The sequence below is a fragment of the Lutra lutra genome, chromosome 2, assembly GCF_902655055.1.
Source record: "Lutra lutra chromosome 2, mLutLut1.2, whole genome shotgun sequence".
Classification (NCBI taxonomy): domain Eukaryota; kingdom Metazoa; phylum Chordata; class Mammalia; order Carnivora; family Mustelidae; genus Lutra; species Lutra lutra.
In genome coordinates this window covers 193,145,357-193,217,445 of record NC_062279.1, presented here as the reverse complement: position 1 = coordinate 193,217,445, position 72,089 = coordinate 193,145,357, and positions in this window count along the sequence as shown.

The window sequence follows — 72,089 nt, the reverse complement described above, 5'->3', positions numbered from 1 at the left end:
TATTAAAATGAAGGATGTAGAAAGCCTTCAGATCAGCCTTATAGTTGTCAATGGTAAACTCTGCTCAAGATTGAAAAATACTATAATAAAGGTAAAGATTTTCTTTCTTCATTTTACCATAATAAAGGAAACTGGAGAGGATAAAATAGGTATAGGAGCTTATAATTGATATTCTTTGCATACTGATAAGAAAGGAAAATAAAGCTAGCAAAAGAACTGGTGTTACAAATGTAGTTAGAGGAGGAAAGGAGGCAAAAGAGATATACTCATGGATAAGATAACTAACTTGACAATAATCAATTTCTTGCCTCTCAGCTGTGCTATTTCTCCTTTGCCAGCTAAATTAGTGCTAAGTTTTACCAATAAAGCTCTTTTCCAGTAGAGATGTTGGAGGAGGAAAGAGCTCTGTCTTCCTGGTTCTGACATGTCCCTCTTAGCTTTTAGCTTCTGTAGCTCCTGGCTCTGAAGTTCAAGGCAGCCCTCAGTGCCCATCAACAAGCAGTTTTCCGTGGCATCTTTTTGGTTTGGTTCACAGCAAATTGCGAGAAATGGCACTGAGATAGGAAAACTGAAGGACTCTGTAACAATCTGCTTTCTGCTCCTTTTCTTGCTTCTATTCTTGCTAGGACCTGTACCCCCTCTTCACACATGCCTCATAATGCAAATAGTGCACGTCCTCCTTGTAAGAGACAAGCAGTTAATGATTTCTTTAGAATAGAAGGCATCTAAGGAAGAACCAGGTAAGAATGACCAGATGAAACCATCATCTGTGTATTCCAGACCACCATTGCTACACATCTTGATGCCAGGAGTCCTGGCTCTAATGAGAGCCAGGACTCTTTATTTTTTATTTATTAAAAAATAATTTAAAAAAAAATAAATATTCTTTCTTTTTATTTGTTAAAAATAAAAATAAAGAACTCCGTCTTTGTTCTAGCTGGTTCCTGGATGCCTAAGGGGACATGTATTCCAGACCATAATCCTCAATAAAAATCCCCAGACTCCAGGGAAAGATAAGACTCTCCTTTCCCTTCCAAGTCTCCAGACACTCTATACCTGCACTCTCTCCATACCTTCAATAAACTCCGCTTTCACTTGCTGCTGATTCATGTTTGATTTCTATCCTGTGTCCAGTCAGGGTCCCTCTTGACTTGTCCTGACAAGCCCCTGTGGGTCCCTGGGTCCAGCCTGCTAACATCAGCTCTTTCATATGGATGGCTTTACCAGGCACCCCAGAAGACAGTTTCCCAGCAAGTTCCAGAGGGACGATTTCCAGAAAGATCCTCCACCATGGCACCAGCACAACTTCTGTGCCATTCTATGAGTCTTGGCCATGTCTTCTCCCAGGAGGTCTGGATCTCAATCCTGGGCTGTGAGTGAGGGCAAGTTAAGGAGGAACACTACCCTGAGTGCTCTCTCTCTTCCACTGGGGATAGTGGTTGTCCTAGTTCAAGACTGCTACAACAAAATAACAAATTGGGTGCCTTAAAAAACAGAAATGTATTTCTCACAATTCTGTGTTTGGAAGTCAGAAATCAACAGTGACAACATGGTTAAATTTTAGTGAGCTGTCTTCTGGGTTTCAGACTACCAATTTTTCCCTGTATCCTCACATGACTGAGCAGAGAGGGGATGCAAGGTCTTTCCATGACTCTTGTAAGGGTACTAAACCCATTCATGAGGCCTTTACTCTCATGACCTCAATGCAATCCTAATTACCTCCCAAAGGCCACTACCACATTTCAGGGTAGGACTTCAACATATGAATTTTGAGGGGGACACATCCATCCATAACAGAGACTGCAATATGAAGTCATCTTCATAAATTGTAATAATATATGGAACTTGTTTTAGAAGAACAATGAATAGCATGTTTTCAAACATGTATATATGGTACTACTGTTAGAACATTCATTATTTCTTAGCTTCTAGTTCTATACAGTTTGCCTTTGATGCTGCACTTTGTTTCACACAGCACGCACTCTTGGGGTTCATCTTGGGTTCAGTGTTTTGCCTCAATAGGCTGAGGTGGTAGAAAGACATTCAACTTTTCTCTCCTCTGATAAGCTGTATATCCCCTGTACACACTGTGATCATCAGTCATCAATGAACAGACAGATCTGAAGCACCACAGGATTCATTGCTGTGGTGTTGGACCTGAGGAAGCATTATTTCCATACAAAGGACCATTTTACTAAGGAGTGCTGCAGGGAAAGAAAAGCATGCCCCAAACTACTGAGAAACAGGGCTACTGAGTAAACCACCTAGTGAAAATTCTTGTTTAATCTGAGAAAATTTGTTTTTACTCAAAATTATATTCTTTAGAAAATTGGGACCTTAAATTTATTGACTAAGTGCTTAATGTAAGCATTGTTCCGTATGTTATACACTTTGGCCTTACATTACTTAAAAACTCTAAGAGTTTTTAAATATTTCTGATATTTTGGTTTTATGTAAGAATCTTCAAAAACTGATACAAATTGATTTTATATTTGAAATATTATACATACTTTTTGATATAAAATAGATACTTTTGCTTATGTATATTGGATATCTTGCTATAACTGTATTACTAAAAACTAGGAAAAATAAATAGATTACATGGTGATTTCAATTTATTCATTTGTTCACCAACAATTGGCTAAAGGTTTAAAATATAATAGGTACTATGTTAGTGTAAAAAAAATGATAAGCAAAAGAGACAAGACTCTTCTCATGCAGTTTTCAGTTTAGAAGGAAGGGAAATATTATTCAAATGATCATAACAAAAAAATTAAAATGAAAATGATCAGTCCTCTGAGGAAGTTTGCAAGGTATTGTAAACACATTAATAGGCAACCTGACATTAGTGGAAATTAACCTGACATTAATAGACAACCACCACTATGAAAAACTTCCCTAAAAGCAGAAATGTTGCTTTTATATATGAAGGCTAAATAGGAATAATTAGGTCGAGAGGGATCTGGGGTTAATGGACACAGTGGCTTTCAGGTACTGGGAAGAACACTTGGAAAACTCATGATGTTGAAATAAGTACAGACATTTGAATCTCAAGTATTATTATTGGAATGTAGAGAAAGACATGGAGTCAATTAGGATGGAGCTGGAAAGACAGACATGGTCTAGATTGTATAAGAATCTGTCACTTGGGATGACTGTATTGAAAGCTCTTGTTAAGTATTTTGTTTTTGTTTTGTTGTTTTGTTTTTTTAAAGGCAGTGAGAAGAGAATAAAAGGCTTATAGTATAAGAATAACATGAGAGGTCTGAAATTTTAAACAGATCTTTCTGGTTCTAATGTGAAAAAAAAATTGTTTCGAAGGGAAATTTTGAATACTGTAAGGGTATTTTAGGGAGAGCATTATTTACAGTAGTGTAATCAATAACTTCATTCATTTTTATGTAATTATAAAAATTAAAAATAAAGAGATGTGGAATTCTCATTCATGCAATTTGATTTCTGAAGAATGTTGGATGTAGGAAAGAAAATACTGCCATACTGACCAAAACAGCAAAAACAATGAACAAATGATCAGACTTTGAGAGCTTTTAGTGAGAAATAGATGAGATTTAGTGAGAAATAGATGAGATAATTGAGAGTAAATTATAGATACAAATTTATAAATCTCTTATATTTTTTCATTAATAAAATATAAAATTATAATGATTTAATAAGGATATTATGTTTATAAATCAACTTTAGGTTACTAAATTATGACTGGCATATCCAACCATAAGATAATAAATGTTTCTAATCTATGAGTAAAGAACAGACAGGAAAACTGATTGATTAATACTTTTACTTAAAAAAAAAATTCTCATTTATCTTTAAATAAATATTTTTGTTGAGTAACCCCTATGGTGAAAAATTAATCAAATGTGGAAATAATGAAAAGTGTTTTAATCAGAACAAAACCTGATTTATAGGTTTTAAGAGTAGGTTACAAAAATGGTATGCATGTTAAAGTAAATAGAGTGACAAACTGTATTTTGGAAGGATTAAGTGTTTTAATTATATAACAACATTCTGCTGTTTAATAAAGTAAATCTACATATATCTTTACCTACCAGCAGAAAAAACTAATTGGAAGACTTCAGTAGTTCATATTATGGTCATTCTAAAAAAATAAAGATGAGAAAATGGGAAAAACTATTTTTTTTAAGTGCATTAGAACTTATCAACATTATAAAAACAGACTTATAGGAAATATTCTACTGACTTGTTTTAAACAAAAAAATACATCTTTTAATCATAAAATATTTAAATAGCGATAGGCAAAAATCATGATTCTCTACAACCCATTCCTAAAATAAATCTATCACACAGCAAGATCAGTGAGGCAGGCTGTCTGCAGCTAACACATAACTACATGAATTCAGATTTTGCACCACATGTTCAAAGAATTTAAAAGTAAGTTGGTGATTTCTAATGAGGTTTTTTTGTGGAAAAAATTTTTAGCCAGCTGTGCAGTGTGTTTGATAATTTATCACAAAAGATATAAGCATACTAAGCACATAACTAGGCAAACAGAAAACTTAATTACATTGTAAATGTAAATTAAGTACCAGAATATATTTGAATATATGTGTTATAAAACTTGAAATTAGGAGTTGTTTTATGAGTTTCTCCTCCTTTTTTCCATTTCATATAAGTGTTGTCTGGGAAATAGCTAATAAAAATGTAGGGATCTTTTATATAAAGTTTACTCTTCTTTTGTGTTTTTTTGTCAATTGTCTCTACCCCCTCCTCAACCTTCTTGCATTGAACAAGCATTTCTTTTTCCCCATCTGCCTATCCCATGCCATCCTCCTGCCCCCAAATTCCTGACAGTTCCATCTCAAAAGTACTTTCTGGATCTTCCTACTTTGTTCCGTTTCTATTGAGTCTTCATTCAGTAGAAGCCACCAAACACTCTCACCTAGATTGTGACTAGAGTTTCTCAATTTGCTCATTTATAATCCATTCTCCGTTCAGCATCCAGAATGTTTTTTTTTTTTTTTTTTTTTTTTTTAAATAAAGATCTATTGAGATATAATACTCCATGGTGCACAAAACTAGGAGTAAAACTGTCATTTTGGTCAATATACAGAACACACATAGAACTTCAAAGAATTCCCCTATACCACATTCTGTGGTAGGCAATACTCTTACTACTTTCACCACAAATGAATTTTGCCTGTGCTTAAAATCTACATAAATAGAATGATGTTCCATGTATCTTTTTGCATTTTTCATCTTTTGCTCATCATTAGGTACCTGAAGTCCATCAATGTTCTGTGTAGAGCTCTTTTTTTTATTGTTATATAGTTTTCTAATAAATATATCACAATTAATTTATCCATTTGATTGTAAAAAAAAAATCATTTGGATGGTATCCAGTTTGGGGCAAATTTGAATAAAGATGTTATGGTTATTATTCTACAAGTTTGTTAGTGAATGTTGTCACTTGTTTTCGAAGCATCCATGCCTAGCAGTGAAATTGCTATGTGGTAGGACAGGAATAATTTAAGCTTTAGTGAATAACATCAAAGAGTTTTCCAAAATTGTTTTGCTCATTTACACTCCCACTAACAAAGTAAGAGAGTTCTTAATGCTCTTCACACTTACATTTAACATTATAAGATATATTTTATTCATGACAGGAAATGATTGGTACCTCATTGCAGTTTTAGTTAGGTAACTAAACTCTTAGTTAATAACTCTTTTTTTTTTTAAAGATTTTATTTATTCATTTGACAGAGAGAGATATCACAAGTAGATGGAGAGTCAGGCAGAGAGAGAGAGGAGGAAACAGGCTCCCTGCCGAGCAGACAGCCCGATGCGGGGCTGGATCCCAGGACCCTGAGAACATGACCTAGGCCGAAGGCAGAGGCTTTAACCCACTGAGCCACCCAGGCGCCCCAGTTAATAACTCCTGATGTTGAATACTTTTTCCTATGCTTACTAACTACTTGTAAACATGTTTTTCTGAAATTTGACCACTTTTGTTGGATTTTCTGACTTCCTATTGATCAACAGATGTTTTTTAAACATTATAAAAAGAAATTTGTTGGTTATATATAGATAATCAGATAACAAATATAACCAAATTAGTATATGTACATATGTGCGTATCTGCTCTGTATTAGTATTTCATGTTAATGAATGTAGCAAACATATTGTCACTTTGAAGCTTGATTTTTCAATCTTACAAGTATCCTTTATGAACAGAAATTCTTAACCTTCATCATCATATTCTTCCTCCATTCCTCATTTTTTTTTCAAAAATATGAATAAATATATACAAGTCTGTTTCAGATATTGTTGCTGTTCTTAAGAAACTAGAAAGAAACACAAGAAAAAAGATGTTTCTCTGGCAAAGGAAAAAGTATATATTGTTATTTCTGATTTCTTGATTTAAATTCTTTTACTTACTAGCCATTACTCCACAATGTAGATAAAATATCTCATACTACATAAAAAGTTCATAGTTGTGAAAAATTTAATGTTTAAAATATGAAATATTTTTCCAAATTGCATGAGTATATATTAATAAAGATTGAGATACATTTTTCTATGCTATTTTCACTTCAATAATTGAAGAAACCTGCATGTGCATAGGTAATTAATTTCTATCAAGTGAATAGTAAAATAAAAGTTCTTCTGTAGATTCACATCAGTTCCAAAATTACCACTTCTTTTAGATTTAATCTATATACATTTTTTATTTGACAGACAGAGAAAGATCAGAGAAAGATTGCAAGTAGGTACAGAGGCAGGCGGAGAGGGAGGAAGGGAAGCAGGCTCCCGCTGAGCAGAGAGCCCGAATCGGGGTTCGATCTCAGGACCCTGGGATCATGACCTGAGCTGAAGGCAGAGGATTTAACCCACTGAGCCACCCAGGCGCCCCCAAAATTACCACTTCTTATATATCCAAATGTCATAAGCTATTGGTAGAGAAACCAAGGATAACTTCAGTTTCCTTTGAATACATGCGGAGCTTTATAACCTCCCACTAACTAACATTTACAGCGGAGAAGTTTACTGTAAACCAGTAACATTAGACAAAAAAATCCGCAAATGTATAAATTATGCTTGAAGCATTAAATTATTTGGATAAATATTTCTTCAATATATTAAAACAGAAATAAATGAACCATAATTTCTTCTGAAGGACTTTCTATTCTTTGTCAAAATTTAGCTATTGTTAAAATAGTCCTTTAAAAAGATATTTTGTTTTTCATTCTTTTGTATCAAAAAATCTGGACATGTCTTCTGCCCATTTTTTGACTTGATTATTTGTTTTTTGGGTGTTGTATTTAATAAGTTCTTTATAAATCTTGGATACCAGCCCTCTTTCTGTAGTGTCATTTACAAATATCTTCTCCCATTCAATGGGTTCCCTCTTTGTCTTTTTTTTTTTTTTAAGATTTTTTATTTATTTATTTGACAGAGAGAGATCACAAGTAGACGGAGAGGCAGGCAGAGAGAGAGAGAGAGGGAAGCAGGCTTCTTGCTGAGCAGAGAGCCCGATGTGGGACTCGATCCCAGGACCCTGAGATCATGACCTGAGCCGAAGGCAGCAGCTTAACCCACTGAGCCACCCAGGCGCCCCCCCCTTTGTTTTATTGACTGTTTTCCTTTACTATACTTTACTATCTTGATGAAGTCCCAAAAGTTCATTTTCACTTTTGTTTCCCTTGCCTTTGGAGACATGTCTTGAAAGAAGTTGCTGTGGCCAAGGTGAAAGAGAGGTTACTACATTTGTTCTCCTCTAGGATTTTGATGGATTCCTCTCCCACATTGAGATCATTCATCCATTTAGAGTTTATCTTTGTGTACGTGTAAGAGAATGGTCAAGTTTCATTCTTCTCTGTATAGCTGTCCAATGTTCCCAGCACCATTTAATGAAGAGACTGTCTTTAGCTGTCCAATGTTCCCAGCACCATTTAATGAAGAGACTGTCTTTTTTTCCATTGGATAGTTTTTTTTTTCTGCTTTGTCAAAGATTATTTGACCACAGAATTCAGAGTCCATATATGGGCTCTCTATTCTGTTCCACTAATTTGTGTCTGTTTTTGTGCTAGTATCATCCTGTCTTAATGATCACAGCTTTGTAATATAGCTTGAAATCAGGCAATGCGATGCCCCCAGTTTTGTTTTTCCTTTTCAACATTTCCTTGGTGATTCAGGGTCTTTTCTGGTTCCATACAAATTTTAGAACTCTTTTTTCCAGCTCTTTGAAAAATGTCCTTGTTATTTTGATTGGGATGTCATTGAAAGTCTAGATTGCTGGGTGCCTGGGTGGATCAGTGGGTTAAGCCACTGCCTTTGGCTCAGGTCATGATCTCAGGGTACTGGGATTGAGTCCCACATTAGGCTCTCTGCTCAGCAGGGAGCCTGCTTCCCTCACTCTCTCTCTGCCTGCCTCTCTGCCTACTTGTGATCTCTGTCTCTCAAAAAATAAATAAAATCTTAAAAAAAAAGTTTAGATTGCCTTGGGCAGCATAGACATTTTAAAAATGTTTATTCTCTTGATCCATGAGCATGTCATGTTTTTCCATCTTCTTGTGTCTTCTTCAATTTCTTTTGTAACTGTTCTGTAGTTTCTAGAGTAAAGATCCTTTACTTCTTTGGTTAGGTTTATTCCAAGGTATCTTATGGTTTTGGTACTAATGTAAATGGAATCAATTCCCTAATTTCTCTTTCTACAGTTACACTGTTAGTGTATAGAAAAGCAACTGATTTCTGTGTATTGATTTGGTATCCTGCCATATTACTGAATTGTTGTATGTGTTCTAGCAATTTGGGGATGGAGTCTTGTGGGTTTTCCACATAAAGTATCATATCATCTGTGAAGAGAGAGAGTTTGACTTCTTTTTTGCCAATTTGAATACCTTTCCTTTCTTTTTCTTATCTGATTGTTGAGGCTAGGCCTTCTAGAACTATGTTGAACAATATTTGTGAGAGACAGAATCCTTGTAGTTTTCCTGATCTTAAGGGAAAATCTCTCAGCTTAAAAAGAACTCCCTTAGAACCTGAGAGCTTTTCCCCACTGAAGATGAAGTTTGCAGTGGGTTTTTCTTAGATAGTTTTTATGAATCTGAGGAATGTTTCCTCTATCCATGAACAGATACTTCTCCAAAGAAGACATAAAAATGGCTAACAGACACATAAAAAAACAAAAATGTTCAACATCATTAGCCATCAGGAAAATTTAAATCAAAACCACACTGAGATGCCACCTTACACCAGTTAGAATGGCAAAAATTAACATGTCCAGAAACAACAAATGTTAGAGAGGATGTGGAGAAAAGAGAACCCTCATGCACTGCTGGTGGGAGTGCAAGTTGGTACAGCCACACTGGAAAACAGTATGGAGATTCCTCAAAAAGTTAAAAATAGAACTACCCTATGACCCACCAGTTGCACTACTGGGTATTTTCCCCAAAGATACAAATGTAGTGAAAAGAAGGGCCATCTGTACCCCAATGTTCATAGCAGCAATTCCACAATAGCTGAAGTGTGGAAGGAGTCAAGATGCCCTTCAACAGATGAATGGATAAAGGAGACGTGGTATATATATATACAATGAAATATTACTCAGCCATCAGAAAAGATGAATACCCATCCTTTGCATCAACATGAAGGGGAATATGCTAAGTGAAATAAGTCAAGAAGAGAAAGACAATTATATGGCTTCACTTATATGTGGAACATAAGGAACAGCATGGAGGACATTAGGAGAAGGAAGGGAAAAAAAAGGGTGGGATAAATCAGAGGCGGGGAGGAACCATGAGAGACCATGGACAACAGGAAACAGACTGAAGGTTTCAGAGGGGAGAAAGGTGAGGGATGGGTTGGCCCAGTGATGGATATTAAGGAGGGCATGTATTACAATGAGCACTGGGTGTTATATGCAAAAAATAAATCATGAACACTACAACAAAAAACTTGTGAAGTACTGTATGTTGACTAACATAATGAAAAAAATCTGGAAATATTAGATACCTTTTAAAACTCTATTGAATGAACTTATTAAATTTAATCATTATTGAACTTTAATATATTGTAGTGAGACTGAGTAAATACTGATAAATTATGCTAACTTCAAAATATATTATGGTAATTATGTATGTGAGTAATTGAAAATTATTAAACTTTCCTGAAATCTCTTGATTAATTGCAGTTTGTGCAATGAGAACTGCCACACTCTATTAAACTACTCTAAAAAGTCACCCACAACACATGAAGGAGATATGCAGTTGATTTTATTTAACATCGCATAGACAGTGAATATCTCAACTTAACTGTGAATCTGTCAAAATTTAAATTGACAACATTTTCTTTAGAAGTGAGACTACTTTATTTTTACAGACATATATATTTTAACTACCATTGGATTCCTGTATTATTTTTGAATTTTGCTTTTCTTCTTTAATCAACTGATATTTGTCTATTTCATAAGAATTTGCCTGACATTTAAGAAAAGCTCTTTTCCAGCATGTTATAGACATATATTGGTGGTAAACTAATATTCTGATTATGAAAATTTAATACTAATTTATATATTAACCTTAAAATTATTATATATTTCTTATAATAACTGCCAAAAATATTGTTAAAAAGGTAAATAAGTCCCAGTTTGCCTTCCAGGAGTCCACAGGAATTAAGGAGAAATAGAACTCACACTGCTCTCTTTGAAGGAAGTAGCAACAAGAAGAAGGAATTGTGGCATAGCCATCTTTATTTCTAGAAACTGAAACATATTTAAATACTCATTAAATTTTTAGTAAATGGATTTCTAAAGGATAAATATAATAACATATAGGTATAATGCTAAAAATGCATTTGGTATAGTTGGTATACAGGATCAATTTGTGTTAATGATTATTAAACGTCTTAGCCATTGTTATTACTGTTTCAGTATAAGGTTACATGTAAGGTGACACTGAGCTGTCTTGATAAGTTAGTGTTTGTTCACAAAATATTATCTAGTACAACACTATCCAAGAGAAATATGCAAGTTACATACTATGTAATTTAAAACTTTATAGTAAACAAATTAAAAATTTTTAATGAAACAGCTAACATTAATGCTAATAACATTTTATTCATCTGTATATATCCAAAATAATATTTTCATATACAGTCAATATAAATATTTTTAATTAAGTATTAACTCTTTTTTGGTGCTAAGTCTTGAATCCCTTATGTATTTTACACTTATGATACATCTCAATTGGATGAAAAAATTTTAGTAGAAATATTTTATCCTTAGAGGTCAAAATTTTCCAATGAATAAAGTAGATTGATATACCCAAGGTGTTCCAAACACACTTAAAACTTTTTAAATTTTATTGCATGGAGCACTGGGTGTGGTACATAAACAATAAATGCTAGAACTCTGAAAAGAAATAAAATAAAATAAAATGGGGAAAATTTGGATAAAATGGCCTATAAACTTAAATTTTAATTAGTTAAAATAAATAAAATTACAAAGACAATTCCCCTGCAGCACTAGCCACACTTCAAGCTACTTATGTGTGGTTAGTGACTACTATACTATACTGTACTGGATGGTACAGGACTAAAGAAGTTTCATGAAAAACCAAAAAACTGTTTAAAACAATGTAGTTCATGACCTACTTTTGTAGAAATAAATTATCTTTTTTTAAATTTAATTTATTTTTTTTCAGTGTTCCAAAATTTATTGTTTATGCCCCATGCAATACATGCCTTCGTTAAAACCCACCACCAGGCTTAGCCAACTGCCCACTCCTCTCCCCTCAAAAACCCTCAGTTTGTTTCTCAGAGTCCACAGTTTCTCATGGTTTGTCTCCCCCTCCAATTTCCCCAACTCACTTCTCTCAAACTTCCAATGTTCTCTATGTTATTCCTTATGCTCCACAAGTGAGTAAAACCATATGATAATTGAATCTTTCTGCTTGACTTCATTACTCAGCATTATCTTCTCCAGTCTCATCCATGTTGATACAAAGTAGGGTATTCATCCTTTCTGATGGTGGCATAATACTCCATTGTAAATATGGACCACATCTTCTTTATCCATTTGTCCGTTGAAGGGCATCTTGGTTCTTTCCACACTTTGGTGACTGTGACCCTTTCTGCTATGAACATCAGTGTACAGATGGCCCTTCTTTTCACTACATCTGTATCTTTAGGGTAAATACCCAGTAGTGCAATTGCAGGGTCTTAAGGAAGCTCTATTTTTAATTTCTTAAGGAATCTCTACACAGTTTTCCAAAGTGGCTGCACCAACTTGCATTCCCACCAACAGTGTAAGAAGGCTCCCCTTTCTCCACATCCTCTCCAACACTTGTTGTTCACTGTCTTGTTAATTTTGGCCATTCTAACTGGTGTATGGTGGTATAATGTGGTTTTAATTTGAATCTCCCTGACGGATAAGGATGATAAACATTATTTTTCATGTGTCTGTTAGCCATTTGTATGTCTTTTTTGGAGAAATGTCTGTTCATGTCTTCTACCCATTTTTTGATATGATTATCTGTTTTGTGTGTGTTGAGTTTGCGAAGTTCTTTATAGATCTTGTATATCAGCCATTTGTCCATAGTGTCATTTGTGAATATCTTCTCCCATTTCGTGGGCTGCCTCTTTGTTTTGTTGACTGTCAGTCTATGAATCCAAAAGAAAAGAGAGGACCCAAATTAATAAAATCATAAATGAAAAGGGAGAGATCACAACTAACACCAAGGAAATAGAAATGATCATCAGAAATTATTACCAACAGCTATACGCTGATAAGTTAAACAACCTAGATGAAAATGGATGCATTCCTGGAAACATAAATTTCCAAAACTCAGTCAGGAAGAAATCAACAATCTGAATAGACCAATATCTAGTAACCGGATTGAAGCAGTGATCAAAAAAACCTCTCAAAAAACAAGAGCCTAGGACCTGCCAGATTCTCTGGAGAATCCTACCAATCATTCACAGAAGAAATAATATCTATTCTCCTGAAGCAGTTTCAAAAAAACAGAAACAGAAGGAAAACTTCCAGAAGCTTTTTATCAATCCAGCATTGCCCTGATCCTAAACCAAGCAAAGACCCCACCAAAAAGGAGAATTTCAGACCCATATCCCTGATGAATATGGATGCCAAGATTCTCAACAAGATCCTAGATAATAGGATACAACAGTACATTAAAAAGATTATCCACCATGACCAGGTGGGATTTATCCCTGGATGCAAGGGTGGTTCAACATTCACAAAACAATCAATGTGATAGAGCAAATCAATAACAGAAGAGAGAAGAACCACATGGTCCTCTCAATTGATGCAAAAAAAGCATTTGACAAGATACAACATCCATTCCTGCTTAAAAGCCTTCAAAGTATAGGGATAGAGGGAACATTCCTCAACTTCATAAAATCCATCTATGAAAAACCCACAGAAAATGTCATCCTCAATGGGGAAAAGCTGACAGCCCTCCCTTTGAGATCAGGAACATGACAAGAATGCCCACTCTTGCCACTGTTGTTCAACATAGTACTAGAAGTCCTAGCAAGAGCAGTCAGACAACAAAAAGAAATAAAAGGTATTCATATTGGCAATGAAGAAGTCAAACTCTCTCTCTTTACAGATGACATGATACTTTATATGGAAAGCCCAAAAGACTCCACCCCCAAACTACTAGAACTTATACAGCAATTCAGTAATGTGCAGGATACAAAATCAATGTACAGAATTCAGTTGCTTTCTTACACACTAACAATGAAAATACAGAAAGGGAAATTAGAGAATTGATTCCATTACTATAGCACCAAGAACCATAAGATACCTGAGAATAAGCATAACCAAAGAGGTAAAGGATCCGTACTCGAGGAACTACAGAACACTCATGAAAGCAATTGAACTCACAAAAAGATGCAAGATCATTCCATGCACATGGATAGGAAGAAGAAACATTGTTAAAATGTCTCTACTGTGGGGCGCGTGGGTGGCTTAGTGGGTTAAAGCCTCTGCCTTCTGCTCAGGTCATGATCCCAGGGTCCTGGGATTGAGTCCTGCATTGGGCTCTCTGCTCAGCGGGGAGCTGCTTCCTCCTCTCTTTCTGCCTGCTTGTCTGCTTACTTGTGATCTCCGTCGGTCAAATAAATAAATAAAATCTTAAAAAAAAAAAGTCTATACTTCCTAGAGCAATTTACACTTTCAATGCCACCCTGATCAAAATTCTGCCAGCATTTTTCAAAGAGCTGGAACAAACAATCCTAAAATTTGTATAGAACCAGAAGAGACCCTGAATTGCCAAGGAAATGTTGAGAAAGAAAAACAAAACTGGGGGCATCACGTTGCCTGATTTCAAGCTTTACTACAAAGCTATGTTCACCAAGACAGCATGGCACTGGCACAAAAACAGACACATAGACCAGTGGAACAGAGTAGAGAGCCCAGATATGGACCTTCATCACATGGTCAAATAATCTTTGACAAAGCAGGAAAAAATATAGTGAAAAATGACAGTCTCTTCAATAAATTGTGCTGGGAAAATTGGACAGCTATGTGTAGAAGAATGAAACTAGACCACACACAAAGATAAACTCAAAATGGATAAAAGACCTCAATGTGAGGCAGGAATCTATCAAAATCCTAGAAAAGAATATAAGCAGTAATCTCTTCAACATTGGCCATAGCCACTTCTTTCAAGATATGTCTCCAAAGGCAAAGAGAGCAAAAGCAAAAAGAAACTTTTAGGACTTCTTCAAGATCAAAAGCTTCTGCACAGCAAAAGAAATAGTCAACAAAACAAAGAGACAACCCACAGAATGGGGGAAGATATTTGCAAATGACACTATGGACAAAGGGCTGATATCCAAGATCTATAAGGAACTCCTCAAACTCAACACACACAAAACAGATAATCATATCAAAAATGGGTAGAAGACATGAACAGACATTTCTCCAAAGAAGACATACAAATGGCTAACAGACAAATGAAAAGATGTTCACCATCATTAGCTATCAGGGAGATTCAAATTAAAACCACATTGAGATACCACCTTACACCAGTTAGAATGGCCCAAATCTGCAAGACAGTAAACAAGTGTTGGAGAGGATGTGGGGAAAGGGGATCCCTCTTACACTGTTGGTGGGAATGCAAGTTGGTGCAGCCACTTTGGAAAACTGTGTGGAGATTCCCTAAGAAATTAAAAGTAGAGATACCCTATGACCCTGCATTGCACTACTGGGTATTTACTCCAAAGATACAGATGTAGTGAAAAGAAGGGCCATCTGTACACCAATGTTCATAGCAGCAATGGTCACAGTCATCAAAGTGTGGAAAGAACCAAAATGCCCTTCAACAGACAAATGGATAAAGAAGATGTGGTCCATATTTACAATGGAGTATTATGCCACCATCAGAAAGGATGAATACCCTACTTTGTATCAACATGGATGGGACTGGAAGAGATTATGCTGAGTGAAATAAGTCAAGCAGAGAAAGTCAATTATCATATGGTTTTATTCACTTGTGGAACATAAGAAATAACCTGGAGGACATTGGGAGATGGAGAGAAGTGAGTTGGGGAAATTGGAGGGGGAGACAAACCATGAGAGACTGTGGACTCTGAGAAACAAACTGAGGGTTTTGGAGGGGAGAAGGTGGTGGTTGGGTGAGACTAGTGGTGGGTATTGTGGAGAGCACATATTGCATGGAGCACTGGTGTGGTGCATAAACAATGAATTCTGGAACACTGAAAAGAAATAAAATAAAATAAAATGGAAAAATAAAGATGCAATACAGGGAAGCTGACAGAAATTGCAAACTCACAACACCTCCAGAGTGTCAGATTGTTTCACAGAATAGCAGACAAGCTTGGCTTATATATGTATTTTGTGTTTATAAACATATTAAGTACATAGAAATACACAAGTAAAATATATGCATCATGAGAGGAATGTAAATAAATTGCTGTGAGAATTTAGAACATGGAGAGATGATTCCAGATTTAGGATTAGGGTAGGGTTCACTTGGAAGATCAAATTTAATTTGAGCTTAAATGATGAATAAGAATTGAATATATAATTTTGGGGTGGAGAGTGGAGATATTACAGACAACATTGTCTAAGAGATAAGTTCTCTTACTTTCTTAATAAGAAAAAACAACAAAAAAAAAGAAAAACCAATTTTTCCAGGGGACAGCAATGAACAACGTTTAAAATACAACATGTAAAGGTGCCCGTTACAATGGGTGATGCATATAGGAATTGATTCTGAATGGACTTCTGGGAATTTAATTGGATAAGATTTCTGGAAAAGCGTTTGTTTTCTTTGTGAAAGAGACAAATTTAACTAGCATGTATATTTTGCCTATTCCTTTTTCTTCTTTTCTGGAGTTAAATATGATTCATGAAGTCACCTTCTTCTAAACTTGAGCACAATGACCATCAGTTAAGATTGAGAGGGAGGTGGTGGGTTTGGGAGGAATATAAAATCATGACCTTTACTGACTTTCTCAAGCAGTAGCACAAACTACCCTCTGCACATTTTAAGTGAATAAAATAAAATACATTTTTATTAATAAGACTATAGTCAAGCATCCATTATAGCTGATCGAACCCAATCTTAGCAAGTACATAAGGATTTTGTTTTCTTTAGCTTTTCAGTGTTTTAAAACAACAAATTCATGTTTAGACCAGGTGGGATTGACAACCCGAGAACACATGAGTAAGAAATACAATTACAATTAAAAAAAAAAAAAACCTGGTAGCATCAGGAAAAAAGTCCTCTGCCTAATGGAAAAATAAATTTGCAAAACCATCAAGCATACAGAGAATTCCATGCTGTATAACTATTTTGTATTTAGGAATTAAAATTTAAACAATAAAAATAAATCTAAAAACGTAAAAAAAATTATCATAAAAGACTAATTTTAGCAAACAATATTGTTTAAAATATCCCATCGGGAATATAAACTGCATTTAGCTTGAATTCTATGACTGACTGCTTAAAACAGACCATAGGAAAGCAATGTTAAAACCAGATTTTAGAGAAATCTCAATTCATGGGAGTTGAAGAAAGTTTAGCAGTCAACGCCAGAGGAGAGGTTTCTCTGGCTTTTTAGACTATTTTTTGTTGTGGGACTATGACACTTACCTAACTAACAAATTAGAAAAGAGTGAGCAAGGAAAATCCAAGACTGGATTTTAAAAGTAGAAACAAAAATCAAAGGCAAATTAAAGTGAACATGTAAACAGGTATATCCTAAACAATAAATAAATAAATAAATAAAATTCCTCAGGATCATTCAATGAGTATATACAGTTAAGGAACTGTTTTTTGCTCTCATAATTTTAAGTTCTGTCTCACAAATGTACCTTAATTAACCCGATAGCACGGAGGTCAGTTATCAAGCTTTCACGTGCGTACACACACACATACACACCAAAAACAAACAAAACAGTGAAATTGTCAAAAGAATTCTTTAAAATTCTTTAAAACAGTAGGCAAAATCATACAACTTTTCTCCCTAGAAGAGATAATTAGTAATAGAAAAGAAGCCCATATAAAGATACTCAGCACAGCATTGTTCATAACAGAAAATAAATTTAAAATCCTATGAAATCAAAGAATACTAATTAAGTAATTATGACTCTTAAAGCGAGATTTTATAAAAATTTTAACAATTGGGCACCTGGATGGCTTAGTGGGTTAAGCCATTGCCTTCGGCTCAGGTCATGATCTCAGGGTCCTGGGATCGAGTCCCACATCAGGCTCTCTGCTCAGCAGAGAGCCTGCTTCCCTCTCCCTCTGTCTGCCTGCCTCTCTGCCTACTCGTGATCTCTCTCTGTCAAATAAATAAATAAAATCTTTAAAAAAAAAATTAACAATTACTTTATATGGTTTTCATAAACATAGGGAATGAGGTTAAATTTTAAATGAAAAGTAAGTAGAAAGTGATATTTACTGTGAAGATATATTAAATCTTCCCAGTTATCATAAAACAGTAATACTCATCTCTAGATGAAAAAAATACATTAAAAAATAATATGTTAAAAACTTGGAAAATTCAAAGTGATGGTGACAATATAGCAAAATGGAAATGGCATGCACTGTTGGCGAGAGTGTAAACTGGTGCAGCCATTTTAAAAATCAGAAACAGCAGCTAATAAAATCAAATATGTAAAAATTCTGTATATTGGTATGTTATAATCCCACTTGTGATTATATCTCAGTGTAACTCTCTTACAGGCAAAGAAAGAAACATGTATGAAGATTTTCTTCCCAAATTATGTTATCAAGGAGTTTGTGGTAATCTAGGTGCTTAATAGTGGATATAAAAAATTCCTTACAAGCAATAAAACTAATAAATAGAATTGTATCTATAGAACAATATTTATTTGAGAGAGAGAGAGCATAAGATGGGAGAGGGTAAGAGGAAGAAGCCAACCCCATGCCGAGCAGGGAAAGGATGCCAAACTTAATCCTGGGACTCCAGGATCATGACCTGAGCAGAAGGCAGTCACTTAACCAACTGAGCCACCCAGGCACCCAGCATTTCATATTTTCAAATATAACAAATGCTGAATGACAGATTAATATACATGGTTCTTATATTATAAGAATATAATATGTATATTCTTATATAGAATATAAGATCTCTATCTTTTCATTATAAATGTTATTTTTTGTAGAAATAAATTATACCATCTGAAGAATATCAGATGCAAAAGATCAGCATACATTTTAGTTACAAGCCCCTGTCTAGTGGTGCACTTGAAGTTCACATACAATCTATCTTCACCTACTATTTATCTATGCATGCAGCTCTATGCATCTTTTACTAATACTTAATTTATGCTTTAACATTCTGAGTTGAATTTATGTTGCCTTAGTCTTGGTATCACACATTTAATTCAGTTTGTAAATGTTGGGATTCTTGCCAATGCTAAGAACAATTAGGTTACTTAAACTAAGTGATAATTTCCTAATTAATTCAATTAAATACTCATTTAAGTGTAGTTGGCTTGAGGGAGTATAATGTTAAAAATCTATAGCTGGACTTGTAATCTGGCAGTGTGCCTAGAAACACTGAACTGTGATATTAAGTAGTCACATGAGTAACTGGGAACAAATGGAAAGAAATATTAAGCCATTGTGTCTAAAAGCAAAAAGCTTACACATTGAATGGGAGGCTATAATTTGTCTTTGATTCACAGTTTAAAAGCTTAAAAAATCTGTGAAGTCTAAAACACAAAGATTGAGATTTGGAGCTTTTCTTGCAGAATAGAATTTGTTGTAGATGAGTATCCATGGGAGTCCGATCTGGAGTTAGAGATTTGCAGGCAGGGTGCTTAATGGGCTATCCTGGGGGTGGACACCAGTGAGGGAGTGTTAGCAAAGGGGTTCTGGAGTTGCCATGACTCTACAGAGTTGTCCTGCACTGAGCCTAGGAAGCTAGACATTTATAACCAATCACTGGTGAAGACTATTTACCCCAGGGCATTTCCTGAAGAGGGACTTCCCTGGGTTCTGGTAGCAGTCAAAATTTCCAGCAGCTGAAGGAATGCTTGCTGGAAATCTAGGAGCTCTACTCCTGAATACAAGTATTCAAATCCTATAGGACATTTTGAAACATAATAATAACTATTAACAGCACTTGTGTTTAAATTAAAAAATTTTCAAATTTAAATCCTAGTTTTTCTCAAGACAAAAATTTTTATCTTTTCTTTAACTTTCCTTTTAACTTTGTTTAATTTTTAAAGTTTAACTTTAACTTTTCTTTAACTAGTAAAATAAAAGTAATCCCATTCAAATTTTCTTTCATTAAGCAATATACCTCAACATCTTTGTCAAAAATAGCCTAAGAGTGAGTCTATTTCTGAATTCTCTAATCTACTTATTTGATCTATAAATCTATTCTCCCAACAATACCATGACTTGATTATAATAGCCTTTCTCTAAGTGCCAAAAGCAAGGGTATACTTTCTCCAAACTTATTTCCCTTTTGTTTTGGCTATTCTAGATATTTTGTCTTTATATACATTTTAAAATTAGCTTTTCATCCTAAAAAGAATCTATGACCATTTTGAATGGAATTATATTGAATTTATTGATCAACTGGGACAACTGTCATCTTAACAATATTGAGACTTCCAATAAGTAGCCTTACTTACTTTTTCATTTACTTTGTATCCTTTAATTTTCCTTCATGAGATTTTGTAGCATTTAGTTTAAAAGTGCAATACTTAAATATATATAATGTTCACATATCTAAGTCATCAAAACCATGAACATTAAATATTGGTACCAAGAGCAAATAAAATTATTGATTTTAATGTGTGCTTCTATATCAACCTCTCAACGGTCGATTATTTTTATCATTTTCTATTGCATTAAAATTATGTAATATAAGTAGCCTCATTTACATATCTTGTTCCTCAGCTTGAGTATCTGGAGTGGATAAAATGGCTGACTTTCTTCCCTAAGTGGTCTTCACGTGGGATTACAACCTCAAGGAAGATAGATGAGATTTGCTCAAAAGATGGCAGTATTCTAAGAGACTTATCAAGGTTATTTGCATTATGCTTTCTGATTTCCTATTGGTCAAAGTCACATAGCCAAGCCCTGAGTAATCTGCAAGGGAATTGCACAAGGGCATGGATACCAGAAGACATGGTGTCATAACAAATTGTGCCCAATTCTCAGTTGTTCTCTTACTTACTTACTCACATTATATATCCATTATGATATGACTGTAGTTCTACTCCATGATAAACATCACTCTGGGAGTCTAATGGACAGAATAGTCGCAATCTCAAATTTCATTCCTATTTCATAGGCCAAAGTAAGTCATTTGACCATCCAGACTTTAACATGGAACATTATTCTGCCTTGCAAGAGGGATACTTCACACCAAATATGTGTGTGTTGTAACATGGTATAATGTGGTTCATACACTTCCTTAATACTTGATAAGATCTAATTTATTAATGTTTGGCTATCTAGATGCAATAAAATGGTATCACACTATGGTAATACTTTTTATTCATCTGATTGGTAATATGTCTCAGAATATTTTTATAGATTGACTTCTCATTTATGTTTTCTTTACTGTTAAATGCTGATTTATGTTTTTGCCTATTTTTATTAGGTTTCTATCTTTTGCTTATAAATTCTTTATTATTTTTCATTATATACTTAAAATATATATTGAGGTATAGTTGATACACAATATCTTATTAGCCTCAGGTATACGATACAATGATTCAACAGTTCCATACCATTTCTCAGTGCTCACCAACATTAAGTGTAGTTGCCATCCATTGCCATACAACACTATTACAATATTGTTGACCATATTCCCTATGCTATGCTTGTCCCCCATGACTTATATGACTTATAACTGGAAATGTGTAGCTCTTAATCTCTACACCTATTTCACTCATCCCCCAATTCACCTTCCCCTGACAACTATCAGTTTGTTCTCTGTATTTAAGAGTGTTTTGTTATTTAGATTCCACATTTAAGTGAAATCACATGATATTTAGGTTTCTTTGTCTGATTTATTTCACTTAGCATAATATCCGCAAGATCCATTCATACTGTTGCAAATGACAAGATTTCTTCTTTTTTATGTCTGAATAATATTCTATTATATATATATAAAATGTTCTATGATATATATATATATATATATATATATATATATATATATATCACTCTTTTATCCATCCATCTATCAAGGGACACTTGTGTTACTTTCATATCTTGGCTATTATAAATAATGCTGCAATAAACACAGGGATGCATGTATCTTTTTCAATTAGCAGTTTCATATTCTTTGAGTAAATACCCTATAGTGGAATTACTGGATTTTTTTTTTTTTTGAAACTCCATAGTGTTTACCATAGCAGTTGTGACAATTCACATTCCCACCAATGGTGAATGATGGCTTCCTGTTCTCATCCTTGCCAACACGTGCTTTTTTTTGTCTTTTTTGATACTAGCAATTCTCACTTGTGTGAGGTGATATCTTATTGTGGTTTTGATTTGTATTCCCTTGATGATTAGTGATGTTGAGCAAACTGTATAATTTTGATATCAATTTTTTCAGATATATGGATTTATAAATGTCTATTATATTTACAATGTATTTTATTAATAAGTTATTAATTAACTTTAATAACTTATTAAATAACTTATAGTTATTAAATAACTTATTAATTTTATTATTATTTTTCATGACTTGCACATTTGTGACGTTATAGTATCTTTTTCTAACTTGAATTTAGACTGTGGTGGATTGTTCAGAAAAAGAAAAAAAAAGACTGCAATTATTCCTCTCCCTGAATCATGCATTTGCAATATGACTTTGTAATTGCTCCTAACAAAAGTTGAATATCCCCACTTCTTAAATCTGTGCTGCCTTAAATTGTTTTGTTACTTTAAAAGTGATACTCTAAAGGGATACTCTATCAGTTCCATATCAAGGCATTAAGAGGCTTTGAGTTCTCCCAGTTATTTTCTTGGAATCCTGTCTTTTTGCCATATGAACAGTCGTGGGCTAATGTTACATGTTGAGAGACAAGTAGTTTAGCCACCCCAGTTGCCCCAATTAATATCTCCAGCCAATCTCCAAAAGCAGAGCCACTTAGCTGACCAGTAGCTGACTGCAGGTGCACTGAGTTTAACTAAAATAAGAAGAACCAATCTTTTCTGCCCAGCCCAAATTTCTGACCAAAAAAATCATAAACCAAATGCATGACTCTTGCTTGAAACCAGTTAGTTTTGCTTTGGTTTGTTATATAGTAAAAGCTGACACCATGTCCTAAAGACATTCTTCTGTCTTCACATTAAAGTTTTATAGATTGTCATTTTTCACTTAAGTTTTTAATTTAATGATTGGACACAAAATGTAGTGGACAGGGTTTTGTAGAGATCTAGTTTTCTTCCTATTTTCTCTACCACCTGTCATTTAATCATCATGTGCATTATACTGCAATGCTACATTTGTAATATAAGGAGTGCGTGAAGTTGAGTCTACTTCTGGAAGCTCCCCATTTTTTTGTGTGTGGATCAGTTTTTCTATCTTGAATCCTTCTACATAGTCTTAATGAACATAATTATAAAATACTTGAAATCTGGTTGAAGAGTCACCTTAACTTTTGTCTTTATTCTTCTTCAAGGCTACCTTGGTGATTATTATATATTGAATTATGTCAAATCCACTCCATGGTTATTTATTTGCTTTAATTTCATCAGGCTTCTGAATTAATATAGGGAGAATTGTTATTTTTATGATACTTAATGGAGAACAAACAACTTTAAATATGGTCTTCTGAATATCAACAAACATGATATATCTTTCTCAATAGTTAAGGTTCTTAAATTGTTTCTTTAAAACTATGTTTAAATTTCTCCATAGAAGTCCTACAAGTATATTACTATATTTATCCTTTGAAAAATTTTATTGTATTTTTAAAGTGTATATTCTTATAAATTTATTTTCTGTACAATAGAAATATAATTACTTTAATGGTTTATACTTATGTAACAAAGTTGTTGATCTATCTTATTAATTCTAATAATTTATTTCTATATTCCTTTGAATTTGTTATAGACACAATCATATTATTTGCAAATAATGAGACTTTTATTTTATTACAGTGACTATAATTTATAAAATAATTTTGTCTTTCCAAAATGACAATGACTATTGATGTGATAGTAGCAATATTGATTTTATTTACAAAGGGGAAGGTTTTCAATGTTTCACTATTAAATACAGTATTTGCTGTAATTATTTACATATTCATTTGCCAGATTAAAGAGGTTCTGTTACATTCTTAATTTTAAAGGTTTTTATGTGTAAGTCTTCAAATCAGTGTTAATTCATAACATGTTGGATGACAGACTTTAAAATGATCATAAATATAACTTTCTATTTTCAATTTTCCTTTAGATTCTGTCCATTTGGAAATTAAGTTTTGACGTTTTATATCACAAATTTTGGGGGCACCTAGGTGGCTCAGTCAGTTAAACATCCAACTTTTAATTTTGGCTCAGGTCATGATCTCAGGGTCCTGGGATAGAGCCCCATATCCAGCTCTGTGCTTACTGTGGCATCTGCTTGTCCCTCTCCTTCTGCTCCTCCCCCCAGTTTGTGAGCTCTCTTTCTTTCAAATAAATAAGTAAAATCTTAAAAAAAAATCACAAATTTGAAAACATAAGTAGAAAATAATTAGAACCTATACAATATTTTGTTTATATACTCAGAAACACGCCAAAAAAGGTATAATGTTTCCCCATGACAATTGCAATAAAAGTCCAAACGATAATATATCTTTTCTTAAGTAGGTTGTAAAATCCAGTTTTGCTCTTGTAACACCAATAGCAATAGTAAAGCAGGAGAAAAGGTACCATTAACTGTGAATAGACAAAGCAAAACAGAAAAGACAAATTTTTCTTCCTCTATTTTCTGATATGTCTTAGGATACCTGGCTGGCTCAGTCTGTTAAGCATCTGCCTTTGGCTCAGGTCATGATCCCAAGGTCATGGGATCTAGTTCAGCATCAGGCTCCCTGCTCAGCAGGGAGCTTGCTTCTCCTTCTACCTGCCACTCTCCCTGTTTGTGCTTGCTCTCTACAATCTCTGATAAATAAATAAAATCTAAAAAACAAAAACAAAAACAAAACAAGCAAAAGCACCTTATTTTTTAATACATCTTTAAATCAATATTAGTTGGTAAAAGTGGCAAAAGTCATATTCTGCTTTTTATCCTAATTTTTGAATACAAAGAAATATAACAGTTTCTAAAAGAGTTTTTCTAAGACATTCACAGTCCAGTCAGTATATATGTATAGTTAGTAGTACATATACTTCTATACATAAACAAAATGAATCAAGGAGACTGTGACTTGGTCAAGGTCACAAATATATTACTATATTTAATATTTATGTGAAATGTGTTTATCACATTTAAGATGTTTAGGAAATATTCTGTGATGATTAATGAAAAGAATGATCTTTCCTGGTTAATCTTCTACAGTGAAAGGAGAATAAAGTAGACCTCTCTGAACTACCAATGTATAAATAATACTGAACAGTCAGAAATTGAACTTATGCAATGGAGATGCTGAGTCACAACTAAAAAGTGATATATGAAACTCTTAATGGCCCTCAGCAAGACTATCTCTTTTTTCTTATGCCAATAACCCAAAAGATGAAATGTAACTCACTGTGAAGGACAAAAATAAAGGTGTCAGATATGATATGTTAGTCCTGAAAATGAGGAAAAAGGGCACTTTTTTGAATATCATATTAATAAAAATGATTAATTCCTCTCCTCCCTTCTCCACCATATCTAGAAGAGTAATTTCAATGCATACAAATCCAGTGGTTTTGGGCGGTGTCAGTCATTTTTCTTCACAAAATGGATTCATTGTAACTGAGTTATTCAGTTTTGGAGGCACTAATGACTCACTGAATTGTGTTTTGTTTACAAAATGGTATTTCTATCACTGAAAGAAACAATGACAACCTAAATTCTTGTTCATCACAGCTACTACCTATGACCAACTGACAAAGAAAAATGAACTCATTGTGTGACCTTGGATAAAGCATTCTTCCCTCTATAAAATATTTCCTAGTTTTCATTTTAAAGGGAATATATAAAGTTATATAAAAATTGATCAAAGTTTTAGGCAGTGTTCCATAAATGTACTTACATCATACATTAATAGCAGTAGATTAATAGGTTAGAGTTATTACATGAGAATTCTAATTAACATAATCAATCCTAAGGCATTTTTTCCCTTAACAACAAAATAGCTTAAAACACAATAAAGCAGGGATTCTAAGAGGACTCTGACCTGAAATTGTCTCCTTTACTTTACAGTAAAAACATACTCTTTTGAGTCAAATGACAATTTGAATTCACAGGCATATGAAGTCTTGAGTTCTAGGTAAAAAAGGAGCAATTAAGTTGTTTTCGTCCCCATTTTTTTGAGTAGTTGCCTGGAAAACAGTTTATAGAGATTTGTCTCTTGTTTATCCCCAGTTGAAATTTTAATAATATTTAACAGTAATATTGGGTAGTTTCACTAACGCAAAAATAAATTGAGTGCTATGGCTGAATCCTTTCCCTTCGAGAAAACATGGAACACAGAGAGATGGGAATATTCCTTTATGTACACCACTGGGGGTATAGTCTACCTTACTCTTTTGGTGGTTGGGTTTCTACCACTGCAAGACCATCACAACTTTAAAATTAAGCCTCAACACATAGCAAAGAATAGTAACAGCAATTGAAAAAGAGACCAAACAACATAAATGAGAGAGTAATACTAATCTACATAAATATTAATAACTAATATTTGGCAGTGGAAAACACAGCTATATGTAGATAATAAACATTGTATTCTTATACACTGAAAAGAGAAAGACAAAAAGGAGCAGAACATAATCGTCAATGACATGCACAGGAAATTCACTTAAAAAAATCCAAATCATTAAACATAGTAGTATTCAGAAAAATGGAAATAAAGGTAATAAATGTTGACTCATGATTATTTTTTTAAATATTTTACATGTATCAAATTGTTACATTTTTATATGTGTCAAACTTAAAAATTAAAAAAATACAGTGTTACTGTTTCTGGAGATTAGTAGAAAATGATGCTCATATATTACCTGTAAAAGTGGGAATTGTTTTTAAGAGAAACAAATAAACAGCCAAAATAAAATTTATTTATTAAAATTAAGAAAAATAAATATTAAATTAAAATATTTTTTTCTGTTAAACACACATTCTATACCAGGATATCTACTCCATAGAAATAAAACACCATTGTATGTTGACATATGATTCAAAACATAATTCCAAGCATTTGTAATGCATGGAAAAAGTGGAAATAAAGTAAATACTATTATAGGAAGGATAACTGAGTAAATTGAGGTATATCTTCACTTCGAAGTATTACTCTGTCATTAAAAATAATTAATTCCACATAGACCAGTAGACCTTGAAGTATTTCTATAAAATATTATACAATGAGAATAGAAAGAAGATTGTGAAAATGATTCTACTTAAAAGACATTAGATAATTAAAAACCCTATGTATTGTCTATATAATTAAAATATATTCATGAAGGCTCCTTACTAGATACTTTATATGAGTTACTTGGTGGAGTATTGGTTGAATAAATGGGTAGGAGTTAGCAAAGAGAAGAAAAAAAAGGGAAAAAAAGTACCATACAAAAAATTAGCAAGTTCGGTTTTTAAATTAATGTTAAATATGTATACTAAAAAAAATAATATGCACAGCAGATGGCTTTGAGATAGCTCATTTTTAAATATTTGCCAAAACTCATTTAATTAGGCAAATGTGGAGATATGGCCTTTAAAATTCACAATACGCTTGAAGAATAAGTCAAAAAGTTGTTGATACCAAAAGGGCAATGAAGGTAGAAAGTGAAACTCCAATTTGACTACTTAAGTGAAACTGATCAATGGTGAAATGTGTTCTCATAAAATTTACATATTAATACAATCCCCCCCCAGAATCATAGGGCATCATTTATGTGAGCCCTAGTCTAATTACAAAGTTATAGACTATTGAGATCCAAGTCATCACGAGGCCAGGAATCAATACCTTAGGCAGAATTAATAACTAGGAGAAAGACACAGTATAATAGAGAAAGAAACCGAGAACATGGAAATTTGTTTAGGTCTCCTCTGGAACCTGAATTTTTAAGAGACTGAACTGCTTTTCAAAAAAGGAATCCCCTAGTTACAATAACTCAAGCTACAATGTATGGGCCTGGGATATGATAAAGATGGCTTTGTTTTGGAGAAAGATCTTAGATTTGATATGTAATTGGAAAGATGACTTGGCATCTGGGTAGCTCAGATGGTTAAATGTCTGCCTTCAGCTCAGGTCATGATCTCCGTCTCCTGCAATCGATCCCCAGTGTCAGGCTCCCCGCTCAGCCAGGAGTCTGCTTCTCCCTCTGTGCTCTCTCTTTCTCTCTCAAATAAATAAATATATATATATATATTTTAAGTGAAAGAAAGATGAGAGAGGGATAGAGGAAAGGGGAAGAAGGAGGAGGAGGAGAAGGAGGAGAGAAAAATTAAAAGAAAGAAATTTTTTTTTTTAAGAAATAAATTCTTACTGTGGTATTAAAGACCAAAGTTCTGGAAAATCAGAATGTAAAACTGGGCTCTTAATCTCCAGACACCAGGCCCCCTTGGCACCAGTTTCTTTGTTAAATCAAAAGCTTAACAACAGAGTCTAAATTATGATTTTTTTGAGTCAAGAACAAACAAATAACAAACAAGGTATACAATTGAGATTAGGGACTAATATAACCTTCCTGCTAAGCTTAACCATATGCAGCTAAGCAAAATATGCCTAATGTTTTTCCTGGATTTGAAAAAGTTTTAATAATATATGTGGATGTGTTTGGGGTGTCCAGGCATTGAACTTCCAGTTGGATTGAAAGTAGAGAAGGAAGCCAAATGCACCAAAGACTTAAATGTTCTTTTAATACCAATTTATATAACTTACACTAAAAATAAATGCTAAAATATATTTAGTGCCTATGTGCAAGGTGTCATTCTGAGCCACTTATTTATATTAATTCATTTAACTTTCCATATCCCTAAGATGTAGGTACTATAATCATCCATGTTTTATAGACAAGAAAACTGAGGCACAATTAAATGACTTGGACCCAGGTCATATATCTAATACTTGGTGGAGTTAAAATTCAAACCTAGGCAAACTGGTTCAAAATCATGTGTTCTCCATCATTACAGTGAATGCCATCCAAGGTGGCACAGAAACGGGATGGAAAAATATAGTGTATTTAGAGAAGGCCTTGGATACGATATAGGAGAAGGACAGGGAAAACCTCCTCTTTCTGTCCAGGATGTTTTATGAGAACAGAACAGTGTTAGGGATAGAGATTAGATCAGTCTATCCTAGCTTCCTCACTTGGGACTCCAAAAGGTATGCAAGAAGGTCAAGACATTGGAAAGGGGAAGGGGAGCTCTAAGTGCACAGCTCCTTGCATGTATACTTTGTGGATATGCCAGCTTTTTAGAGGACAAACAGGGAAACCACTAGCCTGAAGCAGTGACAATTGTGTCACAATGGTATTGGAAGATGAAGACAACTAAGCGAGCCTAACTTGCCACAGAACTGGATTGATGAAACAAGAATGAGATTCAGAAATCACTGAAGCATTGCTGAGGGTATAGTGAGGTACAGTCACTCAGGATCCAGTAAAAGCCTTAAGTCACAATGCACAATGAATATGTCACATGTAGGGAATTCAAGATGCAGATGATCATCAAGGCCAGAGATTCCAACAATGAGGGTTAATATAACAATCCAAAATATAAGAGGAGTCATAATTCAGAATAACAGGTGCAGTCTTGCTGTATGTATCTGAGCAAGGTTATATTTTAAAGTAAACATTTAGTTACAAAAATAATTGGGGACTGATATGCTTAGCAACTTACAACCATTATTCCCTCATTCCTTCAAAAGGTCTAATCTAAACAATATTACCCTAAAACTTCAAATTTTACCATTTCAAGCTCTATTCTAGGAAATTAATGAAAATGATTGCATGAATGTATCTTCATACAGAATTATCAGCAACAATAAGAAATCATGATGACATGACATCATGGTTTTACAGTCTGAAAAGTGCTTATTTCTATTCCATGCATAATTAGGAAATAAATATATTCCTCATATTTAGCCAAAGCAGGTACAATACACATCTGGAACTTCATTTGTAAATGTATGCTCATTTCTACATACTACAAGTGGAAAAGTACGTAAATAAAGCATAACACATAAACAGGGCATATAAACTTGGATCTATCATTTCTGTATATATGTATAGAACAGGCACCTCTGAAGTGGGAAGGCAAACACCATCTCAATATTAAGAACAGGCATGGAGTAAGCTTTACATAATAGTGGCGCTGAGGTAAGATGAGGCATGCTGTCAGGTGAGGCTCCCATAGAGAAACATTCATGAATCAGAAAGATCTGGACTCATTATAGGTTTTATTACAAAAGAAGAATTTTGTTTTATGTTTCTACCTACTTAAAAAAGAGACGTAATTGAAGTAAATCGGGAGTTAGATATTTGCATGGTTTACCTGGAGACCTTTTGAGAATTGGAGAATATATGCAGCCCCTCACTCTTAAGGCAGAAGGAGTTATCCATCCCCATAAGAGAGAAAAGTCAGAACCATTCCAACAGGAATCCCCTCTCTACAAGTACTGTCCCTTTGCCAGAGCATTATGATAACCCTATATTTTTCATCCTATGTACAGAAAAAAAAAAACAAACAAACAAACTTGCATTGCAACAATTATTAGAAGTGGGATTGGTGAATTCCACTCAGATAATGAAAGAGGTCACCATATTAGTTTTCCTAATTAAAACAAAACAAAACAAAACAAAAAAACTACCTCAAATTGCACTTTTGTTGGGTGTCAAGAATCTATATTCCTGGAAACTTTTCTTGAGGGAAAAAAGTTTGATTTCTACATTATAGTCATAAGCTTTAAAATCAAACAGACCCAGGAATAAATATTTTCACTTAGTAATTATTAGTTATGTTTGTTTAGGCATCATTTTGATTATGTACAAATTGAGGTCTATAATGCACATTCAGTATATGTTGTGAAATACAAGAGGTAAATTATGGAGTACTGACACTGGAGAACATTATTGATGCATTCAATGCACGGTACCTATGTATTTAAATACTTATCTTTATCTTCCTATATAACTGAAGTATTTTCTCCCTGTGGTTTTTGAGAAATTGTGAATTCACAATCACACATTGTCTTGGATTTGACAAAGAATTTACTTTGAGATCAACTGTATTCGAATACTGTTTCATTCACAATGTTTCTGAAAGCAATATAAAAATATTCATCTCATCCCTTGATTTTTTTTACCTTGATAACTACCTACTCCTTCCCAGACTCATTTAACTACAAGAGGAAAATAACTAATTTTCACACTATGAAAAAATAATTTGAGGATGTTTTACTTATTGGCACATGTTTGTTTATTCAGTCAATGATTACTTATTAATCATTCCAAGTACCAAGAATAGTGTTGCTACATTCCACAATAAGAGATTAAGATAGAATAATCTCTTCTTCAATGTAACTAAAATTTGGGACACAAAAAAGACATTAAAACAAGTTAAACAGTTACAGTAAAAAAATGACTATTTTTATATAGGAATTTCCATTTTATGCTATGGGAATAGTAGCGAGTAAGTTCGAATCTAAATTCCTCAAAAAAAAAAAAAAGACGTTCAAGGTGTGACCTGAAGTATGAATGTATGACTAAAAGTTAACTATATAACTATATATATATATAACTATATATATATATAGTTATATATATATATATAAAACTATATATATATAAAGGGTTTATATAAAGGGTTTTCCTAGCATAGGGAGGAAGGATCTGGGAATAACACCGGGCGAGGAATAACACTGGTATTCATTGTGATTTGAGACACCTATCTTTATGTCATATCCCTTTAAATCTTTCATACTACTCTTACTACAAATTGAAATGCCTTAAAAACTCTTAAAATTCTGCCTATTTTCTAGCTCCAATGGTAACATCACCACCTCTTCACTTCTATTTTATGTATGTGGCGACCCTTCTAGATTTCTGAAATAACAATGAATACCAGTGTTATTCCTAGCCCAGTGTTTGTCCCCAAATGTAATGTCAAGAGATGTCACAAAAATGCAATGATCAATTATGGTGGACACTACTATAAAATTTTCCATGGGGAAAAAAAAAAATTTCCACGGAAACTGTAGGTTGAGTTGTGTTCCTTTCTAATTGAGGTATTCTATTAATTCCTACTATACTAAAAAAAGATTTCTTGCAAAAATTGTTTACCCCGAGTGCTTGTATCCATACCTTTAATAGTAGATTAAGTGTTTAAAATTCAAAAACACCTCATCTCCTACTTCTTTTGGTTAGAGAATAAAACATAAAGAATAAAACAAAGTGCAACTTCATTAGTATCTTCATAATTTTAGTTCCTATTTACATTTCTGTCACCAATTTTTTTCCCCATTTATTTCAGATTACATCTGGGAAGCATTCCTGTGCAGCGAATGAGTACAGAGATTAGTTAGTATTAGTTAGATATCTTCCTTCAATTCTACCTGCGCCATGTTGGGCAAGTTATGTGACCTGCTTGAGGCTCAAGGTTCACATTTGTAAAATGAAAGTCATATTTCTAACTTTGGTATAGCTAGAAAGGTTAAGCCAGATTATTTATATAGAACTGGGCTCTCAAAATATTTAATGAATCTTAGCACAGAGGGAAAGATCAAAAAACTAAGCACAGGGTTTCATCCAGTGGTCAGAGAAGCCTGTAGAACATTTGGGAATCTCACAGAGTTTAACAAAAAAGAAAGGGAAAATAGAATTTGAGACTGCCAAAGTAACCAGAACTTGCATGGTCAATATCTCAGGGAGAAGGAAGATTCAAAAAATGAGTCCAATGCACTGTTGAATCCTTAAGTTGTGCAGGTAAAAAAAACAAACAAACAAACAAAAAAAACAGAAAGTGAATGACAATTAAAGTGAACTGTTTAGTGGAATCATGATCTTGAAGGGTTTCAGGCTGTTTAAAGAGGAGAAGCAGTAGTAAACATCCTCAGACTCTCAATTGGAAAATTACATCCCACCCTGGGAAGACCAAATGTAGACTAAGACTTAATAAAAACTAAAACAAAGGGCAAGGTCAGCCAGAGAATTGATTAGATTAATGTAAATTAATCCATTGTGGCTGCCTAAGTGTATAAGGTGAAATTCTCTAGAGGAAAATAAAATTTATCCATAATTTGCATAACTTTTCATTAATAATATTAAGCATTCAAACCCAAACTACCAGACACACCATTAAGCAAAACCCAGGGTATAGACATAATATAAATTGACTCACTGATGATCTAATAATTGTGGTTATCAAGCCTTAGGTTAACAAACTTTAAAATGAATTTCTTTATAAGTACATATGTTTGCAAAAAATCATACATTAGCTTGCTATTTGTGCAATGACAAATCACCCAACACTCTAAAACATCACAAATTCATTATCTTACAATTCTGGAGATCAGAAGTCTGGTATCAGTTTAGTGGGGTTAAAATCAACATGTCAGTTATTTTCCTTGTAGGGGTTTCAGAGGCTTCTAGAGGTTCCTTCTAGAAGCTTCAAGAAAGAATCACTCCCTGGCCTCTTTCAGTCTCTAAAGACTAGGGTAATTTCCTTTGTTTATGGCCACAATACTCCAGTCTCAGTTGTGTCCTCTCATTGGCTTCTCCTTCCTGACCTCCCATAGCCTTGTGCTTTCTTGGCATCTACCCAGAAAACAGAGAATAACCTACCTCTGTCAAGAATTTTAATCATATGTACAAAGTTCCTTTGACCATGTCAAATTGTATATTCACAAATTCTAGGATTAAGGGATGAATATCTTTGGAGAGCCATTTATTTAGCCTACTAGAGAAGCTAAAAGGTATATGTATATATATATATATATATTTTTTTTTCCTGAGGATAAGAACTTATAAATAAAAGAATCCAGTGGAAATCTAAACTTAAAAAAATATATTAACTGGAATTTTAAAATAAAAAATTAAAATTAAAAGTAATAGTAACAGCTAACTGAAAATAAGAGATTAGTAAACTAGAAGGTCGGTAGAAAATGTCCAGGCAGGAGCATACATAGAACTGTAAATGGACAGAAAAATAAACATAGCAAAAAGGCCCTATGTATGTGTAATTAAAGTCTGGAAACTATGAAAAGCAGAAGAGAAAATGGAAGAGAAATATACTTTAAGAGATACAGATTTTTCAAAGAAATAACAAGCACAGACTAAGAGAAATCTATGAAATATACAAATATGAAATAGAAATTAAAATATGAAATTGAAAACAATCACTTCCAAGTATATGATTTTAAAAATTAGTACAAATTAAAAAAAAAAAAAACCCTAGTAAAAATCAAATACAAAGAGAAACAGTGAGAGAAAATAAAAGCATATTACCTTCAAATGGGCTAAGTAAGACTCTTAGTGGATTTCTCAAAAGAAGTTATGGAAGCCAGAAAGGAAAAAAAAATGAAATGTTCTCAAAGTCCTTAAAGACTAATCTAGAAGTCTATGCTTACTGGGAATATCCTTTCAATGTTGAAGAAATAAATAAATTTCCAGACAAAATTCAACATACTAACAAAAATTATTATTTGTCATCATATTTCCTGCATAACTTTAATTTTGATGCTAACATGATAAAGATGCTCTATATTTAACACACATTATGTAACACACACTATATAAATATATACATACGTAATATATTTACTATTATCTGTGAAGAAGTGGATGCACATTTGGAGAGATATTTTATTTCACTTTTCTTCCTCTGCCACCATATTTAACACATTTTCTACACTTACACATGCTCTTTTAACTGAATAAAAGTAATAGCTATGAAAATAGCAATAACAGTAATAATAATAATTATCATTGGAGTACTTTTTGTATAATATATACTGCACTGGACTTTGTATTTTACATTATTTATTCTATAAAATATCCTCTTGATAGAGAAACTATTTTTCATATTTTATATAAAGGAACCAAAAGGAATCAAGAAGAACCAAAACTGCAGTTTTGAGATGTTAAGTCATGTAGTAAAAGTCTCAAGCTGGTAAGTGGCAGAATCAGAAATCAAAGCAAAAAAACAAAAAACAAAAAAACAAACAAAAAAAACTACCAAGCTCAATCTTTTAAATATCTATTTATAGCAACTATATTTCTGGGAAAACACATGGGATCTTCTTGTCTTGGTACCTCTGACCTCTCTACCATATTTTCTGCCTTCACAATTAGGGCAACATTTCTTCTCACAAATGACCAAGTCACCAGCTCCTCTGAAGGATGGGTTCTTAAAGCCAGCTGCCTGAGCTCAAATCCTGATTCCTTCTACTTACTGAACTTGAGATGGTATAATTTACTGAAATTGAGACAGCTGAGTTATAACTGTAACCTTGTTAGAATGATTAAATAGTTTCAAAGCATTTATCATAAAGGTTTTGTGATAAATGGATCCGGCAAACAAAAGCTCAAATAGCTTTTTGTTCTGTTGTGTTTTAACATTATTCTCATCTTCATGGATTTTTTAAAATAAACTACTCAAAAATTAACAGATCTTCCATTGCACATCATTAATAAAGCAATGGAGAGTGTTCAACTGTTCCTTTTTCAAACTATTATCATCTAAGGCTACTTTGAAAAGATGAACTTATTAATAGAAGACGTGGCTGTGTAAATGATGTAAACCAGTAAGCTAAATGTGCAAATTTTATAAACCTGAAAAAATAGGTGACTGAAAAGTTCAGAAGAGTTCAATTGAACAGATTGTAGTAACAGCAAACACTGTCATAACACAATACCATAAAGATTCTTCTAAGTGTTTCACATGTGTTAACAAATTTATCCTCAGCATAAACCTGGGAGGTCCATACTGTAATATGTTCATTTTACAGGCAAGACAACCAAGGTACCCAGTTGTTAACATAACTTGACCACAGTAATTCAGCTGAAAAATGGTAGATAGAGCTAGAATTCTTGTCCAAGCACTCTGGCTTCTTAACCACTATGCTAATACTAACTATTCTTAATAGTAATAATATATTTTACATGCTGAACATATGAAAAGAAACTTTGTAAAAAGTTTTCTATAAAGCCCAGGGATTATAAACACCAGTTACTGTCCTGAACTTCAACCCAAGACTGTATCACTGTAGCTAAATTTAATGGAGTCAGTCAGTGCTGGAATACTATCTACTACTGGACATGGTGTTTGTCACTTCCTCTGAGATATGTGGCAACGTGTCACTGACAACAATAAGAGTCAAATATACCATATTTTAAGATCATGGGATTAAAAAAATTTTTTGGGTAGTTCTAGGGAGCAGGTATGGCTGTGGAAGAGAGGGAACATGGCTGTGGAAGTGTCCCTGTGTGACTTGTAAGAAAAAGGAAACAAAAACAAAAACTTGAAGTAGCACCCTTAACCTCTTCATGAGAGTGCCTAGATATTATGATAAGCTAGCTGACTTTTTCCCTCTCCAGTACAAAACTTCATATCTCCCTTAATCGAGCTTTCATGTCATGGGAAATAGATCTCAAACTTGAGCAATCCCAAGAAGGTCTTATTCCAAACATATCACGATGAGATAAAGAAGTAAAAGAAGTGGGGGAGGGATATCCGAATGATATATTTAGAACGAGTTTTTTAAATATTTGAATAAAAAATGATCACAGAGATAATTCTAAATTCTTCATATGCTGTGCAAAATTATTATATCTAGTACTATAGTCATGTCACCTTTAGTTTTCATCCTTACAATGTTCCAAATCCTTGAGGACTAAGAGCAAACTTTGGAGGAATTTCTACTCTAGAACCTCTCCCCACAGCCTTTAATTTATTCCTTCACTTTAGTTTGTTTGCTGAGTTCAGGGATTTGTTTTTGTTTTTGATTTTTTTTTAAAGATTTTATTTATTTATTTGACAGAGATTGCAAGTAGGCAGAGAGAGAGGAAGAAGCAGGCTCCCTGCTGAGCAGAGAGCCCCATGATGCAGGGCTGGATCCCAGGACCCTGGGATCATGACCTGAGCTGAAGGCAGAGGCTTTAACCCAATGAGCCACTCAGGTACACCAGGGATTAGTTTTATATCTTATTTCTGTCTCTTGTCATCATTTTGGAAAACATTTTTATTGATATGTGTGCCTTCAAATAGTTTCAATTTGTTGCTTCTAATCTGCCATATTTTGGGACAGATGGGGAACAAACAATTGAGGTATTTAACTACAACTAGAGGAAATATAGGCTTTTATGGGTAGCTGCAAAATTTCTCATGTCTGTGTTCTGTATAGATAAGGTTATCTCCCAGGTAACTACCAGATAAATGATGTTTCTCTAACAGTTTTCAAACATTTCTAAAATGTTCTACTTTTTTTTTTAAGATTTTATTTATTTTACAGACAGAGAGAGCCCAAGCAGGGGGAACGGGTAGCAGGGAGAGGGAGAAGCAGGATCCCCAAAGAGTGGGGAGCTCAATGAGGGGCTCAATCTCAGGACCCTGGGATCATGACCTGAGCTGAAGGCAGGTGCTTAACCGACTGAATCACCCAGACATCCCTAAAATGTTCCATTTTTAACAGCGCCTAATCAGAAGATAATTCTCTGATAAATCTTGTATGGTATTTGCTTTTGAGCTTCCAATCCCTGTGATTTACTAAACTTCTAATGATTTAAGATTTCCAGTATTTTCATTATTTAGTTTCTTATGTTTGTATTGTAAATCATATATACACACACATATATAATCAAAAGTAAAGTGACCTTAATATATTTGCAGTTTAAAAGAGTGACAATGGGAATTATTCAAATTCATGAAGCCACTTTTCAAAATTCATTTTATAAGATGTCACAGGGTGAATACAAAATAAATTTTATTTTATTTTATAATTTATTTCATTTTATATTTTATTTATTATTTTGCTATTTGAATACCTGAAGAGAATTTTAAAGAAGATAACATGGTGACAGTTCTTCAGGAAAATCAAAGAAGTACAATTTGACATAGTTTATATTTGTTTCTTAAAAAACTTATTGAAGGGCGCCTGGGTGGTTCAGTGGGTTAAGCCGCTGCCTTCGGCTCAGGTCATGATCTCGGGGTCCTGGGATCGAGTCCCGCGTCGGGCTCTCTGCTCAGCAGGGAGCCTGCTTCCCTCTCTCTCTCTCTCTCTCTGCCTGCCTCTCCGTCTACTTGTGATCTCTCTCTGTCAAATAAATAAATAAAATCTTTAAAAAAAAAAAAAACTTATTGAAGATTTACTTTATTACTAATAATACAGTTCTAGTTAACCTTAGTTTTAAGCTGGTAAAAAACAAATTATTCCTTTGAACTAAGGTATTTGATGAGGAAAATACTCAAGATTCACAGCTATTTGGAAATCACAATCAATATTCTATCTTTTTTCATTAATTATTCTAGCATTCCCTAAAATATTACAGAAGTAGTAATTATAGACATTAATTTGGTTTTGAACTGAATTTTAATGTTGGGGGAGGGTCCTGCACACCCAGAAGCAATGATTAGACACCAGCTGGGAGTCTTACAATTCAGCTCAATTCTGACTCTGTCCAGAGATAGCATCAGATTCCACCGGCTCAAGAATCAGTCCTCTAAGTCTGTACTCTCACAGTGCACACCTCAGACACCAGTTGCAAGAGTCATCTGTGACCAACCAGCTATAGGATAGCAGTTCCGATGACCCCCAACCCTCCTCCTTGGACTTCAGACATGGAGTCACAAATTCAGGTTGTTACCTGTACTTTTAACCAACTGGCTATAAATCAGTTTCTTAGGACCCTCACCTTGGGTTTGATTAATTTGCTAGAGCAGCTCACAGTGCTCAGAGAACCATTTTATGGAAGAGATACATAGGGCACAGCATGGGGAAAGGGTATAGAGCTTCCATCTTCTCCATCCAAGTGCCATTCTCCCCAAATTTCCACGTTTCATTACATTGGCCTATGGTATAGCCCCTGCCCTTTATCTTCAGGGAGTACATTCCAAGGTCCCCAGTTGCTATCTGAAACCTGAAACCAAGGAAAGTGCTAAATCCTGTATATACTATCCTTTTTCGAAAACATACATACCTATGAAAAGTTTGTTACAAATTAGGCAGAGAAAGAGATAGCCAATAGTAACTAATAATAAAATAGAACTATTATAATAGTGTACTTTAACAAAAGTACGTGAATATGGTCTCACTCTCTCTCAAAACATCTTATTGCACTATACTCACCCTTCTTCTTATGATGATGTGAGATGATAAAATGCCTACATGGGGAAAGAAATGAGGTGAATGACATAGGCACTTTGACCTTCTGCGGATTCCACAGGAAGAGTATCTGCTCCAGAGCCAAAGTTGACCCCAGATGACCAAAACTTTGGAAAGCGAAACTGTGGAAATTAAACACTGGATAAAGGAGACCACTACCATTGATTAAATCATCAGCCATTGGTAATGATACTCAATCTCTAGCCCTGCTACCTTCACTGGGCAGGGGTTGGGGTAAATTTCAACCTTTTAATCACATGGTTGGCATCACTGGCAACCAGCCCCTACCCTTAGGTTAAGGAAAGGCTCTTTAAAAGTCACTTTATTAACATAACAAAAGACACCTTTATTGCTTTTATGATAGGGAATTCCAAGAGTTTTAGGAGCTGTGATCCTGGAACTACAAAGACCAAATTTGTACAGGAAATATATTTTAGGTATCAGAATGACCAAATATATACTATATATTTCTTATAAATGACAATAATTCAGATATATAGGAAGTTCCATCAGATATGTAAAATTGGTATAAAAGCTGTTTCCATGAGGGAAATTTTTTCCCCATAAATCAAATATAAATCTGTACCCAATAACCTAAAACTCATATTTTTGAAATTTTATATGGTATTATAATATAACAACAAATCAGTAACATATGACAAAACAATCATAATTTTTAAAATTTACCACTAGACAGAAACAGTGCTCTTTGAATAAGCCTACTTTCTCTTTGGTACCCTATGATCTATGACTTATGTCCCTTCAAACTGCTGAAAGAAAACCTACCACCTTTAAGCCAATTATAAGCTTTAAGTTTTATTACTGAGAGTACATTTACCTATAATGAGGTCTGGAAAGAATTTTAGAGTGCTTTGTAGGTAATCAAAAACAACAACAACAACAACAACAACAACAACAACAACAAAACCTTAAAAAAACAGAAAAAAAAATTCTGGCATATATGTTATCCATATTCATTCAGAGCAAAATTTAACTTCTCAAGTTGCTTACAGTTGAAGTGCAGAGTTGAGTTTTTGTGTTTAGTCTTATCCTCTCTGGGCTTTTCCTATTCAGTTTGGTATAAGGATTACAGCTGTAGGTAATTTTACATATCTTCAGTAATAAACCCTTATGTGTGTGTGTGTGTGTGTATTTTCTCAAAGCTTTATTAATTTTTTACCTAATCTGAAGTAAGTAAATGATTTTAATTTTTTTCAAATGCCTGCTCCAAATTAAATGGAAATGTAGATGCCAACTATATGTAAATGGGGAAAAAAAAAGAATGAATAATATGAAAGAGACATAAGAATCCCAAAACACCCATGCAAAAATAATCTATCTCTCAATGAAAATATGTCTTCACCATAAAGGTATATATCACAACAATTTTTATACATTTTGTGATACTACCAATTGGTAACAACCTCTCTAGAGGAAAATCTGCCTAATATTTCAAAATTTTGAAATGCTGATAAACTTTGATGCATTTGTTCTATTTACAAGGATTTATGAAAAGGAATAATTAGACAAGTGTAAAAGGTTGTATGCATTATTGTCCAACCTGTCATTTTTTTCTTGGTAATAGCTAAAAATTGGAAAAGTCTAAAAAGCAGTTCAAAAGGGATGGGTTAAATACTGGAGGCACAGATGTTAAAAATGAAGCAGTAGATCCCAAACAGTTATCCTAGAAAGATACCTAAGGATTTTGAATGAAAAAATCAGGTTAAAGATGGTCAGTGTGTTTATATTTCATTGCAATGAGTTGTACACCTTCTCAGAGTGATAGTGAGAGACTACTGAATCTCACTGGTCTTAGGGCAACCTGAGACTCCTGCTGTTGATGTCAAAACCAGGATATCTTTTGCAGTGGTCAGTTTTCTCAGCATTGTTAAGCTCAAGTAACTTACACTCGCTGATTCAGAAGAGTCTTGGTTTTGACCTGTGCCAGATTCTGAATCTCTATTGATTCTTCCATCTCATTATTTGCCCAAGCAGTCCATGTTGCAATCTGTCTTGGAATCACATTCTTTTCTTTTTCCCTTCCCCTTCTTTCCTTCCTTCCCTCCTTCACCCTTTTCTTTCCTTTTCTTTCTTTCTTTGACCATTTGCCAAGCCCAATTGGTTAAACTAAATTATATTTGCCTCCTTCATTGGAGATACTCTCCAATACCTGGATCTTTTCCCCAACACAGAGGAGTCAAAAAAGGCACAGAGGCTCTTTTGTACCTTAAGACATCAATGTTTCATTCCTAATCAAGGATGGCACAACCTTATTGGCTCAGGAACATATTTTGAATTAGTTCTCTAGATACCCAGGGAGAAATATGAACAGAAGTCCTCTTACTTGCATGTTCATTCCTTATCCTATTTGGAGTTTCCCTTAGCCTACTCCATCACAACGGTTGGTAATATTAAGAGGTGGTAAGGATTCTTATTCTTTACATTCTCCTTTTCTTCCTGTGGACATCTGTGAAGAAAGTTTTCCATTTCACTACTTCTTGCTTTAGAATTGTTTATGTCAGCTTCTGAGATCTCAATATCTATGATTTTACCAAAATTTGAGATTCAGATTTTTAAGTTCTTTCCTTTGTAATGGAAGAGAGAACTTAAAATTTTCACCCCAACAATCAAAGAAGGGCTGTATGTTTTGTTTTATTTCTAAGTGATAAAGTTTCTGGATAACATTAATATTAATCTGGAAGGTGCTTTTCCAAAAATATCAAAAATAACAAATAAGAATAACATACACATTTTCAGAGAAATATTCAAAAGATTATTAGGTGCATTAGTTTGGACAAATATAAGACCTCACTGAATAAGATTTGCATATATCCTTTGCATTTTGATAATACAATCACTACATAGTTAATTGAAGTTAACACAAAACAATAAGCTATTATGTAACCTTATCTGTATTTCTGTTTTCTCTAATAAGACTAAGACTATTGACACAATCTATCTTTTTGTTATCATGTCTTAATGGTAACACTTCAGTCAACTTTCCTATACTAATCAAAAGCAAGTTATGATATCAAAGAAACCTAGACTTCTTTTTTCTTTTTGCAGCACTGTACAATAATAATTAGGATTCACTGAATACTTACCTAATAAAGGAAAAAATGATAATGTGAATTAAAGCTTGTGTACACAAAATACATGTATTTTACCCAGGTATTTTTGGAGAATTTATCATAGTTTCTATTGGTAATATCTCCTTTAATACATCGCTCAATTTTTCAAAAGTTATGTGACTTTTTTGCATAAATAATTAAAGGCAACAATGAGATACCATGATACAGATATTAGCATGGTCAAAATCTGGAACACTGACAACACCAAATGCTGGTGAAGATACAGAGCAACAGGAACTCTTATTGATTACCAGTAATTGCAAAATAGTACAATCACTTTAGAAGACAGTGTGGCAGATTCTTATAAAACTACACATACTCTTACCATACCATCTGATAGTCATATTCCTGGTATTTATCCAAAGAAGTTGAGAACTGTATCCACACAAATCTCTAGCATGGATGTTTATAACAGTTTTATTCAAAATTGACAAAACTTAATAGTGACCAAGAGGTCCTTCAGTAGTTGGATGAATAAATAAACTAGTACATCTAGACAGTGGCATATAGTTCAGTGCTAAAAAGAAAGGAGCTATCAAGCCATGAAAAGACACAGAGGAAAATTAAGTGCATATTACTAAGTGAAATAAGCCTATCTGAAAGGGCTCTACACTGCGTGATTCCAACTATATTACATTCTGGGGAAGGCAAAACAATGAACAGGTTAAAAAACAAAAGTCAGTGGTTGCTAGGGATTGTGGAGGAAGGGATGGATGAACAGGCAGAGTACAAGGGATTTTTAGAATAGTGAAACTACTCTGTATAATACCATAATGACAGTTACATATAATTATATATTTGTTTAAACTCAAAGAATGTACAATACTAAATGTGAACCATATTGTGAACAATGGACTTTGGATGATTATGATGTGTCAATGTAGCTTCATCAGTTGTGACAAATGTACCACTCGGGGAGATATTGATCATAGAAGTGACTGGGCATGTTGGGGGAGAAAAATATCTGCACCTTCTGCTCAATTTTTCTATGAATCTTAAACTGCTCTAAAAAAAATAATAATAAAAGTCTGAATTTAAAAATCTCACAAAAGATTTATCATTAAAAAATAAGTTTTTCCCTTTTCTATTGTTGGGAGTCATAAAGATCCCATTACATATATTTTTTTAAAGATTTTATTTATTTATTTGACAGAGAGAACAAGTAGGCAGAGAGGCAGGCAGAGGGAGAGGGGGAAGCAGGCTCCCTGCTGAGCAGACAGCTCGAAGCAGGGCTTGAACCCAAGACCCTGAAACCATGATCTGAGCCAAAGGCAGAGGCTCAACCCACTGAGCCACCCAGACACACCATGAGATCACATTACATATTATCTATACTTAAATTAGGCTCATGAAAACTATGTCCTGTTTGTTTGTTTCTTTCTTTTTTTAAGAGTTTATTTATTTGACAGACAGAGATCACAAGTAGGCAGAGAGGACTTAGGGAAGGGGAGAACAGGGGAAGTAGGCTCCCTGCCCGGCTGAGCAGAGAGCTCAATGCAGGGCTCAATCCCAGGACCCTGAGATCATGACCTAAGCTGAAGGCGGAGGCTTTAACCCACTGAGCCACCCAGGGGCTCCTGTTCTGTTTTATCTTTAATTCTATTTGTTTATTTTCTGGTTGTGAATTTATTATATTTTGTATGTAAAAGAGAATTTATTATATTTCATATGTATTTTCATGAAAATACATCTACACGTGTAATTTTAAGAAATTTCAATTTTTGTGAGATGATTTAAAATATTTCTTTTTATTCCCTTAAATTGCTGTCCTCCATTGGCAAAAGCATTTGATAATCTGACACAATCTGTGAATTCTTTTCCAGAGGCAGCCTTGTTTCATCCTTAACTGGTATGCATAAGGAAAGTTTAATTGGGCTTCTTTGCATAGAAGAATCATTAAAGAGGAGATTAAATAACCAATAATAAAATATTTAAAGTCAAGTTAAAATGTATTGTTTTCAATCACTCTCTGCTTAAAAAAATTCTTTGTTGCTTCTATAAAGTCAATTGACAATCATTTAAATATTTACATTTACTGCAATTTAAAATGCAGATCATAGAAATAGTCATTATGTTATTTAAATACACAAAGTAAATTTTGTTGATGTGATGCCACTTATATATGCAAAGTAAATTTAACTCAACAAATATAAATGGATGTTTCTGCTATGACACAATGCATGTATATCGGGAAACCTCTCATCCTGCAGCATTTCATTCTAAAAATGATAGAAGAAGAGTAGTGTTAAAACACACCTCTCAAGGGGCACCTGGGTGGCTCAGTCGGTTAAAGCCTCTGCTTTTGGCTCAGGTCATGATCCCAGGGTCCTGGGATCCAGCCCCACATCGGGCTCTCTGCTCTGTGGAGAGCCTGCCTCCTCTCTCCCTGCCTGCCTCTCTGCCTGCTTGTGATCTCTGTTTGTCAAATAAATAAATAAAATCTTAAAAAAAAAAAACCTCTCAAAATATCTGCAACTAATTACAAAAGTCTTAATGATTTCAACAAAATAAGCTGCAGATTTTTGAAAATTATGTATGTTAAAACCTAATAAATTAATTCTACCAATTATAAGTGTATCTCTTTAAAAATGTAAAAGCAGATGTATACAATGGAATGTAAGGAACACTCACATATGCTAAGATAGATAGGAGGGGAGGAATTGTAAGGAACCATACGGTAAACACTTCCATGACAGCATGCAACCAAACTGAGAAAGGAGTAGGTAAGGTATGTGATTTTCATACACTATACTGAAATCCTTCCTAGCACTCACTTGTATTCATGTAATTTGTTTCAGTTACCATTCCCTAGTAATGCAAATATTAACGAAGTGTAAACCAAATGTGACTTTCATATTATACTGACATCATGTCCATGTTTACCTAATATATATGAGGTTTTTTTTGTTTTTTTTTAACTTCAGAAACTCATACTAGAACAGACTATAAAGTCCAATCTAGGTTTAAGGCACTTTTATAGGGCCTAATGAAGAAAGAAGAAACTAATATGGATCCAATGGAATTTTCAGTCTAGTGAGGAAATATGTAGATATTACATCCACACATTTTATCTCTACCTATAAACATATGTACTAATAGCTCTCCCTACTTACATTTATTTTATTTTGTTATATCTATGTGTCTGTATATATAAAAATATATATCTTTTGATAGCTATATGTCTATAAAATTACTTAAGTGACATAAAAGCAGTGTGTACAAAGTTATTTATGTTTAAAAATAAATTATTTGTCTATATTAGCCTAATCCTGATTTAGCAAATTGAATAAGAATATAAATGATCTGACACTTTTCCTGTAGGAGTTGGTGCCTATCATCCCTCCTCTTGAATATGAGTGGACTCTGGCTTCTTTGAACAATAGAACACAATGGAAGTGTTGTTTTAACAATATCCAGTTGAGTATTAATGGACTGGCAATTTCCCATTCCTCTTTTTCTTCCACTGCATTATTTCTGAGACTTGTAGAAATCTATCACACTAAAGGGTCTACATAGAAAGATCCTGAGACAAAATGAAAGGGAGTGCTTCATCAAAGTACCAAGCGTTGTAGGTTGACACCATGTTGGACCTTTTAGCTGCCAGATGAATAACACCACATGATCCCAGTCACAGCTATGAAATCCCTGGCTGAAGTCCTCATCGAAATATCATGAGGTATAATGAAATGGCTTTTGTTAAGCTACTAAATTTTGGAATAATTAGTTATGCATCAATAAGTAATTAGAAAACATTAATTTAGAAAATATGAAGGAATGACAGAGCTACCTTGAATGGAGTGATATATTAGCATATTATGAATATTAAAATGAGTTATAGTAAACTTTAATATTTTGTGCATAGAACTGACTATATTACTTTCAGTTTAGAAAATGGAAATGTGGATACTCTTATTTGAAGACTAATACAAATTTTAAGATGACCATGGTAGGGCATTAAACCAAGTGCACTGTCCTACAGAATGTGGAGCCCTATACACAAAGTCTTCTTGTATATAAGCTTTAAAGTATTTAGAATTAGTTATCTAGTAATGTAATCATACTCCCTGTGATACATTAAAAGACATTTAATTATATTCAATTAATGTTAAAATCACCTTTTAATAGCCAGATAATTTATCATAGTTTTAACTATTATGACCATCTCCTTTGTGTTTCAGTATAAGCCTTAAATTGCAGAAGCATGTGAAGAGCCTTCTGTTACAGCTAAGAAAAAAGGAATGAAATTGGAATATAAATCAAAACATGACAAGGGTCATATTAACCAAACATACATTCATTGGAAATGTAAATTGTATTTTCTAGGAGAAAAATATATAGTTCAAATGAGTAGCTGAAAACATTGCCTTTGAATAGCTCCATCCAATTGACTTTGAACTATAACTTATCAAATTTAAATTATGTGCAGTCATGAACATATTTAAAGTTTCTTTGTCCTTTAAATATTATACTTTCTTATTTGTTATGCAGTATTTCATGATGTCAGAGTGGTGTATTGTGGAACTAAAGGTCTTAAACCTTATTTGCCCATACGAAATCCCTTTCTGATTCCATATACTTGTATTTACTTGCTGTGCTGACTTTATGTTCAGCACCAGATTTGTCATCAATCCCCTATATTACTCTGCCAGACTACTCTACCTCTGACATTAGATTCTGCATGAATTTTCAAAGCAAAGAAATGAAACAAAAAGCCTATTATTTTATAGTTACTTGTTGCCTCAGAAGTCTAAATAAGCTTTTAGAATTCTATGAAAGCCTGATAGATATAAGTGAGCAATATTAGTTTAAAGTGGATCTTTTTTGTTTGGACACTTGGAAAAAAATCCAAAACTTCCACTGAAAAAATATACACAACCAGCCAAGTAATGAGAACATTCTAGGAGAGGATCTCCCATTAATATGTTTCCTGTTAATTTATTTCTCAAATAAGCACATAAGAAGAAACCCGTATGAGTGATTTTAGCCTTTTTTTTACTTCCCAGTAGCAGAATTTTTATTTAACTATCTTTTCTTAATTTAAAGCTTTTTTTTCCTTAAAGAAGAATAAAAATCAATGTATAAAATCCACATACATTGTGAAAATATTGGAAAATTGAAACAAGTAAAATAAGGAGAAACACTCATTATTTCATTAACCACATTTCAACAATTATCTGATATATAACTGATCCAGAATAAATTTGATGCATATAGGAAGAAATAAATATACTGCTTGGAAATATGTTTCGACCTTACAATAACTTGCATCTATCCTTAAAAATAGGTGTTCATCTAGCAAATAATTTAATGTCTACATTAAAGTAATTAATGTCTACATTAAAGGAGTACATTATAAGTACTCCTTGTTTAACATATGCTAAATTATTCAATATTTATATTATTTTATATTATGATTATTTTATATTATGAATATTTTATATTATTGCATCTAATCTTTTGTTAAGAAATGCAAATATATCTTCAGAGTATCTTCTTTAAAGTATAAAAATCTGAAGCAAAAGTATATATATTTTTTCAGCTTCTCAAACATATCATGAATTAATCTCTACTTGGGTTTCAAATTTTTCTTCTTTCAAAATTATAAATAGGGGTGCCTGGGTGACTCAGTCATTTAAGCGGCTGCCTTCAGCTCAGATCATGATCCCATGGTCCTGGGATTGAGTCCTGTATTGGGTTCCCTGCTCAGTGGCAGAGAACCTGCTCTCCCTCTCTCTCTGCTGCTCTGCCTACTTGTGTATTCTCTCTATCTCTCTGTCAAATAAATAAATAAAATATTTAAATAAATAAATATATATATAATTATAAAGTCAATAAAACTAAATATTTACATGCAACTTATATTAATATTGTATATTGTAATAATGTCATGTAAATTCCCTTATTAAACATGTAAAATACCTTATAAGATAGGTATTATTCTAATTTCCACTTTTTTTTTAATATTTTATTTTTTATTTACTTGACAGACAGAGATCACAAATAGCAGAGAGGCAGGCAGAGAGAGAGGAGGAAGCAGGCTCCCTGCTGAGCAGAGAGCCTGATGCGGGGCTTGATCCCAGGACCCTGAGATCATGACCTGAGCCAAAGGCAGAGGCTTTAACCCACTGAGCCACCCAGGCGCCCCTCTAATTTCCACTTTTAAAAAAGGTTATGGCATAGAGTGAACAATTTGCTCATGGGTATGTTGCTCTGTAACTGGAAAGTGAGGGATCTGTGATTTAAATCTATGCAAGCTTAATCCAGAATTAGAATTCTAATTCTAAAATTAGAAATTTTATATACTTAGGCATATTTTAATACATATTTTTATATATTAAGATCATAAAAACATTTTAATAAGATACAAACACAATTATGTAAAAATACCAGAAATCATTGCACACTACTCCTAGTGACTACTGTTCTTACTTGTATGATAATTTGACTTTTCTGAAAGAAATTAAATATGTTGCTACTAGCTAGCCATTATACTAAGTATTTAAATGTCTCTTAGAGCTTCTGTGATCTAAAGCTTAGGAAAATGTGCTTTGATGAAAAGTAGAAGGTGGAACATTATTTCTAATATGAATAGAATGTTTTCTCTACTAAGGCCAAGTTTAAGTGACCATTTCTTTCCTCTTGCATGACATTTATCTCAATAGATTTTTTATTATATTATTATCTGTGTACAGGTATTCACAACAGTGAAAGTTACTTAACAGAACAATTTGCGCTGATCTCTAGATACCCAGGACTTTGCAGGTCACTTGTTACATATTCATGTTTTCATTTATTGATTCAATAAAAATTTATTTAGCGCATATTATTGACTACAATATGGTTGGCACTGGGAATTAAGCAGAGTACAAGACAGGCAATCTCTGTGTACTTGCTGGCCTTGTACTTTAGTGGAAATGACAAATCAACTAACTAATAAATAATTGAGCCACCCAACTATATTCTTATCATGTACTAAGCTGCTTCACCAAATAAGTGTGCATCAACAAAATATTTGAATTGCCTGGGTGTGGTGAAAGATTGAAGACCAGATGTCAAGAGTTGACCTGATAAACATATTGTGGCTATATGCTGGGAGATGGAGGATGGGTGGTGAAGGGGCCTCTTTTAGACAGTACAGTCAAAGAAATCTTCCCTAAAGTATAGCTTTGTCAGAGTAGCTCACAGGAGAAAACACAGGTAAGAACATGCTGTTCCAAAGCCGCTGCCTTCGGCTCAGGTCATGATCTCAGAGTCCTGGGATCGAGCCCCGCATCCGGCTCTCTGCTCGGCAGGGAGCCTGCTTCCTCCTCTCTCTCTGCCTGCCTCTCTGCCTACTTGTGATCTCTCTGTCAAATAAATAAATAAAAATCTTTAAAGAACATGCTGTTCCAGGGAACAGAAAGCACAAAATCTGGAGGCAGAAGAGAGTCTGATGCAAAAAAAACAAAAAACAAAAAAACTAATAGAAGACGATAAAGACTGGGAAGTAGTAAACATTAAAGCCAGATGGACAGGTTCATAAGATGAGAAACTGGAAATTAAAGCAGAAGCAAGTTCATTCAGGTATTTGGGGTTAAGGAATTTGGATTCTAACAAGAGTTTAAAAAATGAAAAGTCTTAAGCAGAGATAAAAAGCCTTGTGATCTAATTTCAGTTTTAAAGATATCACTCTGAACTCATCATTTGAATGGATTGGAGGGAATGGTGTTTCTTAAAAATTTGGAGACCTTTTGAGAAGCTGTTGCTCTAATCTAGGCTGATGTTGTGACAGAACTAGGATGAAGACAGTGCAAGTGGCATAAGCATAAAAGAGTCTATCTGAAATACATTTTAGAGATAAAAATGATAGAATTTTGTGAAGCTTAAATGGTTATTTTGTTCTACATACAAATTGAGCTCCTTGAAAGAATGGACCTCTTTTTTTTTTTTAAGATTTTATTTATTTATTTGACAGACAGAGATCACAAGTGGGCAGAGTGTCAGGCAGAGAGAGAGGGGGAAGCAGGCTCTCCGTAGAGCAGAGAGCCTGATGTGGGACTCGATCCCAGGACCCTGAGATCATAACCTGAGTTGAAGGGAGACACTTAACAACTGATCCACACAGGCACCCCAAGAATGGACCATTTTTAAACTATCTTGTAATGCATCATGTCTACAATGCAGGCTGAAAAAAGTGTTCAAATATTATTTTTAAAAAATGAATGCTTTCTTACCGATGATAAACATCAAAACTTACCTGCAACAAAAGCTTCTCCTTGACCCTTATGTATAAATCTCAACTTGCCTTCCCAGTCAGCACGTTGCATTCTCTCTCTCGATCTCTCTCTTTTATTTTCCATTTTTTAAGAGAATATTAAATCATTTATTGATTACACATGATAATGGATGATACACAAGCTTTAATCCCATCTATAATTTTATCTGATACCATAATTCAATTTAGATATATTGCATAGGATGTGCCAACAATCATATTAATAACCAAATAAACTCCAGGACTTTGCTTGGGTGACCTTTAAATGGTGAACTCCAGGTCACAACACATTAACTCTCAGTTCAACTACACCAAGGTTTGTGGAGACAATGGCTTCTGTGCCCAAGCAGGTTGCAAATAAATTTCGAATGGAACCTGGCATCACCCTGAAGGAATTCTAACTTCACACTGTTGGGGTAGTATACCAAGATGGCTTCAGAGTAGACTAACTTTACACAGCACATTAAAAAAAAAAAAAGACACATTTATTCAGGGTCATGATCAGACTATTACATTTAGCAATCAACAGCATGGGTGCAAGAAAAAAAAAATCTACATTAAAACCCTTTGTTGGAATGCTTTACACTTTCCACAGAACAGAAACTAAAATAACCTGTTATGCAATTAGTCACAAATACAGTCCTCAAGTTTTTTTGCCCATACACATGAGTATTGTCTAAAACATGTTTTCTTTGTAGCAGCTAGGCCCTGCCACCACTGTGCTTGGCTGAGTTCACAAATCTGTTATAACCTGTAGCTTCCCTGTCACTTCTCTGGCTCTCCTCTCCTGCTAAGCTTTGTTTCCTGGCAGTAATTAAAACCTTCTGCCACTGCCATAGCTGCTGCTGCTGCTGGAACCACCATAGCCACCTTGGTTTCGTGGTTTGGCGAAGTATTGGCCTCCACCACCATAAGGGCCAGAGCTTCTGCCTCCAAAATTGCCTCCTTTCATGGGTCCAAAATTTGAGGATTGATTGTTGTAATTGCCAAAATCATTATAGCTTCCACCACCTCCAAAGTTGCTTCCATCATTACCAAATCCGTTATAGCCATCCCCACTGCAACCATATCCACCACCACCTCGACTGCCACCAAAGCCACCTCGACCACTGAAGTTTCCTCCGCAACCAAAGTTGTCATTCCCACCAAAACCACCTCCACAACCACCACCGAAGTCTCCAGAACCACTTCGACCTCTTTGGCTGGATGAAGCACTAGCCATCTCTTGCTTAGAGAGCGCTTTCCTTACTTCACAGTTGTGGCCATTCACAGTGTGGTATTTTTGAATGACAATCTTGTCTACAGAATCATGGTCATCCAATGTTACAAAAGCAAAACCCCTCTTTTTGCCACTGCCTCGGTCAGTCATGATCTCAGTCACTTCGATGTTCCCACACTGTTCGAAATAATCTCTTAGATGATGTTCTTCAGTGTCTTCTTTAATGCCACCAACAAAAATCTTTTTCACAGTTAAGTGGGCACCAGGTATTTGAGAATCTTCTCTTGAGACAGCCTTGTTTGGTTCCACAACTCTTCCATCCACCTTGTGTAGCCTTGCATTCATGGCTGCCTCCACCTCCTCCATAGTGGCATATGTGACACATCCAAAGCCTCTGGAGCGCTTGGTGTTTGGATCTCTCATTACCACACAGTCCGTAAGTGTTCCCCAGTGCTCAGAATGGCTCCTCAGACTCTCGTTGGTTGTTTCAAAGCTCAGACCTCTGATGAAGAGCTTCCGCAACTGTTCAGGCTCTTTGGGAGACTCTGACTTAGACAAGACGGCGGTGGGAGGGGAGACTTTAACGATACTTACTCAGCGGCATCCATAGACAGAAAGGAGTAATTTAACGAAAGTATCTTTTTTCCTCCATTTCTGTTAACAAGCTTACTTTTAATCCCAATAGAAAAATGTTGGGAAATTCTATTTCAGACATGATATTCTATGTTGGGACTCAAAGGCAAATAAACCATATAGCCCTTTTCTCAAGAAGTTTATAATCCGCAAACTTGTACACTTTAATGCACATAATTCTCTTTCTTTCAATATTAGACGTGGCTTGTTTCAAAGCAACATTCTCTGAGAAATTAAGCATTATATATATGAAGGTACTGGACTGCTGCTAAAGTAGACAGAATTTGCTGAGTGAAATTCTGGAGAGAAGATGATCTCAGAGAGAGCCCAATATTCACTGCTAGTTTTCTCCCTTGAGGTGCTGGTCTATTCAGAAGCCATGAGAACCTTATCAGAAAGAAGTAGCTTAGCAGAAAGTAGTAGCAGCTGAGATGCTGAGAACCAGAGCAGCCAATTTTTTGATACTTTCATGCATCTAGGGGGACAAAAATTGGATTTCAATGTTTGCCAACACAATCACTGGTAAACATTCCCATACTTTCAGTTGTGATCAGGAAGGAATAACCATAAGAGTCAAAGTAAATCAGAAATTGACCAGTATCAATTAGCCTGAGACATGCAACAAATCCCCCAAACGTTGGTAGCTTCAAACAACAACCATTCTGAAGTTTGGCAATTCGGTCCGTTCTCGTCTTGGCTCACCGCAGTCCATGGACGGTTTGGCAGGGGCTGTGTGATTTTAAGATGTCCTCATTCAGTCTGATTGTTGGTAGGTTGTCAGCCAGGCTGCCTGGGTTATTTTACACAGGTTACTCACACTGTGAAGGCTGGGTTTCCTTCTTCGGGGAAAGTCATGGCCGATGTGCAAGTACATTCCCAGATCTCCTTGTATCCCATTTGCTATGCTAACATTGGCCAAAATCAAGTCACTTTGTCAAACCCAGATTTAAAAATTAAACAAATAGTCTGCACATGAGCTGCATAGAGTTTAAAGCCTGCCTGCCTCCCTGCCTTCCTTCCTTCTTTCTTCCTTTCATTTTTCTAGCACAGTCACAGGTTTAGGTCCAGATTCAAGTCAGATTAATTGTAATTTGAGTAAGGGAATCTCCCCTGGTTGCTAGGAAAGGGGAATTTCTCTATAAGTAAAGAAAGATAACATTATCCAGAGGATAAAATTATCTCTACAGTTTTTCATATACAGTATCTGGTACTCAAAAATAACATGACATCGAAAAGATAGTAATTAAGTGAAAGGCAAAAGAATCTCTTGCCCCCAGGACATCCAAATATTAATGTTATCACTCACAGACTCTTAAATAACTAAATATTCAAAAAGTTAAAGTAAATCAAATATCATCTTTTTAAAATATTGAGAATATAAGACTCTTGTCAATATTATATATCCTAGGCAAAACCTGATAACAGTGAATAGATAGTCCTTGTTTTCTGCACTCAAAGAGATAAATTATTAGGGGCAGTAAAAAGTATTTAGAGAACTATAGAATTAATTTATAAACAACAAGTCCTTACAAAGTCTCCAGGAAATGTCTACCTGTATTCTTAGTCCAAATATTTTATGTTTTAAGTTTTGTTAATTATATAACAAAGAGGTGCTAATAATTAATTTTCTAAAATTAATTAAAATAGTAACCAGCATTTCTTGTATACTTATGTGAATAAAATCAGTCAAAAAGAGAAAAGTATCAAAGTAATGAAAAAAAATCACAGAACTGTTGAATTATATTTGATTAAATCTGTGCCTTAGGGAAGAGAAGTAAACCACAGAAGGAATGAACAGTGAAAACTGTCATCTTGTCCTCATCTCTCCAGCTTTCATCATGACTAACATGTTATATCTAAAAAAATATCATATACAAAACATATTATACCATACTAATGTCCAAAAATCTTAAATTCCTCAAGTCTTGCATATTAGAGATTGCATGAAAAACAGAAGATGTTAATACCTTTACATCTTGAGTAAAACTAAGTAAGAATGTCTTGTGTTTAGTTTTATCAAATCTAGCTTAAATTTCATATAATCAGAATCTATAATTTCCAAGTAAAAAACTGAACTTGAGGTTTTGCTTGTAAATTCTGCCTAAACATTTTTATTCAGAGAAGCAGTTTTATATTAACATCCCTTGTAAGGACTCAACTAAAAAAAAAAAAAAAAAGAAAGAAAGAAAAAAGTTTTAAAATTTTATCTATTTGTTTTGAGAGAGAAAGAGAGTATGTGAAAGAGCATGATCAGAGGGGAGGGGTAGAGGGAGAAGGAGAAGCAGACTCCCCACTGAGCAGGGGACCCTACACAGTACTCCATACCAGGACCCCGGGATCATGATCTGAGCTGAAGGCAGATGCTTAACCAACTGAGCCACCCAGGCACTCTCACCTAAAAATTTAAGTCAATACTCAAATTTGTCACATTACTAATTAATATTCAGAATAGCACACACAAATACAGATGCTCCTTCCAAAATCCAATAAGGCCTACCAAGACTGTGCTTCTCTTAGAGGTAGTGGATACAAGATGCATTTATTCACCTTTCACTAAAGCGATATTCTAACACATCTCAGACTTTAAAAACTTCACTGAAGTATAGGCCCTTGAAATTTAGTTGGTTTTCTCTGAAACCTCTGATATTTCATATGTTCTTAAGGTAACTATGATTCCTGTTTTTCAAGTTCCCCATATTCTATCAGCAGAATGTCATCAATATAATAGACCAGTATGTGGCCTTGGTCTTGAGAGATGATCACCTCCTTGTGAACTCAGTTGGGACAGCGGAGGAGCTGATGTAGACAGAAAGAGTGACATTTTACTGCTACCCATGCTAAGTGAAAACAAACTTGGCCACCTTTATCTGCTTATTGCTTGCAGGGAGTCAGGATAGGAGAGTATTGTCAGATTACGGACTTTTTACCAGTTGTTATCAGGAGCTATTTTAATTTTCTTCATTGAACAGCATTCAATTTAAAGTCAGTGTCTGATTAGGTTTGTAATCTCGTGTCATTTGTTCCACAACACTCTGTCTTTTGCTCAGGAGAAACCAATAAATTAAAAGGGGATTGAAAGGGATGGCTGATGTTGTATTTTAGTCTTTGATCGTGGCACCAATCGCCGCAATTCACCCATGTGACGTGAATCTCTCTAATTCACAATATTGCTTTTCATTCACTATTCTGGTAAGGAGGGCTTAATGCTGCTGTTCTTCCCAGAGAAGCTATTACTCCATTTGTCAGATATGGTTTGCCCCTAATATCTGTTCCAACTGCTTATTCAAGACCTGGAAACATAACTACAATAGAGGACCCAAAGGACTCGGGTTTAAATCTTTTTTTTGGGAAAACTCCACTTATCTGATCCCTGAACTCCAATCTGAAGCAGTCTGTGTCTCCAGTGGAAGACAGCCTCCCATAAACTCTGAAAGTTTGTGCCATTTTCTCATGTGTACAGAGAATTTTGATTATTGGAAATTTTTATCTTATGTTCAAGTAAAGAATTTAAGGATTATATATAATAATACCACCAAATGTATAAAATAAAAGACATGTGAAATGCTGGAGAAAATATGTACTCTAAAAATTCATTAAAAAAATGTATATGGGGGACGCCTGGGTGGCTCAGTTGGTTGGACGACTGCCTTCGGCTCAGGTCATGATCCCGGAATCCTGGGATCGAGTCCCACATCGGGCTCCCAGCTCCATGGGGAGTCTGCTTCTCCCTCTGACCTTCTCCTAGCTCATGCTCTCTCTCACTGTCTCTCTCTCAAATAAATAAATAAAATCTTTAAAAAAATAAAAAAAATAAAAAAAAATAAAAAAAAATGTATATGGAATTTTATAAAATACTAAATGTAAAAAAATTAAAGCTGTGAATAGTATAAAAAAGGAGATGCATAAGTTGATAACTGACATATGAAAACAAATATTCAATGAAAACAAATGTTCAACTTCAGTAATTATCAATGAAAGGGGAATTAAAAGAAAATGATTAAAAATATTAATTTTCTTCTTCTAAGCCTATAAATGTCCATACCATAATGACCATAATCAGTTGGTTCAGGGTTGAAAACTCATCCAAGTTGGGATAATAAATTCCTGCTTAAAAGCTTTGGTCTTGGGACTAAGACACCTAATCTGCTTTTTCATAGATTTTTAAATCTTTAAGATGTAAAATTTAAAACTTTTGGCAGTCACAATACACCCATGTGGAGAAAGGTGATTATATTGTTTAAACAAAAAGTGGTTATTAACATACAAAAAGAAACTGAGATAAGAATTGAGAAGGAGCTCTAAAAATATTTGATTTGTTGGTTTGCAATTTTTCAGAGTCTATAATAAAACTTGGTTGTTTAACTCTGTGTTGGATTCTACAACACAAAGCCTTCTCCTTTTGATTGAACAATGAAGGGGAACACAGTATGCCTCCCTAAACTGGGTCACTTTGTCATGTGGATTAATTTGAACCAAAGGCAATCAAGAGCTAGCAGACTCCGGAAAAACTTTTACCTCTCCGTTATCTGCCTAAGAGTATTTAGGTAAGGGGCCTGTCCCAGAAAGAGAGCTATTAACAGAGATAACTTTTTATCTGAAAACTTTACCTGTCTAGCAAGGAAAATATCTCATTAACAAACTCCTCTTATCTTCCTGTTAATTGCCCTCCTCCTTTTGAAGCCCCAGGCTACTTTCCCAACCCTTATCTCAGGACGGCATATAAACCTCAATTGCCTTTGGTCCTCATATTTTATGGGGACTCTATATGAACAAAATTAAATTTGCTTCTCTTATTGATCTGTCCGATGTCAGCTTAATTACTAGATCATCCAAAGAACCTAAAATGAAAACAAAGGAAATTTTTTCTTCTTCCACAGTCACTTTGATTGAATTTCTATTTTTTTGCAACAAAAAGCATTCAAATAATCAGTTCTTAAAAGCAACTTTCAAATAATTATGGAGAAATATGATAGCATAAAATAATATCCACAACAGGGGCACCTGGGAGGCTCAGTCGTTTAAGTCCTGGCCTCTTGATTTTGCTCAGGTCATGATCTCCCAGTTGTGAGGTGGAACTCCACCTTGGGCCCATTGCTTGGTGGGGCATTAGCTTGAGATTCTCTCTCTCCCTCTTCTCCTCTGCCAGCCTCCCCCACCTGCATGCTTGTGCACATTATCTCTCTCTCTCTCTAAAAATAAATAAATCTTGGTCCCCTGGGTTGCTCAGTTGGGTAAATGCCTGCCTTTCAGGGTCCTGGGATCAAGCCCCACATTGGGTTCTCTGCTCAGCAGGGAGCCGCTTCTCCCCCTCACTCTCCCTCTGTGCTCTCTTTCTCAAATAAATAAATAAAATCTTAAAAAAATAAATAATAAATAATAAAAATAATCTTTTAAAAAATATCCACAGTATTAGACAATTTTTTTTAAAAAAGGATGTTAAAAATTTGGCAGAATTTGATAAAAATTTATTTAAAAACATTTGCATATTAAAGTTTACATGAATTAATAATGATATTTTATTGATGACTGTCTCTAGGTATGGAATAAAGTATAATTTTATCCATTACATATTTTATATATTACTTTTGTTAATTATTATTTACATAAAATATTGACATATAAGGGTGTAAGTTATTAATTTAAATATAGTCATCTCAGGAGTACTATTTGATTCAACACAAAATTCAGACTGCCTAGAACAGTGAAAAGTGAGAATGTTCTTCCAATATGATCATAATTTTTTTCCAAAAGTTGATGGAAGGAAAGTTTACAACTGTGTCTTTGAGAAATTCAGAACCTCTTCTCTTCTAAATCACTGATGGAAAGCAAATTTCTTTGAGACCAGAGACAAAGATATGTTATTGTGAACTTAATGTCTCGTTTATTAAATGAAAGGTTCACTTGGCACCAGAACTTCAAGGGTAATGTTAGGAAGGATAATAATTTTTCATAAGATACTTCTGAATACTTTGCTCATTTAGCTACCACATATTTTACCCTGGAGACTATGAACAGAGATGAATGTAGCTAAAAAGTTTTCTAAGTGATTATTATCAGCCATCTTCCATACCTAGGGAAACCCAAATAATGTTCACAGCAAAGGATTAATTTTGAGTGACCAGTTAAGGTAATTTTTAGAAACCAAAATTTGTACAACACACTGCAATTAACTAACAAAATAAATAAATAATTAAATAGACCCAAAGAATATTAGAATTCCCATTTGAGTTTTTCATTGTTATATTTTTTAAAGCTCTTATCACAAATTGATACTCTATATCTGAATATATGTGTGTAGGCATTTATATACATATATAATATCATATATATATATACATATATGTTATGTATATACATATATAAATATATGTACATATATACATACATATGTGCAGAAAATATATATGTATAGTATGTGTATACATTATACGTATATATTGTATATATATCATATATACACACACACATATGATTCATCACTTTCACTATTCTTACCTTTATGAGATTATGAATTCCATGATAGCAAAGGTTGTTATGCATGTTGCTTACCACACTTCCCCATCGCCTCTCATAATGTCTCACAGAAATTTGTCTTATTGAATATTTGTTGATTAATTTGTTGATAATTTGTTGAAATTATATTCCTACTTCTGTATTTTAATATTCCTTGAGCATATTTTATTCAACCATTCTTATACCATTCTCATTCAACATATTCTTTAACTTTTGCCTTCCTAATTTCTAAAATTCTCTTTTGTAATTATTTCTGTATTTGCCAAAAGAATCTAAACCTCTGTGCTCGTTAGTGTTTAATAGTCTCTTCAGATCCACTTCATTATCTCAGAGTTAATTCTGGCAATAAATAAATAAATGTTGTTCTGACAAACACATACTATCTTTATAAAGCTTTACAATCTTTTATTCTTATATCTTTAGGATTTATAATGTAAAAAAAGTTGTCTAGCTAGTATTTTCTTGCACCAAAGGATTCATTAGAATATCATTATAGTCCTCCTCTCTCTCTCTCTGCTTGCCTGTCTGCCCACTTGTGATCTCTCTCTGTCAGATAAATAAAATCTTTGGGGCGCCTGGGTGGCTCAGTGGGTTAAGCCGCTGCCTTCGGCTCAGGTCATGATCTCAGGGTCCTGGGATTGAGTCCCGCATCGGGCTCTCTGCTCAGCAGGGAGCCTGCTTCCCTCTCTCTCTCTGCCTGCCTCTCTGTCTACTTGTGATCTCTGTCTGTCAAATAAATAAATAAAATCTTAAAAAAAAAAAGAATATCATTATAGTACACATATATATTGTCTGTTATTTTGTTTTTGTGAGGCATACTGAGTGTCAAGCTGTTTTTCTTAGTCTGATATCTGGAATGTACCTTAGAGTTTTAATAACACCACTGTCAATAGAAAAATCAGGTAGAACAGCTGAGTGCTGCTGGGTTTGGTGTCCTGCCAACTGGACAAGTTACCAGCATGTTTACCTCTGTGCTCTGTTGCCAAGCTCAGTGGTACCCTTTTCAGTAAACAGAAGACGATCCTCAAATTCCTTTACTGAAAATGCGCACTTTTCCTTTGCAATAGATAATGCACTTGGGTTCCTTACTATTCTGTATGTTTTACAAAAAATTTAAAAAATTATTTATAAAAGTAACAGAACACTGAAATATGAATTCTTGTGTTTAATGCTATTTCAAGATACCTTGTGTATAGAAAACTGGTGCTTTTAGTCAAATGAAATCTGTAAAATGTGTAGACCTTTCTCATTTTGTTTTGTTTTTATTTTAGTGCTGGTTTTGTTTTGCTTTGTTTTGTTTTACCGCCAACAAATTTGAGAAACTGTTAAAAAGAACTATTCATTAAAGCCACATTAGCAGAAATTTGTGAAGGACTAGTTTATTTTTGAGTCACTTGATACTTTCTTTTAGAATAGAAATCTATTTTCAAATAATCAATTGGCATGCAATCTGTGCTGTGCTTAATTTAATACATAATAAAGTCATCTAATAAAAATAGAGATAATTTTACTCTTTAGGAAAATAAATGCATATCTATGGAAATTATGGATACAGTATCAAGATATAAATTCAGCCTGATGAGCTAGAAACTCAAATAAAAAAGGGCTGAACAAAATATAATTGTTCTCCTTTTCTCACTAAAAAACTAAGATAATATGGCTTTATATATTTCCTGTGGCCCATTGTTCTTCTCTTTTTATAAATCCATCCCTAGAATTCTGCCTTAATCTGCAGAATGTAAAGTCCTTGGTCATCATGTCCATATTCTAGCTAGAAGCAAAAGTTAAAGTCTTTAGGAGGACTGAAAATCTCAGTTAGAATCTGATCTTGGAAGTTGTTTTATTACAATATATGTTAAATTCACAATCTATTTAGGTCATTATGTGAAAGGGGGAGCATGTATAGAGAATCCCAAGAAATGGAGAAGGGACTTTTTGTTATATTTTTGTCAGTAATGTGAATTCTAAATACCACTGACTCTTCCTTGGAAGGAGAAAAAACAACTTCTCTATTCTGAATAAAGTGTATATACTTCGCAAAGTATGATTTTCAAGTGGACTGAATTAACTGATATAGCACATTTGATAGTGAACCTGGATTTCATGTGCTAGTTGATTCAGCAAAAGGTAGGTCTTACTATTTAGTCAGCTAGTTGATTGAATTTGCATTTAGCTGCAGCCTATGTGAATTTAAGCTACAATGCAAAATATTCTTTAATAAATGTAAATATTATCAAGTGTTAAGAAGATAGAAAAAATGAAGCAGAATTAAAGTGCTCTACCCAGTGATCAAATCTGTGTCTGACAGGGCTCAGACAATATGTACTGTCACTGAGTATGCATTGGTGAGAGGAGTGTCAGTCTTTTTGAAGTGTACCACAGGGATTGTCCTCCAAAGGGCAGAATTAAGACAGGAGATGTCGCTATTGAGATGTACTGTCTAATTTGAATGAAGATGGCAGAATTCCAGAATGTCAGAGAGAAAGCAATAGCAATTAATTGCCTGTAACAAGAAGAAGGTGATGACCATAATCAGTATCTAGGTAAGAATGGCATTCAGGATGGTTAACAAACAGGGATCTTTGGTGTGGTTAAAGAATTTGTAGGGCCCACATATAAAGATGTCTGTCAGCTACCCTATGACTCAGCAATTGCACAACTGGGTATTTACCCTGAAGATACAAATGTAGTGATCCAAAGGGGCACGTGCACCCGAATGTTTATAGGCAATGTCCACAATAGCCAAATTATGGAAAGAACACAGATGTCCATCCAATACAGATGAATGGATAAAGAAGATGTGGTATAAATATACAATGGAATACTATGCAGCCATCAAAAGAAATGAAATCTTGTCATTTGCAATGACATGGATGGAACTAAGGGTATTGTGCTTAGTGAAATAAGTCAATCAGAGAAAGACAACTATCATATGATATGAGGAAGTCGAGAAGCAACGTGGGGGGTTTGGGGGGTAGGAAAATAATAAATGAAACAAGATGGGATCAGGAGGGAGACAAACCATAAGAGACTCTTAATTTCACAAAACAAACTGAAGGTTGCCGGGGGACGGGGGTAGGGAGAGGGTGGTGGCGTTATGGACATTGAGGAGGGTATGTTTTATGGTGAGTGCTGTGAAGTATGTAAACCTGGCGATTCACAGGCCTGTACCCCTGGGGCTAATAGTACATTATATGTTAATAAAAAAAATAAAATAAAGTAAAAGGAAAAAAATAATGAAAAAATAAAATAAAGACGTCTGTCTTAATTTGGATTCCCTAAAGCCCAAGACTGAGAAAATCTTACATACCAATTCTTTATCAGAGGATGCAACCTCAGGGAAACAAAAATGAAGAAAAAAACACAAAGTAAAAATGCCCATTTTGCCACTTCTAATCAGTATTTAGGATTTCGCTAAACACCCTGACCAGTGCAATATTAAAGCCAGAGAAATATTGTAACAATCATAAAAGGGTTAATAAATCTGGCATTATTTACAGAAGAAAATATGTATAATAGAAGAGATCCAAGGCCTGAGAACCAAGATATACAAATGTTTAAAGCTTGAGGCATTTTGGAGAAACAGAAGGGGAGTTGGAGAAGGAATAGACAATAAGTAGGAGGGAAAGCAGAAGCATATTCTTACGGGATTTTTTTCTCTGTTGGTGCCCACAGTTCTTGGTCATGCTGCTTCAAAAAATGAAGAATTGGACCAGACAGAGTGGTGGGCAGCAAAGCAAGGTTTATTGAGTGAAAACAAAGTGATAGTACAAAGCTCTCGAGGACGGAGGGGACCCAAGAGGGTTGCCACCGGAGTTTCTAAGTCTAGGGGTTTTTATGGGCTTGGTGGGGAGCCTGCTTTAATCTGATGAACCCTCCCTACACCTGTCATCCAATCAATTTCTTGTCACATGAGAAAGGATTAAGGTCTCCTTCCAGAATGGCATAAAATCCTTTTAAGGGTGGTTTCCTCTTAGGGTGGGGGTCCACTGGTCTCTTAGGATGAGGGGCCCCTTGTCCCTGCCTGCCTGCCTTCCAACTTTCCTTCATCAGTATGAGATCTACTAATATAACTGAAGCATAGATTTCAAAGAGAAAGCAAGATCAATACAAATGCTGTTTATATTTCAATGATATTGAGGGTTTTATGAAGATGGAGGTATGAAATATATAAAAAAAAATTTTTTTTCTGGAATAGTGGGGCAAAAGTCTGAATGGAAGGGGTTGAAGAAAGAATGGGTGGGAGTAATGAAAGCAGTGAGAATCAGGGTCAGTATGCAATTTATTACTTAATACAGGCAACTTTCATCCTGGAAAAAACCTGTATCAGATGATCAGCACATCTAAGCTGTGACTCAGATAACAGATGTGTGATTTGGCTTCAGTAGAGTACAAAACTCTTTCTAGGAGTTTTACTGGGAAAAAAAAAATAGTGGAGAGGGTATGTGAGTGCTGTGAAGTATGTAAACCTGAAGTATGTAGACCTATACCCCTGGGGCTAATAATACATTATATGTTTATTTAAAAAATTAATAAAAGTAAATAAAAATTTTAAAATTATATTAAAAAAGACTTATAGACTTTTGATACAGAAAAAAAATCTCCTCATTTGATCACAAGAGTAAGAATGAAAAATATATTATGCAGTTACATTTTTGTAAGACTTTTTGTTTTGTTTTGCTTATAAGAACTTTTCCATTAAATTGATTGTCTACCCTTAAAAAAAAAAAAAAGAAAGAAAGAAACACGGTGGCAACAGAAGGGAGTGGTAGGATCCAGACACATTTGTTTTGGTTTGTTATTTGTTTTCAAATGTATGAAATGGATTTTCATCTTTCAAATGGATAAGTACATGTTTGTATGCTGATGGAGATGCACCTGAAATGGGGAAGAGTTATAGATCCATGGCAGTAGGGTAAAATTGCTAAGGCGTTTTCAGGAGACGTAAAGAAAGGTCAGATCTAGTGAACAAAAGGATATTCACTGGATAAGGTGTAAACATTAATAATCTACCTATAATAATAGGAGAAAATGTGGAATGTTGGGCATAGGTACTAGTTAGGAAGATGTGGTGGTGGAGACCTAAAGAAGTTCTCAATTAAACATGAATTGAAGTCATCATCCAAAAATAAAAATGGTGGATAAAATAAAGCTCTTTATCACTATGAAATAGATATGCTTAATGAAGTCAGTAAAGTTTTAATTAAGAAGATCAGAAATGTAATCAACCATTAAACATTAAAACCTGGGAGCGCCTGGGTGGCTCAGTGGGTTAAGCCGCTGCCTTTGGCTCAGGTCATGATCCCAGGTCCTGGGTTCGAGCCCCACATCGGGCTTTCTGCTCAGCAGGGAGCCTGCTTCCTCCTCTCTCTCTGCCTGCCTCTCTGCCTACTTGTGATTTCTCTCTGTCAAATAAATAAATAAAAATCTTTAAAAAAAAAACATTAAAACCTGGTTCACATTATAAAACAAATCACATTTTCTATCATTTGAAGGAAAAAATGAAAATATAATAACAACAGAAATAATAATGTAAATTAGCATACTTTTATGGCAAATAATATATTGATAGCTTTCCTAAAGATAATTCTTTTTAAACTATAAGGAAGTGGTGCCTGGGCAGCTCAGTTGGTTAAACACCTGCCTTCAGCTCAAGTCATGATCTTGATGTCCTGGGATAGACACCCTCCCCCCACACCCTACACCACTGTGGGGCTCCCTGCTCAGTAGGGAGTTTGTTTCTCCCTCTTCCTCAGCTGATCCCCCTACCACCTCTCCCGACTCATGTGCACTCTCTCTCTCAAATAGATAAATAAAATATTTTTTAAACTATAAGGAAAATGAAAATATTGCTATAAATACATGCATATTACATGAACGATGTTAATGATATAATTTCAAAAGGCTACTAAGTATATTATACAATCAGTAGTAAAGAAAACACTTTAAAATTAAACAGACTATTTGCCTACTTACTCAACAATAATCTTTTAATAAATTACTTTGGTCAGATTATGTAAACATACATACACACACACACACACACACACACCTCACAAGTTGCTGGTAGGCAATTAAACTTGAGAAAAAAGTTCTGAAAATTTAGCAATAGCATTCATAATTTTTTTTTAAAGATTTTATTTATTTATTTGACAGAGAGAGATCACAAGTAGACGGAGAGGCAGGCAGAGAGAGAGGGAAGCAGGCTCCCCGCTGAGCAGAGAGCCCGATGCGGGACTCAATCCCAGGACCCTGAGATCATGACCTGAGCTGAAGGCAGCGGCTTAACCCACTGAGCCACCCAGGCGCCCCGCATTCATAATTTTTGATCCAATAATTTTTCTTTAGGATTTTGAACCTAAGTAAGTAATCTAAGATGCACACAACTATTTATCTTTAAGGAAATTATATATAACACTTTCTACAATTATGAAAAATTAGAAAAATAATAAATGTTTAACAGTAGAAGAGAAGTTAAACAACTGTACATCAATATTTCAGATTATTCTACAGTTTCAAAATACTTAATGACATGGAAAAAGGCTTATAAAATGTTATGGACTGATTCATGTCTCCATAAGACATATATGTTGAAGTCCTAACTGCAGTATACTTCAGAATGTGACTATATTTGGAAAGGGCCTTTAAAGAGGTAATTAAGGTTAAATGAGATAATATGGGTGGCTCTAATCTGATATGACTAGTGTCATAAAAACTTAGGGAGGGATGCCAGGGAGATATACACACAGAGGAAGAGCCATGTGAGAACACAGAGAGAAGGTGACTATCTGCACATCAAGGAGAGAGGGCTCAGAAGAAATCAAATCTGCCAACACTTTCATCTTAACTCTCTAGCCTCAAGACTATGAGAAAATAAATTTCTACTGATTGAGCCACCTAGTGCATTATATTTTGTTATGGGAGCCTGAGCAAGCTAACAGACATGTCCATTTTTAATCTTAAAAAAATGTTAACTATACCAAGAGTATAATTACAACTTTAAAAATACATTACTTATTCTATTTATCTGATGTCTAGATTGATGTATAGATCATTGAAACAAAGGAAAGAAGGAAGGAAGGAAGGAAGGAAAAGAAAAAATGTACACAGATTTACAAAATATATAACAAGATAGGAATTAGAGATGGGTTATAAGTTGTTTTTTCATCTTTATCCTAAAACATTACATGAGTAAAATATTGATGTTTATATATAATATATACAACCATTTTTAAGACAAAATATACCTTTCCTTATAACACAATTCCTTTTAAATTACAGTAATGCCAACCTCCACTATACATCACTGATTTGGGAGGGAGGTTTGTTTTGTTTTGCTTTTAGTGTCACACATTTAAGGACAGATCACCATAATAGTAAAAGACACCAAAACAGTGTTTCAGTTGAAGCAGTAGAGATGATATCCTGAAAACATGAAAACATTTACTATTCTGTGATGTGTAGTAGATGAGAGCTATCAAAATGTGAGTTCTAAATAGGTCTTCTTCTGTTTTAGTTGAGGGGAAATACTCTAATCAAGAACATTCATACTCCATTTCAAATGCTTCACTCAACTCAGATTTCTTATAACATCAGTTAGCTCTGAAATATTTACCTAAGAATATCTTTGTGTGTAAAAAAAAAAAAAGATAAAGAAAAGAAAAGTCTTTATTTGCAGTGTATTAGTATGCTTTTCATATTTTGGTCACCAGTACAAGTGAGCAGTCTCTATATACACTTGGTTACTAAATATTGGTGTGATCCCACATAAACACACAGTGAAAATGAGAAAATGACAAAGCATTTCTAGGTTGTGTATCTTTAGCAATCTCCATTCTTTCATTTATATTTGTGTTCAGACAAACAGCTTTGACATATAATAGCAGGTACATATAACCGTGCTGAAACTGCCACTAAACATCAGAGAGATTGACATTGAAGGTAAAATTTAGGTTTGGGGATGGTCCAAGATAGCTTCAAGGGAAAGGTCAAGGCAAAATTCAAGGAAACCGAGGAAAGATCACCAGGTTATCAGATCTATGCATGAGTCTTAGGAGGTTATAAATGAGTCAACATCATTATCTTCTAGGGGGGCAGTCCAGCTATTTTATCAGGTCTAAGACACTGGCCAGAGACAGGTCATGATTACAGGATTAGGAATAAAGAGAAGAATTAATACCCCTGTAAAAATGCCTGGAATAATCTTCTAAGAAATCGATACTAAGATTTTCATAAGTGTGTGAAAATGCTTTCAGGTATAGATGCATGATTGATGACCATGTTTTTCAGTGTGAGAATATAATTAGAACACTTTTCAGCATTCCCTGAGATTTGCTTCATATTCAAAAATATAAAAAGTGAAAGAGAAACACCTTGATATTTTATTATATTTTGAGGAACTTCTGTTAATAACTTGAAATTGCTTTTCCTATTTTACATCCTAAATTAATTTGAAAAAAAAAGTAAAAATAAATAGGGAAAGTAAATAATCCAAATAGTCAAATTGCATTTAGTTAAAGATTGAGCAAGCATTTCTCCTATTTATAATAAAGTAAGCTCCATAGCTTAATCTAGAATTCTTTTTGAAGGTGTGGCACCTGACAGTCCCATCATTCTAAAGCACTGTTTTACGAGGTGTCTATATTTAATAATAGTTCTTTGGACACTCATAATCCTTTTTGTGATTTACTGTGGTTATCCCTTACACCACCTGTGCATGATATTAATTAAGAACTGGGGAGACCGTGTTATAAAAATGAAAAATTTCCTTTGTCATCAGGAAAAAAAAAAAGCACTAGGTGAGTTCTTTGTTCATCAAAGTTTGGTGATGCTCCAACTACTTGTCCCAAGGCTAGCATTTTATATCTCCACAACTTGAAGCAGTACAGCAGCTGAAAAGTAAAACTTGCAAGTTCAAGAGTCAGCTCAAATATGTAATCATATGTTTCTGTCCATTTGAATTAAATGTACCGAGAGACATCACTGTGGTTTGTGAATCCTTTCCAGCCCAAGATCAAAATAAATAGTATAGACCTAGCAAGACACAGTGCTAGCTGTTAATCTACTAAATAGTCCATTAGTATCTGTCACTTTGGATTAACTGACTGTTTTTAGGTTCATCATGTTTTTAAGCACACCAAATTACAGATGGATTTATAGATGGATTAAATGCTTCTTTAATTCTCAGAAAGCATCCATTTAGACAATTTTATATATTAAAAATATTTTTCTCCATATTAAGCCCCATAAAATGGCCTTTTGCATGACAAATACTACCTAGAATGAAGTAACAGGTTTAAAGTTTCTAGTTTCCTACTATTTAAGAAATGGGAAAAAAAAAAACTAAAATAGGAAATCATTTGAAATAAATTTTATCAATTAACTTTGATTATTTATTAATGCTGATTTTTTAACACATGCTTCTGAGCATTTTACTCCCCCAAACTGCAACAGTGGTCACTGTCTTCTGTGTTGCCTTCAAATTCAAAGTAAAATAGATTTTTGTATTCAAGTTAAACTGAAGTATGTAAAAAGATAATTAATCTTTTTTTTTTACTCCCCTTTAATTCCCTACCCCTACGATAATTAGTGTCAACACTCTGATGCATAATTTTCTACTTTTTCTATGTATATGCAAAAGTAAAACATACATATAACACATGTATTGGGCTTTTTAAATTTGCTTTTTTTAACAAAGAGGATTTTTTTAAATTTTAAATTCAAATAGCCAACATATAGTACATCATTAGTTTCTGATGTTCAGTGATTTCATCAGTTGCATATAATACCCAGCACTCAACACATCATATGCCCTCCTTAATTCCCATCACCCAGTTACTGCATATCCCCACCTGCCTCCCCTTCCGCAACACACAGTTTGTTTCCCAGAGTCAAGAGTCTCTCATGGTTTGTTTCCCTCTCTAATTTCTTCCCATTCATTTTTCCCTTCTTTCCCCTATGATCCTTTGCACTATTTCTTATATTCCACATATGAGTGAAACTACATGATAACTGTCTTTCTCTGATTGACTTATTTTACTTAGCATAATATCCTCTGATTCCATCCACATTGATATAAATGGTAGATATTCATCCTTTCTGATGGCTGAATAATAGTCCAGTGTAAATATGAACCACACCTTCTTTATCCATTCATCTGTTGAAGGACATCTCGGCTCTTTCCATAGTTTGGCTATTGTGGATATTGCTGCCATGAACTTTGGGATGCAGGGACCCCTTCTTTTCACTACATCTGTATCTTTGGGGTAAACACTCAGTAGTGCAATTGTTGGGTCGTATGGTAGCTCTATTTTTAACTTCTTGAGGAGCCTCCATACTGTTTTCCAGAGTGATTGTACCAGCTTGCATTCCCACCAACAGTGTAAGAGGGTTCCCCTTTCTCCACATCCTCACTAAAATTCGTTGTTTCCTCACATGTTAATTTTAGCCATTCTGACTGGTGTAAGGTGGTATCTCATTGAGGTTTTTTGATTTTTATTTCCTTGATGATGTGATGTTCAGCATTTTTTTTCATGTATCTGTTGGCCATTTGTATGCTTTCTTTGAAGAAATGTCTGTTCATGCCTTCCACCCATTTTTTGACTGGATTATTTGCATTTTAACAAGATTAGGATCAAACTATATATAATATCATGAAAAACTTTTACAGTTAATATATTCAAAGGACTCATTTTTATAGCTGCATAATATTCTATCTTATTATGGAATAATAATACATTTTCTATTGATCTGTAATCAATTTGTAACAATGCTGCAAAATAAACCATGTATGTGTGTGCATGTGTGTGTGTATTCGTATCTTTACTTATTTATGTAGATTATATTAATTAGGTAGCAATGGCTTGGTCAAAATTATATACATTTTAATAGATTCAACAAATAATTTCCATAATTACTGAGGTAATTTACACTTCTACCAGAATAGTATGAAAAACTTCACTTATATTCATATATACTAAAATCAAGGAAATACTAAAAAAAAATTCCATGCTGTTTAAAAAGTGGGAATTAGTATGGCAGCATGGAATTTATTCTGATTATAAGTTGAGAGAATTTAATAAAAAAATACTAATTTCAGATAAATTTTACACCTTAGATAAAATTTTATTTTATAATTTAAATTTTATCCAAATTTGAAAGTTCTGCACTATAATAACATGTTTATAAGTTAAGAAGGCAAAAGTAATTTTATTCCTTTCCTAGCATGAGTTCTGGAGAAAGGAATGGGAAATATTATTGGACAAGACTCATCTGAACTGAAAAATTGAGACCAAAAACATTGATCTGTATATTCTCACAATTTGATGATAAATAAATCATAACAAGGAGAGATGACATTTAAAACAGGTAAATACAAAATTATGTACAATTAGAATGAAAACCTGAATAAAATAATACTAGCAGCAGCTTTGTTGATGTCAATTACTTAACTGGAACGATATTTCCTGTGGAGCAGCTTTCAAAATTCTTCTTTAAAGTGCTAATAGAGGGTTTCTCTAGAGCAGTTTGATTATAATTATAGAACTTTGGATAGGAAAATTCAGACAGAGGTCATCAAATTTATAATTGGAAGATAATTGTATTTGACATTGAGTTGAATTCAATAAGGATAATTATTGTCATTAAAATGACATTAAAACCATTAAACCTTGTAATTTTAAGGGCATAATATTCAAATTGGAATATTTTGAGCATTTTTCCTGCATGTGAATTTTTTTTTCTTTTTAAATTAATATATACAAGAGTATAGAAACACATTTACTTATTTCAGGATATTAAAATTATGCCAATAATTTTAAGAAATTTGAGGTTAATAAAAACTGAGTAGTCACTGCGATCCAAACATTCATTCTTTTACTACAACTTAAATGAAATTTAATAGACTCTTGTCTTGCTTATGCTTTTACATGCTATATTATGTCTGTTTTTGAATAGTAAAAGTAAATATGATATTTAAAAAAATAAATATGATATTTAAACATAGTTAAATCTTTCTCTTGCCTACATTTGCTATCAATATGAGACTCTACTTGTTCTCAGAATTAGCGCATCTTTAAAATAACAATTAAAAATGTAATAAAATGGTGTTAATAGGTATGACTATAATACTTCTGGATATGATAGTTGAGCAGAGATACCCATCCAGGTCCAAAGTGAAATAATGAACGTGCTATAAAAACACAAGGGAGAGTGGGAAAGTCTGTGTCGTTGTTTAGAAAATTTAGATAGATGTCATTCAGAGACCATCATCTTCAGAGTAATTTCTGTTAAAAATGGAGATGGAACCACAATGAAAGAAGCACTGAAAACTGAATCATTCTTTTTCATTCTAAAAAAGTGATTCAACATGAGAAGATATAAATTAGATTTATATACAAACTCTATAAGTAATTTAGAAGGACCAAGAGTAGGTCAGAGTATGAACTCTGTGAAAGCTTCTAAACGTATCACTTAGAAAAATTTTCAACTGGGCCACCTGGGTGGCTGAGTTGGGTAAGCGTCTGACTTTGGCTCAGGTCATGATCTCCGAATCCCAGGATGGAGCCCCACATTGGGGTCCCTGCTCAGTGAGGAGTCTGCTTCTCCCCCTCCCTCTACTGCTTCTCCCCCTCCCTCTGTCCTCCCTACTCCTTCTCTCTCTCTTTCTCTCTCACACATACACACACTCCCTCTTAAATAAATAAGTGAATAAAATCTTTAAAAATGCCAGAAAAAGAGAATAATTTCCAATAATGTATAACAAATGTATTTGAGAAGATTTATCCTCAAAGCTGCAAAAGCCAAGCAAAGATTATCTACACACAGTGCTAATTTGGTAGGGTTGTTCCTAGCTGTGTCAAATCTTTCAAATATGGGAAGCAGAACTGTCAAGCAAGCCAGATAAACTTGTTATAACTTGCACACTTAAAATAAGGTAAAATGATTACTAAAGTATGTGTTGTTCCTGCAGAAACTATTGTTATTACCTCTTCATTATTGAGGGCTTAGGGTCAGTTTCATAAAACACCATTTTAAACTTGACAAAATTTTATGATTCCTTTGTTTAAAGTCTAGGTAAGCAATAGACAAACATCAAGGTCCTAGATTACTTATATCTTATGGGTTTTCCATCTTCAACTTGTGGCATCCATTTCCTCATCCATAATAAATGTTTCAGCTGCCACCATCAATTCCAGAAGCAGAAAGGAGCAAGCAAATCAAGACAAGGGTGAACCCCCTCTCTTGAAAGGTAAGACCCAGAAATAGCACTATTTTATTTTATTGTGGTAAGAACACTTAACATGAGGTCTACCCTTTTAAATTTTTAAGTGTGCAATACATTATCTTGTCTATCAGTACAATGTT